This window comes from Hetaerina americana, unplaced genomic scaffold, assembly GCF_022747635.1.
Source record: "Hetaerina americana unplaced genomic scaffold, ioHetAmer1.1.p SCAF_5, whole genome shotgun sequence".
Classification (NCBI taxonomy): Eukaryota; Metazoa; Arthropoda; class Insecta; order Odonata; family Calopterygidae; genus Hetaerina; species Hetaerina americana.
In genome coordinates, this window is record NW_027287095.1 from 38551518 (window position 1) to 38623606 (window position 72089).

At 37.4% G+C, this 72089-nt stretch overlaps 3 protein-coding genes across 3 annotated transcripts; all 3 read right to left on the reverse strand.

Annotated features, from left to right (window-relative positions):
• Positions 1–3492: 3492 nt before the first annotated feature.
• Positions 3493–13725, reverse strand: LOC139694052 (lysosomal acid phosphatase-like). The gene is made up of 7 exons (XM_071592468.1): positions 13546–13725; positions 12310–12408; positions 10097–10354; positions 7957–8136; positions 7266–7389; positions 5225–5427; positions 3493–4196 (listed from the first exon to the last, which is right to left on the reverse strand). Exons 1-7 carry the CDS (start codon positions 13699–13701, stop codon positions 4038–4040), a joined length of 1179 nt encoding a protein of 392 aa, XP_071448569.1. The 5' UTR covers positions 13702–13725; the 3' UTR covers positions 3493–4037.
• Positions 13726–19909: 6184 nt separating this feature from the next.
• On the reverse strand, positions 19910–28585 carry LOC139693626 (prostatic acid phosphatase-like). Its single transcript, XM_071591862.1, has 6 exons — positions 28370–28585; positions 25334–25513; positions 22287–22390; positions 22075–22169; positions 21150–21352; positions 19910–20200 (listed from the first exon to the last, which is right to left on the reverse strand). Exons 1-6 carry the CDS (start codon positions 28583–28585, stop codon positions 19910–19912), a joined length of 1089 nt encoding a protein of 362 aa, XP_071447963.1.
• Positions 28586–44507: 15922 nt separating this feature from the next.
• LOC139694184 (lysosomal acid phosphatase-like) lies at positions 44508–48956 on the reverse strand. Its single transcript, XM_071592612.1, has 7 exons — positions 48769–48956; positions 48146–48244; positions 47442–47696; positions 46837–47016; positions 46073–46196; positions 45543–45748; positions 44508–44965 (listed from the first exon to the last, which is right to left on the reverse strand). Exons 1-7 carry the CDS (start codon positions 48952–48954, stop codon positions 44744–44746), a joined length of 1272 nt encoding a protein of 423 aa, XP_071448713.1. The 5' UTR covers positions 48955–48956; the 3' UTR covers positions 44508–44743.
• Positions 48957–72089: the final 23133 nt, after the last annotated feature.

Sequence of the window (72089 nt, forward strand, 5' to 3'; positions counted from 1 at the left end):
TAGTTAAATTATGCTCTTTAAAGTGTTTCTTATTACTAAAATTTGATGACAGTGGTACGTATTGAGTGCTGAGCAGCATTTTTGTCTAACGTTATGGCTCTGCTGTTGTGAATTGTAAAAATTTGTGGCTCCCATGGTCCTTAAAAAAGTATTTCAGTACTTTCAGTTGGGCGAGAATGTCATAGAAATAAATTATTATTTATAAGTAAATACAGTCACCATTGTAAAGTGCAGTTGAATGATTTTATGCCATACTTAACCTTTATTTAAGTGGTCTTTTGGAAGGTGTTAGGTGATGGAATTCGAAGTTTCCGCGGTGTTTATCCACTATGTTTAAGGTTTTTTGGGTGTTCCATAAGGATGTCTCTTGGCGATAACAGCTGCTCTTTCTGGCTGGACAAACTGTTGTTGCCAAGTGACACTCTGACGCGAAGGAACGTCCAAAAGCCGTAATCATTGATCATAGGTTACAAACCATAGAAGTGGACGATGAATTTGATTCCTAATACTGAGGCTTTGATAATTTCGGATAAACACTGAATGGTTCGGTAGTCGCCAAAGACAGGAGGAGGCAACTCTATTTAGCTGCGCTAGTGTGACGAATGTAATTGATTACTATTATCTACGTATTTTTAAATCGCCGGGATTTAGGGTTAGAAATCCAGCAGTTTTGAATGAATTCGTTAATTCACAAGAAAAGAATGGAAATCATCTACTTGTGGGGTTGTTGAGTAAAGGTGGGGTAGCAAATCAAGTGACATAGCGGAGAGTATATTCTGAAATTCGATTATGGCGGTCACAGCTTCGTGGTTCAATAAAACATCGTTAGATAAGCCCATAATACTTTCTCTTCATATCATGAAATGGGACTCGTGTGAAATCATTAAATTGCGTTATTGTTCACCATAGTAATTTGCTTTTAGGGTAAACATTGAAAACGTTTTAGTTAAATCGCCAATAAAAATTTTAAGGGCCATGATATTTGGGTATATGCTATGTTTTTCTTCATAGAAAATAAGATAGGAATTTTTTAGCGAGGCTTTTGCAGGAGAGGGGTGAGGGAAGCCCTCTCGATCCCCCTGAATGCGCCAATGGGCTCGGACCAGTGCTTCCGAATACTTTCCCCACCTTATTATTACGTTACTTGCGTTCGAATTGGATTTGGCTGGTCCCACTCATTCATGTACGACCGTTAATCGTAGCATAAGGCTACAGCTAGTAGTCGACAGAACGTGAGAGAAAGCTGCACCAATTGTGAATCACCGTAGAGAAGATGAAGTGTACTAGAAGGGCGCTAAAGGGTAAGCAACCGACATTTGGGGTTATTTGTGCCATGGAGATAGGTAGTAAGTAGGGTTAGGGTGTTCTGGCAATGGGAGAGGGATGGGGAGAGAGGCGTCATCATTACCCTTACGTAACTTGTTAACGTAAGTCATCCTGAGGTCCGTACATCCCATTCGACAGACGGCGTACTACATCTGGTACCCCAGCAGGAATCGGTTTTCCTTTAAATATTCTTTTCTCGCCTTTGTTGCTGAAACTTGATATTCATTGATACGATTGAGGTAGTAATTGCAAATACATTTCACTCGGTGGAAGAAAATATTAGTGCACGTACTCATCCTTCAGAAGGTAATTTAAGGAAGCAGCTGTTACAAGTTCACACTTCAATGTTCGAGCAAAGAATTCTTCTGTTGAATAGCCCCTGTTTATTTAGCCTTTCTACCTCTTAGGCATTTAAAAATTCCATTGGGAATTCTATTTCATAGAAATAATGGATTGCACTTGACGCCCCTCAGTGTTTCACTTTATCAAGTTGTGCTGGACGAAGCGTCAGCGCTATGAAGACCTCATTTTCAAAACCTAACTTCAATTAAATTTCAACCCTTAAACTAGAAAGTAAATGGATCTTAAAAGTCGTTTCTTAATAAACAACGCAAATATGTTTATGGAGATGCGTAAAATATCGCCAATTCTATATAGAGTAGGTCGATTTTGTATACGTGTGACATGGTTCAATTTGTTATAAATTAATTCTTTCTTTAGACATTGGTCATCGATTTCAAATATACTTAATGAAATTTCAGCCTACAAGTGAAAAACACTAGTCCTGCGGGGAAAGAAAACATTCGTCTGGAACGGCAGAAAGGAAATATGGACACATTGTATCAGTAATTCCATCCATGGAGGCGGTGCCTACAGAAAATGAAACCAATGGATACTTAGGTAAGTCGACCCTTTTTATCATTCTTTTGAGTTTGGGTGTGATTTAGTTTGTTGGGGAAGCAATAGCTTGCAGCAGGCTAATGAATTGAATGAATGAACGGAATTAATAAGTGATGATAGTGATAATTGCTGTGGATGCCTCCATGGCATTCGGAAAGTGAGGCAGTACTTCTCAGAAACTGAAGGCTATTTCGTGCCCAAATGGACTCCTGGAACACTTCTAAACCATAATTTGTTGTTGTACACGTATTTCATCCGTTAGCCATTTCATACCGCCCAAAATTCATATTCTTACCGCTACTCTTGCTCACTTTCCGAATTCTTACTTCTGTATCAATTTTCAAATTCTCAACATCTTTCTAGTGTCTGTAATTTTTCATTCTTCGAAATTGCTTCTTTCCTTATTTAATTGTATTTTTGAGTTTCAGCAAATTTCCTCTGTTCTTCTGTCCCATCTAATTCTATTCTCCTTTTTTCTCTCGAGGAATTCCACTTTATCTATCCTCCAATGGCATATTGCGAAACCCTCCAATTTGATCTCATCATTAAAATTCGCGAAATCCAAGTAGCTGAACCATGCAATTTTTTTGCTCCATTAGAAAGTCTTTGTGAGATATTTTTTCTCCCCATTTATTATGACTTAGCTGCCTTACCCTTAATTTGTTTCGCCTTTTCTTTATTGTTCGTGGGCGTTTCGCCTATTAATACCCTTAGTCTTTAGCACAATAATACAATAAATATGTTTCGACAGAAAATGTCAACAGCCAAATAAACCCCTAGATGCTCTACTTTGACTAAGTGTACGCATTTTCGTATAATCTATTTTGGTCTGTTTAGTAGCCCATATCGTAGAGCATATCCTAGAGAGCAGTAAATCATTGATTCATTAGTATTAGTAGTAGTTTTGAGGGGAGGCGACCGACAGCTGAGGTCATTTGCGCCATAGGGGATGGATAGGAAAGGATGAAGGGTGGAGAGAAACCCGGCGTCGGCATTAGCCTACTCTTTACGAAAGGCGCCAAGGGGTCCGCAGTTTAACGTCCCATCCGACGGACGGCGTACTCACTCAAAGTGCCCTCCACAAAGCACCTCAAGTAGGGATCGAGATACCTCTGAAAAATAATATTACCTTTTTAATATATGCTTGTTTTATTACAAATTCCTTAAGTTTGGTTATTGGGGTAGTGAACGGTGTCACTGTATGATATAGTTGAGTATGAAACTACTCAATTGTTTTTTATTAGGTAAAATATTTATGAACTCCGGATAAAATTTTACATTAGGTTTAAGGCAACAAAGTTTTGAATAGAGATTTTGCGTACTAAAACCTAATCCATTGACTTACTGTAAAACGTTTTGCTAGAGTTGTATTTAGACGCATATAATGTTAAGGCCAATATTAATATTCCGAACGTCATTCAAGGGGAAATTTTAGAAAAGGTGCATTAATAATTAATATTTGATGCATATAAAGTTATTATCGGCTCTTCAGCACCATATGTGTAAGAGATCTAAAAAGTCGAACTTGCCAGCCCAAAAAACTTTTGGATGGTTGATTTGGATGGCAGCAGGTATTGACAAGACGGGATCGTTGATATTGACCAGTGTTTATTCAGATGGGTCCCACTATGTGCCGTTTACAAAGGTAAAAGCAAAAATATAACTATTCTTTTAACATTTTAAATGCAAAATTGGCAATTTAATTTCATCGGTACACATAACTGCAGATGGAATTATCTGGTAAAATTTCCACCAAGTCCTCAGATTTGAGACGTAAATATTGATTTAAAATTACATTTACAAGTCATAATTTATTCGTAAGACGACCCTTCACACTCTGCGATGAGATCCTTCGGGATTACGTTAGCAGTGACTTCAATGAATCTCTTCAAGCTACAAATCTGTCGGCTTTGGCAACCTGGTATCGCTACTGGAACAGCTGGCTGGTCGGGCCCAGGTCGGTAGAGGACCTGTTGGTAAAATAAATCGTTAAACTTCTGGACAGGAATAGTACTTTCAAACTCAAACTGTTTCCTTACGGTCCTTGAGCCAAAGGTAACTTTCGAGTGTGATTTTGTTTGAAGCATTTTACGACTCGAAGTTTCTCTTGCGTTGAAACGAGCACTTTTAAGAGTAAAGATGTGTTTTCAGCACCGCTTATGAAGACGCTCGCTTCAACGCAAGGGAATGATCAAACCACAAAATACTCCACATGCATGCATACGCGTACTCTCCTCCCTTATAAAGCCACATTAGTTCAAGTTCAACTCACTTACGTAAATTTAATTATATTATAATAAACATGTGGGTCGCGGTAGTCCAGGGGTAGAGCGTAGGACTTACGGACCAGAGAGCCCAGGTTCAATTCCCGGGCAAACCTCTCTGGGCAAACCTCAGGTCCACGCTATGTGACTGTATGATTTGCAATATTTTTACCAGGTCTTCTGGGGAAAACATAAACGACACAGGAGAAGGAACTGGCACCCCTACCCTGATGCGTGAATTTAACATGCCGTATAGGAGGGCTTAGAACTGGATGAACTCTGCCATCACCTACCTAACCGACATCCGGGCAGAATACTCCGTGTATGTTTTTTATTATAAGCATACGCTATGTTAGAAAAATATAATAAAAACTAAATGCATTAATAGTCATTATGCAATGCATAGAGCATAAGAACTCGGGGAATCAACATCATAACCTGAGGTCTCAGATTTTTCATTATAATGTAAATCTATTAGCCACAATTGAAAAAGCATTTGTATTGATGGCGTATTTGCGATCGTACGCTTCACTTAATGGATTGTGATATTTTGAACAAAATTAATTATTTCAAGGTGTATTTGTACTTGAATTGTGTATACTATTTCACTAGAAAGATTACACATTAAAATCTCATTTCTGTTAAATGTCAATGAAATGGGCGCATTTGATATTTATCCCATTGGACATTCCAGTGATACTTGAGGAAGCGAAAAAAAACTGCATTCCACTTACCCGAACGATGTAAGAATCTTGGTGTTGAAAGAGTTCGAAGAGAATAGCAGCGGTGTATCCCGGTTGCTTCTTAGGTGGTGTACCCAAAGCCGCTAAGACATCGTAAACATTCTTGCCATGAGCAGAGTAAGCGTACATCTTGAGAGCTTCTTTTCCTTCCGTTATATTCGTCATAGTGGAAATGACTCTCTTCAGGAGGGGCCCTTTAAGAAAATATTAACGTCATGTTCAGTCTCAGCTATCGGTTTCGCAACTCACCATCGCCCTAAAGACTCATAACTCTCGTCTTGAGGAATTTAGGGAACACATTATCAGATCGTTTCTCGAACATTAATTTCAAATTGAATCCTGGTTGTAGTAATTCTGGGCCTAACGTCTTCGACCACTCAACTCCACCCTCACAAAATATATTTTCTTAATAATTGGGATGAAACGTATTATTAAAATTAAAAGTTTCAAGATATGGTTGTGACTCTGCGGTTTGGACTCAAATTTCGTGGGACGATATGGTGGGAACACACGTAAACTCACTCACGTAAACATACAATTTTGCGGCTATTACTTGTGTTATTTTCGGCATACTCATAAGCTGTCGAATCGACAAACATTGTTATATTTATGTGAACATATATTTATTTAATTTGAAGCGGAGAAAGTCCGATCGCAGGGAGGCGGTGATTTCTTAGTACGTAGACTTGGGATTGCGGCGGACAAGGCCACGACGGACGTAACTTCTTCGTCCACCAAGGTTTTATCAGATCGCCCTTGCAGTTGCGCAGAGCATAATAGTGGTATGAGTCACGTACGATTCGCGAGCACTCGAAGATGACCAACAGAACCCCTTGCTTGTCAGACCCATGTTTATATAGTATATACGATTTTGGGAGAGTGCCCTTAGTCCCCTGACGTGCGTGGCCTGCCGGGGCCGCTGGCAGGAGCTCGAGCTCCCCTAGTGGGCGTCTTGTGGATCAATGACACTCATCGGTCACTGATCGAACTCTCGTAGGAGATAAAAAAATGGGATGAAAATGGATTTCCAAAGCAACGACAATTCCAATCACTACTAAGGATTTTTCAAAATATTTTATAAATTTTTTTGCTTCCGACGATCGTAGCAACCCATGCATTTCTTGAGTCTGGATGAGCCTTTTTTTGGAGACAAAGTCCTCTGGAGTCAAACCACCAGACTTTAAACAACAACCACGCTCGACGTGGGTCTCGAACTCGCCACCTTTGAGTCATGGTCGCTAATTCAACACTTATTGCGCAATGGCCATGAGATGATCTTCTACAATTTATTCATTCCTAATGAAAATTTCACCGAGGCCCAACTTATTTTCGACAAATAAATTAAAGTCATGCAAAATTTCATCTTTGTTAACAATTATTTAAGCATATGATAGCAGCATATCATTTTCGTTCATTCTGTAACTACCTCAGTATTGTGGAAGTTATACTACATACGGAAGTACACCACACGATTTCTCGGTATCTAAGTCTTATTTAACCAATCCGCATTCTTCACTTCATTATCACGACCAGCTAGTTGCATCAATTTGGGTCGTAGGAGGAAATTAAAAAAAAAATGGTATCAAATTTCAAATGATTCCGCACTGATCCGGATATTAATATTGTTATCACACAAATATGCATGCTTCAATATTCCGTTTCTAATAAAAACATTAAAAGTAGGTTTCGGAGATTTAAAAGTAGAAGTGATTCTATTAGTATTTCAAAGTTTAAAAATATGGTACAGTAATCCAGGAAAACATCGTATTGATTTGAAATTGAATTAAATGAGCCTGCTAATTATGTTATGAGTCAAGAAACTGAGTGGTTAGTTAATAAGACCAGGTAATGAAATGGCAATGCGTCTTTTTTGTCCTTGTTTTGAGAAAGATTGAAATATATATGGAACTGGAAAATGTAGAAATGGATGCAAAAATACCCCTCCAACTTCATATTTATCTCCGTACGGCACGGAAATAACAGTATTTATAAAGGGTAAGGGAAAGGATAAGCGGGTGAATGTGGTACATACCTCCAGTTAAGCGCTTAAGTTCCTCCGTCGTGGTTCCTTCCTTGTAGTACTCTGTGATGAACGACTGGAGCGGTTGAGGATATAATTTCTCAGCCCAGGCTGGAATTTTGCCTTTTTTAAGTTTCTTATTGGAAGAGGAAGGGAGAAAAGAAATCATGGCAAGAATTATAATCAATCACAGATAGTTAAGGATGGAAGACATCTCCCTAACCTTAAAATTGATGTGTAGAGAGGAGACTTTTGATGAGCAACATCAAAATGGATTGTATCGAAAAAGTTAAAATCGAGTAGCTTTATTTCCATGGTTCACTAGTGGCACTAAGATTTATCTTTAATTAAGTATCGGAGGTACACTTTAGAACTTTATTGCCTTTGGAAATTATTTATTTAAAGTACGAAGTCACAAATAGTTTTTAGGAGTAATATCGAGTTTCAAATCATAATTAAAATTTAGAAAAATAGGCGTAATTTCAATTACGTAAAATTGTAAGTAAAAATATTTTTGGATTATTTTTAAATATTAGTTTAGATATTAATTTTTATCTAGAGCGAAACTTATCTTCGCTAAAAGTTAGTCAAGAAATCAATGTCAGCAAAGAAGCAATCAAGAAGTTTTTCAATTATGCTATGTTCTTCACGATAATGAGATTTTCTTTTTGAATGTAGGGAACTCCCGTTTTCTAGTTCTTACCTCAATACCCAATGTGTCGTAAAGCCAGTTGATACGCGTAGGATACGTCAGTACTTCATATCCGGAGTGTTCCTCTGCGTACGCGAATAATTCGTAGTTTTGATCCTTGATTGTTTGGAAGCGTTTGTCTCTGTACATGGTCACCAATTCATGAGCTCTTGGGCAGTACTGACCGAATATCTGTTGATTGGAAATTTGTGAATAAAGCAATACACTCTGAGGAAAGTGGATTTGAAAGATTGTCAACCAACAACCATGAATTGGGTCGAGTGATGCGATGACTACGCACATTACAACATAAACCACAGAACCAACCTATGGTCTAATGGTCCTAATAGGTGGTGATGGAGTTCACTTCGTCCACCATATTAAGGTGAGGGCTAAGAACGCCTGAACCTAAACATTATTATTAAAACGAACTATTATTTTTAAGTGGCTTCATTCATGTATTTTATCTACTTGGTGAGGTTGAATTAGTTCGGTTTATTCGATTAAGTATCATTGGGTGACTTTTATAAAATAAACTAACTCCATGCATCATGGGATCTTCAACTCTAAAATTTGCGGTCAAGCTAATAACATTTTTCCAGATTGTAATACATATCTTATTTACAGAAGTAATTTCCAAATGAGGTTATAGAGAGTAATGCTCTCTTAATCTTTTTCCGTATTTAAAACGTGAAATAAAACTTGGAAATCGGCTCCAAACGAGATAAATTTCATCCACAATGTCGATAAAAACCAGATTCTTTAAACGATATTACGATGGAGTGAAAGTAGCTTTCACAACGCTTTTGGAATTTGGGTAACTAATAATTAAAGCACAGTAGATTTAACATTAGGCTGAAATGATCGGTAAAATTTAGACTGAACAGATTTACTCCTGAAGTTCAATGGAATCGTTGGTCAAGTTAAATTTGCCAAACGGATCGGAAGAATGTAATGAGGGAACTATTTTCTGTAGAAAATAGATTTTTTCTAACCAAAATACGTTATGAAGACAGGTTGTTGGTCTTGAAACCTAATTAGATCCCGCTAAACTCTTTCTTTCCCATTGCCCTTAACTTTCAATTAGTGCTTGTATCCATTGCCAAACACAACTCTGCACCGTATATTGTTGGCTTTCACTAAATTTTCTGGTGCTCCCAATGGGCCACCGTCGCTGTCTTCGATACTGAGCAATGGCTGGCATATCGGGTGCCTCGAAAATCCCACCGCTTAGGCATATTATAGAATACCACACATTTTCAGGAAACGTAATCTGGATTTTCCGTCGGAAATCCTAGTATCCTAATGTGGTGCGGTTATCGAACCCTTTAGGTGATCATGGGATTTACGATTTCCCCAATATCCAGTTCGGTACTCCATTTTGTGAACAGTTGGAAGGAATCTGGCAGGTATGTATACTTTGATGGTGATATGGACAATAAATAATTTGAGTAATGTTTCAGCTCTCAGGTATTATCGCGAAATCAAAACCTCATTTAGATACCTCCATCACCCATTTTCGCATTATAAACGACTGACATTCCTACCCCATAAGATGACCTAACGTCCCTCTCTATGAGTTTTCGATGAAAATACTTGTTCCACGGTAGTATCTAGGCGTACACTAGCGGAAAAATTAATTAAAAACTAAATTTTGCCAGAAATTCCTTTTTTCACGGGGCCAATATGCTGTTCTAAATTTACATGATCAGTTTAACAGAATAGGACGGCGAGGGATGTGTACTTGTCTGAAATGTAGAAATATCCTGTCTAGCAGCAACTAGTATAGAGCTATGTGACTGGTATTAATTATGCCCTGCCGTTCTGTTTGAAAAATACATGTGATAAACATATAGTATGTATAGTATAGCTCTTGTGTTAATGTTACGGCTAGATTGTTGAGTAATATTTAAATTTATTATAGCTAATGATTTTATAATAAATATTTCATCAGAATTCATGCTTATGCAGATACTGGGAAAAACCAGTTTCAGTAAAGCATTATGCGACTTAGGCATAGCGTCGCAATCCTATCGCTTGAGGTCACATAGGACATTTTAGCCCCATTCTGAGCCAGCAGGTACAGCGTGCTCAGTTTAGGTGATCATGGCTAAAATTCAGTCCTTTGCAGCAAGAGAAATACCTGCCTCACCGTGTCATATTTGTTGTCTGCAATGACATTTACGGGGACCGCTGTCCATTGGATGTCTGGATCGTTGATCCCTTTGCCGCGCGGAGGGTGCCAGAGGCCTGCGTTGTTCGCCATGGCGCTCATTATCGATCTGTCCTTGTCCGTGCTCACGACTTGGTAGTCCTTTAGGTTGTACTCGAGGGGCAAAAGGCCATAGCCCTTCGGGCCGTACATCGCCTTCAGCGCTTGACCGAACCGCTCGTGTTGCTTCATGCCAGTCTGAAATCAAGTGCAAACGGATAAGGACTGCGGATTCTAAGTTCTCGTCGACGTACACAAATATGCATTGGCGTAGCTTTCACCAAATATTTTGGAATTGCTGACTTCAGATTCCGCTGGCAGTGTAGGCACGTCGTCACATCGATGAGTGTCCCGCGATTGATTTGGAAGTGTTTTCGAAAAATAATATTTCGTGTATTGAAAAATTATTGTTCTCTAGAACGGTGCCTGGGTTGTCACTTTATGAACGTGGGATTCGCCCATCAGTTGACTAAGGAAAAATATTCAATAGTTTTCACACGGATTCCAATTGAAAAAAGGTTCACAATTTCGGCGTTGGGTGACCGTATCAAACAGTTCGATACATTGCAGTCGTCTCATGTAATGCTTAAGAGAAAAGTCGGAGTGCTGGTGGTTGGAGTGACTCCACTGTTTCGAACGGCTTGATATACCACAATATATCCTCTCGAACAGTATATGGAAAAATCATGTAAGAGGAAAGAGCTGGGTACTTTATGGAAAAAATGTGAACATATCACAGAAGGAATATCGAAAGCCGCAAAAGAAACTATAGGAATAGTAAAGTAAGATTTGGTGCTTTCCCGGCGTATCTGCTTGATGAAGTTTTCTCGGGTCTTCCCCCTGACCCCTGACCCGGTGGAAGACCCGAGAAAACTTCATCAATATAGGAATAGTAAATTGGAAAAGGACAAGGATACCATTGATTACGATCTCGGTCATTAAAAACATATACAAGTGAAGGAAATGGAAGAATATAAACATCGAGTTAGGTGGAGAGAAGTATAACAAGTTAAATAATAAACAGAGGTGCCAAACAAATAGGGCGAAACAAGCGTGGTGGAACACACAGCGCGAGGATATGGAAAATTTACAGGGAAAGGGTGACATTGGTGCATAAATAAGGAAGATAAAATTATTTTCAGGGAGTAAAAAGGAAAAATCGTTGCAAGCAATCAAAGATAAGTCAGAAAAAATATTAGTCGAACCAAAAAAGATCCAAGAGAGGCAAAAGGAATATATTAAAGAACTCTATGGTAAAGGCATTCGGCCAGTAAGGTTGGGCAGAGAAAGAGAGAATGACGTTGATGAGGATAGTTTAGACCCAGGCTTACTCGATGCCATAATAGAAAGAGTGTTTATAGAGCAGAAATCAAATCAGGCCTCGGGGCTTGACAATTACTGCGGAGCTACATAAAAGTTAAGAAAAGAATGGGAGGAAGAGATATTATGGACTAATTCGGAGCATTCATGAATGAGGGATTTGGTCAGTAGACTTTGTCTGATCTTTTTCAGTTCATATACCAAAAAAAGGGAAATGTAGCAATAGGTGAGGAATAGAAAACAATAAGATCATAAGCATGTATCTAAAATAGTTCTTCGAATCATCAATTAGAGGATGGAGAGCAGGGAAAATGAATACCGAGGGGATGATCAATTTGGGTTCAGGAAAGGGAGAGGCACGCGTGATGTCATGGAAATAATGAGGTCACTAATAGAGATGATGAACATAGAATAAAATCGGAATATATTAGCCTGTTTCATAGATTTCGAAAAGGCATTAGATGGATTGAATTGGGAAAAATTAGTGACTGTACTGCAGAAAATAGAGGAGTAGACTGGCGGGATAGGAAACATCCGCAATCAGTACATGTCACAGACTGGGCAGGTGCAAGTGGCAAATGGAGAGTCTGGATGGCGTTTTTTCGATCAGAAGTAGGCGAAGACCAATTGGACATTTCAAGTTTCAGCAGCTGACGCAAAAATAAAGTCAGATCAATGAAACTTGAACCACGTATACATAGAACATTAAGCATGCAATTCAATATGTAGTGAAATTTTTACATAATGAATTGTGTCAATGAAGATTTATGATCACTCTTTATTGAATATTGCTTGTAATTTTAGGTTACTGTAGAATTGTTACAAATACTTACAAGGGTCAGTTCACCCCATCCCTCTGGCCAGTGCTTTATGTCACTGAATTCACTCTTTCGATAAATAGATTTAGGATTCCGATCACCGTGCCTGAAAAGCTGTAAAGATTAGAGAGGCGAATAAGTTAAAAATATAGGCATTTTAATTGAAAAAAATGGTTTCATCATGCATAGCTTGTTCGATTTTTTTCCATTTTATTTTTTGGATAATTTAGTTTATCGCGTAAAAGATTTTGGCGAGTTACGTAAGAAACAAACTCGAAAGATCTAATACTAACAACTGAATCGTAAAGGAATAAACCAAATAAAGCATTCGAATTAAATATACCAAAAAGTAGTGAGGAATAAGACAATAACAGCAGCACATAAGGAAATATCGGAAACAAAAGAATTATACGTTATAGAACAATGACCGAAATTAACTGGACGGAGCGAATTAAAAATTAATGAGTAAAACGGAAAATAGCGGAGGGAAGATATTTGTTGTACACCCCGAGAAGGAAATTGTTGGACATATTCTAAGACACAGCGGGTTTCTGGAGTGATTAACGGAATTAATTATACCTGGAAAGATTTACAAAGCTCTGTGTTGGCAAAATTACGAAAAATGGATGATGGGGTAGTTAAATAAATTTTTTATCGTCTATGAATACTATATAGTTATAACATTGTATTTTGAATTCTTAACATATTTTACATTGGTTCTACCTTTTTATGCACTAATATCAGTTATCTTGATCATCAGATGATAACCTGAAACCATGGTTAATTTTTATTAAGACTACTAGGAATGAGTCGTTTTAACGACTCAAAATTAAACGGTTTCAAATTGAGTAGCTTCAGGCGTGATGTGGTGGAAGTCGAACATAATGAATAACTGATCGAGGCACTTTTCCACTTGATAATCAAGTTTTTCACTTAAATTATCTAGTGGAAAAGTGCTTCGATCAGTTATTCATTAAACGGTTTCGTCTTACAATTATTCTTTCAAGAGGTCAAGTGTTCCAAAATATATCTTCACATTTACTCACGCGGTCTAATTTAACCGAACTTAGGAAGGAGACCTATCTTTGAATCAGCAAGTAGACTTTGCGCTCATTATGTTAATGCATCTTGAGGAGTATAGGATCCCTAATCCATTTTGGAAAAATTAATGGCGAGTAAAACGTGATAATTTTTGAGGTCAAGTGTGATCACCAACGTCCGATTGTGTTTAAGTTTTTAGGGAATACATACCACACTGATCTGGACAAGTTTACTGCCGTGTGGCACATCCCCTCCGTAAATAGTAGGCGCACTTCTTGCAGGGGATAACCCGCATAAGACGAGGACAAGGGAGAGGCGTCCCACTTTTTGGCCAAATGTCAACATTTTCCTGTCTCGATAATGCATGGGAAACCTGGTTCGTTGCAGGCAGCAAATTCGAGTCTCGGAAGGCAGGGAGAAGAAAGAAGTGCGTCAATCAACTCGTTGACACCCAACATATTTCAGATCGGCACCCGTTCACGTGGTGTCCTTGCTGGAGAAGTAAATCACCGTTCCGCAATCGGTCGTTTTGGTGATAGGAAGCGTTCTTTCGAACCACGTATTTCGTGACGCTATGTTACACGTTCGTCACGTCCTATTGCTGGTTCAGCGATAATGCTCCTCGTGGCAATCATACGAATCCTTGATTTTTTACTGTCGGTGAGTTGACTGCAGAATCTTACCCAGTGGGGTGGGAATGGTTAAATGTTAAAAAGGATATTGAGGAAGGTCAAATGGCATCTCTCATTGCCAAAATGCAGTAGCACGTACTAAGTTCTATTTAATACCGAGAAGCCCGCTGGTCAAGTATGTCTATCCTAAATGGACGGGACAACTAACACTTAAGAGATGAACACATATATTTCGATTATTGAAATAGAAAGAAAAACTCGTACTTTTCCACAGATTTTATTATATATTTCGCAGATTATATTATATATATATATATATTTATATATATATTTATATATATATTTATATATATATATTTATTTCACAGATTATATTATATATTTTTATTATATATTTTTTATTATATTATATATAACATATATTTCGCCTTGAAAAACGCACATTAAGCGCCGTATTGCGGTCTACTACAGAAAAAAGACCAGCTTCATAGCTTGAGGTTACGTCATTAAGAGAAGTCAGGAAATGGCTAAAGCATATTTGTCAAGATGAGAGAAAACTATCTCGTAATAATGTGTTGGCAATAGACAGCACATCCAGCTGAGTTATTAAAAAAATAGCCATCTAGGGAGACAGTAGTCTCTCAAGAGCATGTGTACATCGAAAAACGCGAACAAGTTGAAAACTGAAAACTGGAATATCATGTGCGAGACCATGTCCAACGTCACGAGAGAGGGATAGCTAGGTAATCCCTAAACATGAGGGAACACAGCCACTTGCATGAGATTTAATTTTCCAGTGAAAACATTGGTAATGATGGTCCTATTCAGAAAAAATCCGTCAGAAATATTTCTATTTCCCAAGAGGGAAGTAATGATGGAGACACCATGTGTTACTTGGACAATAATTGCGGAGCGCATCGCAGAATCAGTGTTACAGGCTACAGTATATTATGAGAAAAATTCAAGTAGAAAACATCAATATAAAATTCTTTAATACCGTTACGGGGGGACATGATTTGGGGAAAGTGGATCAGTTTATTATCTTCATAATATTTTGGATAAGGAATGGGTGCAAAACTAAGGACGCACAAAAATAATTTCTTGAGAAAATAAGCATGCCAAAAAATGACAAGGATTCCAAGTTAAGGCGTAAAGGAAAGAATGTACTTGGATATTGAGTGCAGAGTTATGTGGTTCTAAGAACTAGTTTCTGAGGAGAGAAGAAGAAGTGTTAGTTAACTACTTAAAATGTCAGTATAAAGGGAGAAAATAAGAGGGAAGGAACGATACAAGGACGTTAAAAGGATAAAAGACGGGAATAAAGGGACTATAAAAGAAAGTTAAGTGTTCATTATGAACCAAAAGCATGATCATGTCCAAGATTACAATACGACGATGAATCAGCCGTGCCGTGGTAGCGAAATATTAAATTGTATGAAATGATTAAGTGAAAAGATGAACTTCCTTTCTAATGGAGAATTTCTTACAGCTAATCGATATTTATGTATTATCTGAAGTTTTTTTGAATAAAAATATAGTTTTTTATTTTCCTTCCATTTAAACTGGTTAATTAATAACTGATGAGGGACGATGTTTATTTCAGGTACCATAATTTCATAGTGATAGGTTGAACGTTTACCGTTAAACTGCAACTTTTTGTCTTGTGATCCCTTGTATTATGTACTAGGGAATTAAATGCTTGGATGGACTATTGTCGATTTAGTTACAGCGGTATGCGCAGTATAATTATCTCAGCAAGAAGTCAGAGGCTATATAAAACACTTAAAATTTCCTCGAAAAACATTTTCAAATCACAATTAAAAGGGCTATATCTCCACTGATACGAGGGCGGTTCAATAAGTACCCGTGTTAGAAATGAAGAAACCATTTTTTCAAAAATATTTTTTTTATCTTTCAACATAGTCCCCTTTTAGAAAGATACACTTCTCCCAACGTTCTGGCCATTTTTTTAACCCCTCCAAAGAATAGGATTTGTCGAAATCTCCAAAATACGCCTCTGTCTCGGCGATAACTTCCTCGTTTGAGATAAATTTTTTTCTCGCGAGCCATTTCTTCATATTAGGGAATAAGAAAAAGTCGCAGGGAGTCAGATCGGGTGAATACTGGGGGCGCGGCAGCAATTCATAACGTAGTTCATGCTGCTGTAAACACTGCTTCGAAGTTGACAGCCGGATCAGCTTGTTATCCACAAGCGAACAAAAAGCGAATTACCGAACGATACTGCTCTTTTTCCATCTTAGCGAAATTCACGAAACACGTCTTACTCGAGTGGCTGCCAAATCCAAACTAACCTTTAAATCAATCTGAAATTTGTTTCACCGTCGTTTGATAGATGGCAGCACACGATGATAAGATAAACTTCCCTCAGGAACGCCTTTTGTCGTCAAACACGGGCACTTATTGAACCGGCCCTCGTATTTGTGCTATCCTTCATAAATCATATGCTGAATTAATACGGATTAAGTTCATCCTCTCAGTATATAGGTAGCCGCTTAGCGTATTTACGTATTTGTTCATACTCTAGCGTCAGAAAATGCAGAATATTGACAATGCTTGAATTCAGTCATAAATATATATTTTATGATTTTTCTCCCGAGCTCATCAAAACCCTTGCATGACTTTACTTTAAATTAACCAAGGTACTTGTGTTCCATTTGACCAAATAAATTCTCACGCAATAGCTATTAGGGCATCATTAAGTCTAAACGAGTAAGTATACACATGATTAAACCACAAACCAATAGTTGTTGTGCTCATTGCGTCATGCCTTTGCTCGATATTCGATGCTCACTCCGAAATAATTTAGTTTGCAACAGAAATTCATCTGAAATTAACATTGTAAAAATCATTTGCCTAGACGTGGACTCGAATCCTGATCATTAGATTTCCGGCCGAGTATCGGTTTTAAACAATTAAGCTTCCAAGGTGCATTGCGAATTTCCATTTAGCCTAGGAATCAAAAAGATATTTACAAACCCTGAGTTTGAAGGTCGAGAGGAGCAGGCAACAAGTGTTCCATAAAACATTTTGAATGAGGCGCAAAAGAGATTCTACGACATCAAAGATGACATAGTGTTGGCAGGTGCTAATCGAGTAGCCTGAGCCCAAGATTTAATAAAGCTTGGTTTTGAAAACATTGCTGCAATTGAAATGTCTGGCGATATACAAGTATAATTTGGAAAGCAGCAGCAGTCTGTATTAAGAATGACTCTGCCAGTCAAAGCCAGGATACAAATTCGGAAACATTGGCTTCTTCTGATTGCGTTTGAAAACATTTATATTCAATAATATTCAAGAAATAAACGTTTTGCCAGGTTTCCAACTGCTGCAGCTATTGAATAGATGGATTAATACGAATATTGAGTGAACCCCAACTGTTACAGCCTAATGATCCACTTAAGTGATAGTGAAAAAATCAAGGGTTATATTCAAGGTTTTTTTCAGTCTTGAAGAAGATTGGGCACCCTGTGAAAATTATTACAGTTGGGCACCCCGTGAAAATTATTTTCTAAAACAGGACCATTTATTTCGGGAAAAGTTTAAAAAATATAAATCTTTATACAATATTTATTAAATCAAAATTGAACAAAAACAATTTATAAAGATGCCTACGTAAAATCACATTATTGCCCATAGTTCCTGTGGTTCTTTTCTCGCCCCTTCTCTATATTCTCTATACTCTCGATCATTCTTAAAAAAATCACTCATTAAACGAAAACCATGGTTGTCGAAGTTCTTAGATGAAACTGTTCTGGACCATCAAGTGACTCTCATTATTTTCTTTCTTTTTGAACCGTAAACGATGGATATGGTTTAAGTCACATGGTTCATGAATGGTGAATATATCCTAATGAATGATTCATTCACGTAAGACCAACCTCTACTTGACAGTCGTGACTCTCGATCCTCGTGTCTTCTCGCATCAACACCATCTTAAATGCAGTAGTGGTAATTATTAGAGGAGATGACCGACAGCTGAGGTTATTCGCGCCATTAGATATAGGTGAGTAATTTGTTTGGGGTAGAATATTCAGGGAATGGAGGAAGGGTAGAGAGAAACTCGGCGTCGGCATTAACTTACTCTTAACGATAGGAACTCAGGGGCCCACAGTTTAACGTCCCCTCCGATGGACAGCGCACTCACTTAAAGTGATCTCCACTAAACACCAGAAGTAGGAATCGGGGTACCACAAAAACCTTACCATCTGCGGAAATTTGTAACCAGGCCTTTGGACTGGGAAGACCTTAGTCGTAGCATCATCCTAATCCCTATCTTCCATGTTAAAGGGGATGGCTATCGGCTCCAAGTCGTCAAACCAAATATTCCAATATTCTTTGAAGTTCCTCTTTTCCTGAGCAGCTTCACAGTCATTCTGCAGGAGTTTAATTTTAGCAAATGAAGAGGATGGCGCTCCAGAATTAATATCTAGCAATCCATTCATCGTCCGATGACAAGGTTTTGATTAAATTTTATTAAGAACGTCCATTGTCGAAGAGGAAACAAAGTGATGCTAGATCTGGTTTTATTCTCATCAATAATTCCTGTAAATATAATGCATTTTACTGGGAGTTCAAGCTTTAGGCAGTTTGGTTTTCTTAACCAAAAATTGTGTCTAAGGAGGGCAGCTTTTAGCTAGGTTCATTTACTTCATAAGAATTGGTGGGTAAATTGTTGAATGTAAGATTTTATGGAATGAATGGAGAGTGACTCAGAGTGGAAACTACTACTTCATGTGACTTATTTGTTATGAATCTATTATTCTAGGATTGAGGACACTAAATTTAAGTATCCCCGTACTCAGTGCCAAACTGGGAATTGGTTTTCTGCCAAATATTTGCCAACTCCATGACTTGAAGCAGGTCGATTTTCATGCGATTACCAATGCATTAGTCGCTGTACCGATCTGATATGATATCTGAACATCAATTGGAAACCATGATCTTAATATTCACGTCAAGCATTTAAATTTCTGTCCGCTCATTAGGATTTGTCGAGCACTGAGAACAGAATAATTGGAGTCATCCGCATTGCAGCGAAGTTCTCATTTCTCATTAGCGCATATTAAAATTATATTCTCAGGTTCATGTCATTTGACTACAATTCTGAATACCACATTTTATCATCACGTTCAATAGTTTTGCTCGAAACTTGGAGATGAGGCTATCAAATTAATTAAATAAATCATATGATTTGAGGTATGAAATATAGTTGGTGCGTGACAGAGCACATATAGTATGTGAAGCTACCCTGAGAATTTACCTCAGGGAAACAGTTTGTTAGGGGGGTAGGGGGAGTTGACGAAACAGTTTTATTGCGTAAAGTTATTACTTAACGTAATAAAACGGTTTCGTCAACTTTTAAAAATTGGAATATTTCCAAAGGAAAATCATTGTTCAGTTTAATTGATAATAGCATACGTTGGTTAATATGCGCATCCTACAGGTAATCTATAGGTTGAGGATTCGCGTCCCATTATGGGTCCCGCCCTATAACCTACCTTGGTGTTCCTCTCCATGTCACTGAACGATAAACCAAGTGTACTTACCCAGTATTCCGATTGATATACTAGCCAACACTGGTTGTCTTACCATGACGGCCGGCATGACAAAATGTTTATGCAATGTAATTAAGACATACATGTCTTCATAAACAATGCGCATACAATTACGCTGCTTACAAAACTGTGCTTTCTGGAAAAAACAATGATCCCTCACGATGCAAGAAAGCGTTCATTGGCAATAATATCTTTGGAATAAGATTTATTTTTTTGCAGTTTTGGGTGAAGGTGCATTTATTAAACAGCAAATTTTACTGTGGTGATTCATATGTGATGAAAAGAAATAAACATGAAACACGTGTTTGATTTGAACGTTTACCCCAGTTTCTGTGAATAGTCCGTTAAGTTACTCGTAGGTACTCGCTAATTTCCGGGAACAAGGGCTGGAAGCTCTTCAGGTAATTCACGTTGATCAAGCGCATTGTCCATACCTTTCAAAAGAAATGGATACTTATGTTTCTTCCTGAAGGCCGGCTTATCCTTCGAGAGTTCGATGTATTCTGCTGTTGCCGGCTCACATTCCTTCTCCAAATCCTTTGGAATCAGTTTACGAATCAAATCAATGAATGTTTCCAGTGTGCATAGTTGGGATCCACCACATCCGGGGATTACAAGGCCTATGGGTTCCTCACCGGGTCCTGGGCGGTAGAGCACCTGCACATAAACAAGTAGTCCGTAAATATTTGCAAGCAGTTGCATCTTCTTTTTAAAGCAAAGAGAAAAAAAAACACCCGAACCCAGAGACGCCGGCAGGGGAGACAAGTCATGATAGACCATATATTTTCAGTGGCCTGTCAGTAACATTAGGACTAGTTGGACGCGATTGTTTTTCTTGGCCTTTCAAAAACACTAGTAGGAACCAAATTAACTCGACTATTCTATCTGAAAAACCATTGAAAGACAAACATTTTCTCGGGATTTTGAATTAAAATCCACGAATGGCGTGGAGTAATATTTTGCATTTTATTTTCCCACTAAAGAATGAAGGAGTGCATAATACGAGCAATTCACAGATATGGAAATCTCAATCATTCGGTGCCAAAAATATATTATCTTAGAATGATTTGAGATTTATGCATATTTTCCGATTAATGATTGCTATATTACACATATGTATATAAACACTATGTACGGCGCGGAAACGTGGTCATTGAAGCAGGAGGATAGACGTAGACTGGAGGCTTTTGAAATGTGGGTTTGGAGAAGAATGGAGAAGGTGAAATGGATGGAGAGGAAAACAAATGAGGAAGTAGTTGGTATGGTGGGCGAAGAGAGGAGTTTGTTGGGAGAAATCCTACGGAGGCAGGAAAAGTGGATGAAGGGGGTATTGATCGGCAGCGGGATGTTGAAGACCGTAATTGAGGGGAGAATGTTTGGCAAAAAAGGAAAGTGAAGGAACAGGATAGGGATGTTGGACGGGATGAAGGGAGGAATAAAGTACTTAGAGATGAAGAGGGACCTGATATAGAGTAGGATGCTGTGTTTTGCGAGGGGTCACAAATGATTTAATTAGTAATCATGTCCATCCAAAAACCTACCTTAACCGGTAGATTACCTAATAATAATGTATAAACACTAATTAAATAAGAGGAAAATGACATACCTTCACGAAGTACCTTTTCTCTCCTTTGTAGAGTTCAAAAATAATAGCAGATGTATATTGCGGAGGAGAGCTCAAAGGCAGATTCAGTCCTTTCATGATGCTGCATAAGTTAGTGTCATGGGCTGCGAACGAGTACAGCTTCACTTCATTCAGCCCCAATGTGTTGTTCACCATAAGTCCTAAAATTGTCTTCAAAGTGGGACCTTCACGATATGATAAAAGAAGAAAACATTGTCGTTGAATATGGTGGCCATAATTTGATATGAGAATTTTTTTCTAGCACCAGTCTCTTGATCATGTGCTTATTCAAGAAAGTGTCTCAGATCAGTGAACATGCGCATGAACATCAATGTAAGTTTAATGAAATTCGATTGACTTTTGTTTTGTAATGAGGGGTTTCTGCGACAATGGTCTCCAAATGAAATGTTTACAATTACAATTTCGCAATTCGATAAAATATGTCCAAAAAGTAAATGATATTTCGCTGGAAACGATAGCAAGATCTTTTAATTCAACATAGTTTTTTCCCTTGTTCTTACGACTTTCATGGTCCGTGTATCCTTGGGAATACGATAAACCTTCGCTTGTCATCACATTTCCCGAGGGCCGATTGTCGACAGTAAAAGAACCTCCAATGGTTCATCCTCGCGCTCGGTAAAGACTTCTTATCAGTGCAAACTGTAAAATAAACCTGTTTGAAACGGCATCTTGAATTATTACTCGCGCACTTACTTGCATTCAATGAAAATTGATTGTCGTACGCTGCTCTGAAACGTATGACCATGCTTACGTGTATACATGGTTTACTTTTGATTACGTATAAATGTCTGATTGACTTTCGTGGTTTTTACGGGAGCAATCTCCCTCAAATATGAAAAATGATTGTAGCACTAATTCTCCTGTCTACTGTCGATACTGGCCTTACGCAATCTAAGGACAGCTCCACGGTCTGCCAGACACGAAACTTTTTCCTCAACACATCTCTTCAGGTGATCAGCCTCAGACGTGAAGGCAAGAAGCCTGGCAGTAAGATGATACATGCGTAAATAGATAATCCCATCTACTTCCTAGATTTGCTTCTCGCCTCAATTTCCGAGAACGTAACCTAACGAAATGGACGGATGTCTGCCAAGTCACCTCATGTCCACCTTCCAATATGGCTTCTGTGACTCGAGGAGACACGGGGACCTGGGTACTTGGGAGACTGGGATAGCGGCTCGAGCAGGTGGCGTTGGTGGTATCTAAGGATCCATGATTTCATGCCCCGTTTATGTTTTTTGATTGGTCGTTACCAATGTCCCGAACTCCCATATCCTGTGATTGGTCAACAGGATTTGAGACACCCCCCCTCAATCAAGTTCGGGCGCTAAAGAGGAAAGCGTAAAGGAGAGGTGACAGTCGAATTTAATTCCTTCAGATTATTTCTTTTGTTCGTTATTACACCAAGCTCTGGTGGTTCATTGTCTACTAGGGAAACCTGTGTATGCATTCATCACCAGAAGTTCATAACCATGGGGCAAAATACTGTATACCAATGGACATTGAATTACTTTTGCCAGGACATAACTGAGAAAGTGTTTGTCTTCAGACATTAATCGTCACCTCTGTGGAAATTATCTGTTGCTCGACGGGGAAGGTGCTCGACCGGAAGTGTTTCTCCACTCTGCAATTTACGCAAGTAATTTTCACTCTTTGTTTATTATATTTCCATGCTACTTCTCTGGTGGAAATTATTTGCGTTTTAACCTTGAAACAATATTAAAACTTTCAAAGCCGCCATCTTGGAAAAATGGCTACGCGAAGGAAAAGTAGTTATTGTGTATTAAAAGTATGGGAATCAAATTGTTATATTTCGTTGGGATGTTCAGGATTCCGTTCCAGTGTTTGACAAACTTCAAAAATACCAGTTGGCATCTGCAACTTAAATGAATGTCATAGATGGACTTCGATCGGTTTGCGGTACTTATTTTGTCGTTATGAAATATTGTTTGAAATGTTTTTTTGCATGTTAACTACGTCCTCTTATTTGCACGATGGGTAATTTAACATGAATGTTTTGCAAATTTATTTTTAATGGATACACATTTTGCATACTAACATGTGCTCTCCACTAAATCGAAAAAATCACCTACCGTTATTTAAAATACGTATGTTCATCAGTTCCTCGGGTTAGAACTATGACTAATCACAAACCATCGAAACAAAAATTTTGTCTTCATTGCGGGACGAGTGGTGCTAACTTATTATGGCTATAGGAGTTTTCATTTTATTTTATTAATAAATACAATGGTTAATACATTTGCGATGGATTATTATGAGTCGACTTTCGATTACGGGTGGACTTTTTAATCTCTTATTAGTTTTCAAATATTATTATTATAAATCATCCGGAACTTCCGAGGAACTTTGTGATACCACCCTTTTTGCCCTCAACTTTACCCTTGCTCAGCTCTTCATAAAGAACTCCTTTCAAGACGTTCTAAATATCCTCTCTGCTATTCCTCCTCTCTCTGTGTGTAAGCAAAACTTTGCATTCTACTGTTGAAAGTTTCATCATGAACAGTTTATGGTTATGTTTGTTCAACGCTAGTGACATGTAGTTTAATTTTGATATTACGTGACATGCAAGTAATTGTTTTGACCTCAAAATGGAATTAAAGGATGGGGATGAAAATTATGCCTCCGAGGGTGAAACTTAAGGAGAAGGCAAGTGTTTTATGACCTCTTCCTCCCCTGCTTAACCTACTTCGCCTTAACTCACCTCCTCTGCTTAACCTACTTAACTTACCTGCAACAAGGCGTATCAATTTTTCGTTGTCGCCGTATTCATTCAAAAATTCCATGAAATATTTTTCGAGTGGATATGGGAATATTGGTTCTGCCCATTCTGGAATTTTTCCCTTCTGGCTTTTCTTCTCACACCATCATGGCAAATGTAAAACGTGCGAAATTTCATGAAAACAAAATGCTAATATTAGTAAAAAATACACCACAGTTAGCTTTAATACGTGTGATTAAGGTCAATCCGCGCTATGAGGTATTACAATTTTTAAGCTAAGAAACATGCTAGAATTATGCTCATTTGGAACCTTGAAGACTTATACGTATAATCATTCAATCAAAGTAAGTCCTTTTCTAAACATGCTCGTTAATAAATACTGTAAAGCATGATTTTCAGTGGCACATAGATAGCCCGTGAAAGAAATACTGCTCACTGAGTTTTTACTATCATACGTTTGTTAAGAAAAAAAATGATAAAGATCGACCTCGAAAGATGATTAAAACCTAATAATCTTATAAACCTAGATCAGTGTATCTTAGGATTGATGATTGCAAGAAACGGGTTTAAAATAGAAGATGAAATAATAAAGTTGAATTTGATGAAAGATGCAGGTAAAATTACATCTAAGCTTCCGCGGTGCTTTATGATGACGGTCTTCCGAAGACGTACAACGGGGGAGATACCTGAGTTATCTACACCTTTCACAGGTAGCAAGGTACTCAGGGGTAAAGGCTTAAGGTAAATTCACCCGTTAGTGCTGGAGATTTTAATAGCCCATTCGGCAAACGACTTGGTACTTAATGGCGCCGCTTTGGAGACCAGTGATTTATGTAAAACAGTTTCAAGCGTTTTGATTAATGATATTTTATGGAAAAGGTAAATTTATAAATATTTAAATATATATAAAGTATAAGACAAATGGCATAAACTTAGCAGCTAGCTTCACCGTTCTTTGTTGGCCCGAATTAGGTCAAAAATACGTCACCACAATTGGATAAAATATATCAGTGCTTTTTGCCAAAAAATATAAAATAGTTAAAAAATAAAGTCTTAAGAGGACAGAACTCGTCCAAATTCAATAATAATTATATTGATTTTTTGCATTAATAATGATTCTGATGTTGATGGGGTAAATCTCGATATCCGATACTCAACACCTGATTATTGTGATTTAATAATTATTGAATTACAAATGTTACTCTTAAAAATATATATTGACGAAAAATAGATTTAACAAGGCCAAAGAACGGTAAAAGTCGCTATGATAATTGGTTTACCCTTTTTTTAACGAGTTTTTAGTAGTTATGATTTGATGTTTAATCTTACAATTAGAAATTTTTGATTTCAATTGCACAAATCAATTTCTTAAATATTTTTTTACGTTGCCTCAATGTATTCTTACCTCGATATGGATTGTGTCATAGAGCAGAGCAATGTTGAATGGGTTTGTCACTATTTTAGATCCAGATCGCTGTTCGGTGTATTGGAACAATTCTGGGAGTTGTTGTTTAAATTCTTCATAGCGCTCTTTTCTCAACTTGTCCAACATTTCTGGTACCACTGGACAGAATTGTGCAAACACCTGTAGGAAAACATCGGCAGTTTTATTGTTGCAATAACCCACAGTTTGTTCGTTGTAATTACCGAAGAAGCCCCAAGTCTGTTCCTTTTTGGTTTACAAGAAGCTTATGCTTTTATTAATTGTGAAATATAATCGCTTGGCACACGTTCGATTTTTACGCGAAATATGAGGAGCAGTCAAAAGAAAACAGAGCACCCGCTACAACAACCAGTCCGCCAAACAACCAGGACGTAACCCAACTGGTTGCGCCGGTGAGTTGTTATTATACAGTTTTCCTACCATAGTGATGGCAGTGTTGATACGTAAAAGGCTAGCTTTTAGCGGACTTCGTGTTATGCCGGGTGTTCGATGTTCAGTTGATTGATGAAGTATTCCATTTTGATGCATTTTTTGCGGAAAACTTCCGGAAAACGAGAAAAATATGTTCCGTGTGATTCCTCTTGCCATAGTCATAGGTATTCTGCTTATTTAATTTAGTTTCCTGAATCCGATTTTTATTTTAGTTTAAAAAATTTAAAAAAATTGTCTTTGTCTGGAGATGATTTACTTTCATTCAAATTTTTACTTTTTGTTCCCGCACTTATTTTAGTCCGACTGTTCGCGCCGCTTCTATTATCGTTCATTTTTATGTAATTCTTTGAGTTAATAATCATTTATTTAGTGCTATAAACTTTTTATTAAGAACCTTTCCAGAAAATGAGAACCAGGAATCAACATCCGTTCCCTTCAATATATAAATCTTATATGCTGTTACAACAACCTAAAAGTCTGGTTTCTCTGAACAAATACATCCAAAAAAGATGGCGATTGATTTCTTAGAATGCCCGAGAATGTTTGGTTAAGGCGAATGTAGCTATGGGAGGTGTGGATTAAAAAAAACATATTATAATCAATTTTTTCTCAGAATTTTCGGTGCATAAATTGATGGAACCCGGAACAGGAGCAGGTGGGAATTAAATTCCTGCTGCTTGTATATGAGGATAAAATTCCGATTATTGAGGACAGCTGTAATGAGAATTCTGCGCTTTGGTTTATTATTTCGTCTTAATCCGTAAGTTGTCTTCAGCGAATGGAACCATCAAATTAACGCTGTCACAACGCCGTATCTTTCATAAATTCAATAACGTGCTCTTGTTATTTCATGAAATATTTTTTCACGGGATAGTCTTGAATGAATGCTGAGATGAGCAGAAACAATTCGTTCAATTAAATCCGATGGTGATAACCATTGTCGTTAAAGAGTTTGCGTGAAGACTATCATTGTGAATTTTTGGTAGACCATGTAAGGATAAGTTGTCCATGGTCACTAAGGTAAATTAATATTTTTTGATTAGCGTCCCGTTTTTGGCGTCGGGTTCTCTTTGAGTGTTCGTGTGTCTCAAAATCCAAGAGCCATTACGTTTTCTGATATTTTCTTGTCATAATATTTTTACTGCATTAATTTAAATATAGACCTCCACTAATTTATTCTATGAGATTTTCTTCTTATTTTTTATAAGACGTGTGTCTCGATTCCTTCCTCACTTTTGCCAGATATAGGTAGTCTTGGTTCCCTCGTTTATCACTACGGGTTGAATTAACTTTATCAGCTTTAAGTACGAGTTCCTACATTACCTCGTTATATAACACCAGATATTCTCAGATTCTCGGCGTATAATTTGTTTTCTTATTGAATCTCTAGGTACCTGGTTGCTTATTGAAGTAATCATTTCGTCCTTTCTTTCGTATTTTTATCAGACTAATCAGTCGGCTATTATTTGTTCTATATTGAGATCTATGTGGAACCACTGCAAAATACCACATTATGAAATTGAACGTATTAAATCAAATTAGGTGTGCACTCACTTTCGCAACGTTTTACGAGTTTATTTCTTATTTTTCTTAGCAAATTCATAAGTTTATTGAATCTATTTAACATGGCATTTACGATATTGGTAAATTTTGACCCGGGGGATATTTTCCAGTGGAATATTTTTAAATCAATGTTTAACCAGTGAAATATTTTCCTCGACTAAATTGTATCAAATTTAAAGATTTGTATAAAATTTATTTGGGGAAATTTAATGACTAAAATTTATGCTTGTTTCATGCATTAACTTATTTATATTACTCTGAAATGAAATATAGCTCAGCTATGTTTTCTTGCTGTTTTTTCATGCCTGTTACAAATAGGTCTGCAAATGAACGAATTTTTCGATCTTTCAAGGCTTTTTTTCGTTAGCATTTCAAATTCAAAACCATATGCATCGGCGAAAAAGCGTTCTGATGTGGGCTAGCGTAGGTTACAAAATGTACCTTTCTGATTACAAACTTATAATATTTGAACAGCAGTTCCCTCTAAATCGTAACTACCTCAACTTCAGCTGTTCTATTTTTGACATTAGTGGAACTTATTCGGTCCCTTCAAACCTGTTTTAATATCTCATTCGATGGAAAATATGCATTTAGCTTTTCTCTTCCGCCGGATAAAATTTTAATTTTCTTTCTAATAATTACCATGTTTTACCCTTTGAGGATCTAATATATTGCGCTCATGGATCCGTAACAGTCGTCTCTGTTGTATGCCCTAATTATGGTGCCACATGGAAAATGAAAGATGTGAATACATTGTCCATTTTGCTTAATTAATAATATTTATGATTTTTTCAAATATGCTTATAATATGTTTACGTTTTTAGGCGTTCCAATCTCTCAATCTGCGTTAAAAGTGGTTCTTTTCAGTTTTTAAATCTAGCGTATCAAACTGAATGCGTAAGTTCCAATTTCATACCTTACGCATCTCTGGAATCAGAATAGTTTTCTGTTTAAAAATTACATACTTAACTTATCATATTCGTTGGACGTTATGACCCGTACAGGAACAGGCGTCCAACGCGTATCAGGTGCTATTCCCTTTGAAATAGGCGGGATGTATATGCCAGCTGAGTTTGACAACGCACTCTGTAACGTTCTGTCCACATCAGTGGTGAAAACCTTGTAGTCTTTGTGGTAATATTCCGGCGGCAAAAACCTCTCTCCATTGGGGCCGTAGTGAGCCATTATCCACTTTCCAAACTCGTATTGCTGCTTCATGCCAGCCTGAGAAGCGGATAAAAATTTCTTGAAGAGAATGAAATGACTTAAGCATCATCAAAAGTGGGAGTTGAGAAAATTAGTTTACTGATCATTATATCATTTTTCCTCCGAAACCCCCACCCTACAGAGCAGATGATCTTCAAGGTGCCTTCCTGTGTTCAAAGCGTTCTTCATGAATGCTTTGAATATGGACTTTGTTTAGCAAAGTTTGATTATCCCTTAAAATGGCTACAGATTTAAAAGTAAATTTTAATTTTCCACTGAAATTTGCCAATTTTAATTTCCTCATGACGCTATGTGAGTGAAAGTAATGTATTTATGAAATTAACTGACATTGAAATTGTAGCAAAAATTTGCATTTTGAGATATCTCGGACAATGTTTGATACATCGACGATATTATCTGTCCGAGAGCGTTTTATATTCGTTTTACTGGGATTTTGTTAGCGGTGTCACTCATAAATATTAATCTAAGTAAGTTAGATGTATTCGAGTTGGGTACATTTCCAAGAAAAATTAAGTAGTTGATTTACATTTTGGCCATAAATGTCCCAGCTAGTGTGACACTTAACTAAATGATATTTTTATTCCTGCATCGTTTTATTCTGTTTGTACTTAAGCTTTTCTCATGTCATAATGTCATGAAATTCAAATAATTTAAAGAAAATGTTTTGTAAATGTAGATTATGTGCTAATTTTTCCTATAAGTAATAATTTAGGAAATAGTTTTATTCTCTTGGATTTATCATACGTATAAAACACAGTAATCGACCCAAAGGTCGGTTTTGTAGGTGATGGTAGAGATTACCCTGTACTAAGCCCTATACGGCGGGTGAAAGTCACACATCAGGGTAGGGGGGCCAGTTCCTTTCCCTGTGCCGGTTATGGTTTCCCGGGAAGACCTGGTACCCGAAAAATCACTTTAGCTTGGGTGGAGCTGCAGGTGCCCAGAGTGCCTTGCCCGGGAATCGAACCCGGGACCCTCTGGTCAGCAGCGCTCTACCCACTGGACTACCGCGACCCACTATCATACGTATATATATATAATAATATATATATATATATATATATATATATATATATATATATATATATATATATATATATATATATATATCCATATCCCTCCTCGGACTACAACCTACAACCGTGGTGGAAGGGCTTGTGCGTTCCGATGACCCCTAGAGCTGTGCTGGCAGGAGTAATAATTATTGCTCCTGGTAGGGTCACCCATGCCAGATAGGTCGAAGGTTAGGAGCCAGACGAAAGGTAGTCCACGCAGCGTCTGTTCCTCAGTGAGGCGGCTGCAATGGCGTCTGACCCCAGTGGGGCGGCCAATAATTGATGGTGTCACGTTGAAAACACTATTGAGGAAGGCAACGGGAACCCACCTAAATTATCATTCCCAAGACTTAATGATGGACACTACATAGATTGAGTCCTTGCAACTACGCGGCTCGGCCAAATTAGCCGTGTGTCGTGCCCGGCAGCGAGGGAGGCAAGGCTTCCGCGGCCGTCATCCCACGAAACCCTTGCAAGGGAAAACCAGCAGCAGCAGGACAGAAGACACAGGAGAAGAAGACCAAATTAGTTAGAATAGGAACGTGGAATGTTAGGACAATGATGAGGACAGGGAAATTGGAGAATGTTAAGCCAGAGATGGAAAGGGGAAATATAGATATTTTAGGTCTATGCGAGGGGAGATGGAAGGATAGCGGGGATTACTGGAGCGATAATTATAGATTAATATACAGCGGCGGGGACGAGAGCCAACGAGGGGTTGCCATAGTATTAAATGAAGAGGTAGGGAGAAGCGTAGTCAACATAGAGCAGGTAACGGATAGAATACTACTCGTAGAGATAAAAGCAGAACCGACGAACTTGGTTATTATTCAGGTATACATGCCACCGAGCAACCATAAGGAAGAAGAGGTGGATAGGATATACGATCAGTTAGAGGACATAATCGCGTGTGTTCCTGCAGGGAAACATTTGATAGTGATGGGGGATTGGAATGCGACGGTAGGAGAAGGAAGAGATGGTGATGAGGTGGGGGGCTACGGTTTAGGCACGAGGAATGACCGCGGGGAGAAAGCAGTTGAGTTCTGCATGAGGCAGGGGATAGTCATCATCAACACTTGGTTTAGACACCACAAAAGACGCAGGTATACCTGGAAAATGCCAGGTGACTCAGAAAGGTATCAGCTATATTATATCCTGGTTAGACACAGGTTTAGGAACAGTGTGATAAAGTCGCACAGCTCCCCGGGAGCGGATGCGGACTCAGACCACAATTTAGTGGTTATGAAATGTAGCGTACATTTCAAAAAGATAAGGCAGGGGCGGCGAGTTAGAAAATGGAATGTAGAAGCATGAAATGGGTTGAATAGGAAGGAATACAAACAGGCGGTAGAGAAAATCATGGAAGATGGTAAAGAGCTAAATACTATCGAAGAAAAATGGGAAATGATCAAGAAAGGGTTGTCCAAAGCCGCAAAAGACACTATTGGAACCGTTAACGCTAAAAGGACTAGGAAACCATGGATCACGGATGAGATGATTACAAAGATGGACGAGCGTCGAAAATGGAAAAATGTAAATACAGAATTAGGCAAAATGAAGTACAAAGAATTAAACAATAAATTGAGGCGGGCAACAAATAAAGCAAAAGAAGCATGGTGGAAGACGCAGTGCGAGGATATGGAAAGTCTGCAGAGGAAGGGTGAAATCGGTGCGCTGTACAGCAAAGTTAAATCTTTATCGGGAAGTAAGAAGGGGAGATCAACGATAGCAGTTAGAGATAAGGCGGGTAGGATAATAGTTAACACAGAAAAGATCCAAGAGAGTTGGAAGTAATATATAGAAGAGCTGTACAGTAAAGAACTTAGACCAAGAAAGTTAGACGTACAAAAGGAACATGACGTAGAGGAAGGTAGCTTAGGTCCAGGCATACTAGACAATGACATAGATAGGGCATTAAGGGAGATGAAACTAAATAAGGCCGTGGGGGTGGATAACATTCCCGTGGAACTACTAAAATGTTTAGGAAAATGTGGGAGGAAGAGGCTATATGAACTGATTTGTATTATATTTGAGGAAGGAATCTGGTCGGAAAACTATGACATCAGTTTTAGTTCCTATTCCGAAAAAGGTAAAGGCTATATCATGTAAGGACTATCGGACAATAAGTTTGATATCCGACGCAGCTAAAGTTGTTCTCAGGATCATAAACAAAAGAATAGAGAGTACGGCAAATGATTACTTGGGGGATGATCAGTTTGGGTTTAGGAAGGGGAGAGGTACGCGTGATGCCGTTGCAGTAATGAGATTATTAATAGAGAGGAATATAGAACACAACCAGGAGGTATTTGCCTGTTTCGTAGATTTCGAAAAAGCGTTTGATAGAGTGAATTGGGAAAAACTAATGAGTATATTGCAGAAAATAGGAATAGATTGGAGGGAAAGGAGGCTAATCTGCAACCTGTACATGTCTCAGACTGATCAGGTGCGAGTGGGGAACGGGGAGTCCGGTTGGGCAGTGTTAGGAAGGGGTGTAAGGCAGGGTCGCCCATTATCATCGTTGCCATTCACCCTGTATGCAGAGGAAATGATCAAAGAGGCATGGGAAGAACTGGAGGTAGGAATGAAAGTCTGTGGGGAACTCGTAAAATCGGTTAGGTCCGTTGATGACCAGGCTCTAGTTTGTCAGTCAGCAAAGACGTTGCAAGCATTGCTGAGTGAATTGGAAATTCAGTACGATGTATATCAGATGTGAATCAATATAAATAAAACAAAGGTTATGCGATTTTCTAGAAAGAAAAAGGCTAAGCTTAACATTAAAATTGGAGGTCAAAAACTAGAGCAGGTAGAACAGTTTACGTATCTCGGTAGTGTTTTGGACCAACATGGTCAAAGTAGTAGGGACTTAAGGAGAAGAATTGCGCTAGGCAAAGAGGCTTTCAGAAGGAGGAGGGAGTTAATGACGGGGACGTTGAGTAAGGATGTTAAGAAAAGACTCGTAAAAACTTTGATATGGAGCGTAGCTATGTACGGCGCGGAAACATAGTCATTGAAGCAGGAGGATAGACGTAGACTGGCGGCTTTTGAAATGTGTGTGTGGAGAAGAATGGCGAAGGTTAAATGGACAGAGATGAAAACAAAGGAGGAGGTACTTGGTATGGTGGGCGAGAACAGGGGTTTGTTGAGAGAAATCCTATGGTGGCAGTAAAAGTGGCTGAAGGGGGTATTGACCGGCAGGGGGATGTAGAAGACTGTAATTGAGGGGAGAATGTTAGGCAAACGAGGAAAGGGAAGGAACAGGATAGGGATGTTGGACGGGATGAAGGGAGGAAAAAAGTAGTCAGAGCTGAAGAGGGACCAGATGTAGAGTAGGATGTTGTGTTTTGCCAGGGGCCACAAATCATTTAATTAGTAATTACGTCCATCCAAAAGCCTACATTAACCGGTGGATTACCTAACAATATATATATATATATATATATATATATATATATATTCTTATCTTAAAATAAGCCTTTTAATGGCCTATGCAAATAAATATTAGTATTCTACAAAAATACAATAAACCAAGGTATGTATAAATTTTTTTCTGAACAAATTGTCGTGAAATCTAGAATTTCATGTCGACACGACTTATTTTCAAAGTATGTTCTTAAATGGACGATTCTAAAAGAGGAAAATTAATGAAAAGGCAAAAAATATATTTGACTTCTTTTCCTATGAACACAAGGTTATATGTTATGATAAGATACAATTATTGAAATCAGGCAGGAAAATAACTATTATTGACCATCGCATTAATTTGAAGGTAATGAATGATGTAGACTCTAATTTAAAGGTATTTAAAGAATTGCGAGAAGGAATACAAGAACTTAAAAGCATGAGCGTTTTCTAATTTAAATGGAAAGAGACACATTATTTGATAGAAATGACTTGGATTACTAACCAGTTGCGTAGAAATGCTTTATCATTTGCTATTAATGTTATGAGGATGTGAATACAGTGTGAATTGGAAAGTGATATTATTGATTCATCCTCAAATTTTTAGAAAAAAGATTACTCGTGTAAATTGGTAATTTATAACTAATTATCACTTAGTGTTCGCATTGAAAATACGGAAGACGGACGTGGGGGAAGTTATTTTCTAGCCACATGGGGGTTCTATAAAAGGATAGATTTAGCACAATGATCAAACTCTGGGTGTTTATTCATTTATCTGAAATCGGAAAGTCGAAAATCCTTGGTCTCAATCACCTTTTCTAAAATAGATAATTTCTCTATGCCTGCAAATCTCACTAGTCATGATGCGATCCATGGTAACGTTAATTTAATTTTCGATTATTGGTTAAACCATGTGCCGATTGGTTTGAATCTTTATGCTGAAATAATTATCACGTTCAATTGAACAAAGTAATCATTTTTGAAACATTCAATTCAAGGTAACAACACATATAGTTGAAATTGAAATGAGTACAGAAAGTACAAGACATGACTAAGTATGGAAATCAATAAAAAGTTCTGGGTATTTCAGGAGGGTGTTGCTGTGGAAGAAACACCCAAGGGTTTCGTTATAATTTGGCATAGCGGAATAATAGAGAGATAGTAATAGGATAATAATCATCATAAGCAAAACAATTTTGAGATTTCTAGAAGGAGGAATTTAAAAAAGTTAATGGGAGTGCAAAAACTAGGGCAGGTGGAACAGATTACCTATCTGGAAAGTGTTTTGGACAAAGAAGGTCAAAGTAGTCGGGACATCTGAAGAAGAATTGCTTTAGGCGAGAAGCTTTCACAAGGGTGAGGAAATTGACGACAGGGACGTTGACTAGGGATATTTAGAAATTATTCGCTACAACTTTGAGCGTAGACTTGTACAGCGCGAATATATGGTTGTTGAAGAAAGATGACAGGTGTAGATTGTAGGCTTTTGAGATGTGGTTTTGGAGAAGGAGGGCAATTTGCAATACACCCTATCGATTTTTAATGGGATGTTGAAGGCTAGTAGGGGAGGACGCTATTCTAGCGACGTATGGGCGGCATTACCTACCCTTTTCCGCCCCTACGCGGTCAGTTGGCATCGTGTTAGAAGAGGCTGAGAAATCTAGCGTGTTCAGTCTACGTGCATCCAAAACACACTTCAAATTGTAGAATGCCAAATAATCATTACAATTAATTATGCCAACCAAAAATATGTACTAAAATATTTAAAAGAAAATATAAATTTAAGTAACCTTAATCAACCAATTCAGAAAGAGAGAACCTGAGAATGACTTTAAACAATTCATATGTCACGGGTAATTTTGTGTTAAATTATGATTAATGTGATACACAGGCGTAAATTTATAGTTTTAATCTAGTGGTTGGCCACCAAATTCATTTGATAAACTTGGGTTGATTCTGTTGATTTCATAATGAGTTCAAACTCATCAACTGAACATTTGATGCAAATCTAAAAAACAATTGCAATTCTACCTTAAATCACCAAGAAAAACGAGTTGTATTTAAAAACTTACAGCACTTAATTTTCCGAATCCTTCTTTCCAGTGAGTTTCGTTGTAGAATTCACTTTTGGGATATTCTTCTATTGGATTCCTTTCTCCATGACGGTAAATCTGCAGAAACAATTTTTGTAAGTTTAGAAGTAATCCACAAAATGATGACGAAATATAAAAAAAAATTATTCTGTAACTATAATTTTCCAGTGCAGGAGCTTATACGTTATTTGACATTTCGTCAAGTCAGCTTATATAGAGGGGTTATGTAGTTAATAATTCTTTCGGCCTCAAAATTAAGCCACGAGTAAAATGCACGATGTGCCTTTCAAAAAGTCTATGTCTCTGGCATTCTAATTGAATGACGGACTTAAATCCTGATTTTACCAAAATTCAAAAATCACCCTGCACTTTGAATGAGGGGTTTCAAGATGTTTACTTGCCTCTGGGTAAAGGTTTAATTTTTTGCACGCTCCTTTAATATCTGATCTGTCCGTCCCTGGGGTCCCGATGAGCCACTGCTTCAAATCAGGTGACCCAAGGGACAAACTACCATATGAGTTAACATAGAACCCATGACTAAGGCCAGATTAAAATTATTTCGTTTGCAGGACGAGCGCGTTTAAAATAAAAAATTAATTTATCTTATAAAACAGTGTAAATAATATTTGGTATCCAACTCGTTTTAATGTTCCCCGCTGATAAAGCTACGATAGATTTATAGCTTCAAGAAAATTATCTCATACATCTAGAGGATGGTTCAGCGAACCTCTTAGCTTATTACAAAATTACCATGTTGACTTGAACTAGGGACAAGGATTTCGTTTGGAGGACAAGCTTTGTGGGTCGTTGAAGTTCTGAGGGTTTGATCACAGACAGATAGATAAAGAAGCAAAAAAGATATCGCATCTTCTCCATGGTCTCTTCTATTTCTTCTGAACGATGTTATCAGTTTTTCTCAGAAGTAGATATATGTAAAAAGCGGAGATTCTACCTGTAACAATGGAAAAAGTTATTTGAGATTATTTAATGGACATTTGGCCAATCATATGGAGTGTACTTCCACTAAATTGAAAGACTCATACGTTTTATCACTAATCTTCTTAAATCCGTTCTTCCTTTTTTTTGGTCTGAAATTCACTGGAGTCGAATAGATTTTTCTTGATGTTGGAACGCGTCCTTCCTGTCTGTGAGAATAAAAATAAAAATCAATTTATTGAAAATTCCAAAATAATTTATTCTATTGAAGAATAGACATCATAGTTTATTTGTATCTTATCAGTTTTTTAATGCTGCTTGATATGTTTGAAAGGTTTTTTTTTTACTACTAGAGAGTTTCTTGAGATCAACTAATATTTATTAGATATGTTACATATATATTAAATATATTTCATCCACTTCAAACTTTCATATCCTGCGTAAAAACCGTCTAGTTTATCCCGTATTTATTTCAAATCAAAATACCTTGGTTTTACTTGAAGTGAAACTTAAATTTTTACTTTTTTGATTAGACCGTAAAAAGGGCTACGAGGAAAATTAGCAAATATATTTTTAGAAATCTGTATTCGCGCGGCGAATAAATAGATAGAATAGCGTATGACTTCATTTGTGGATTTCGGGTACAGCAGAGGGGAAAGTTCAGCTTTACTGTTGAGTTGAAATTAATGTTGACAATTGTTCGTTTTGTGCTGAAGAAAGAGTTACCGATAGTTTTAACTGTATTGAATTAAAAATAATTCTTAAACATTCTACGCAGCTATGGTAAAGCACTATTTCACGTAACACGAGTAGATTTGATTTTATCTGATTATAGGAGAACTCTTATTAAAGGAAAACCTTCTTGTCGTACACATCAGTCAACAGCTCAAAGATATAACCCCTTCTTTGCACTAGTCAACTATAATTCAGATGTAAAAGATGGATACCTATAACAGAAAAACAAACTTATTGTCAGGCATAACAAACTATATTAATCTCTAATTGTGAACAATAATTCCGTGACTTGTTTGGTCTTTTAGTTTATATTGGACAGGTAAAAATTCTTGTAATGACGCTACGGGGTTTCATCGAAGTAAAAATATTATTAAAGACCAATAAGGAATTTCCTTATGCCACTTCATGCTATTCAAATATTTTTGCTCTATGGTAGGCAATGGAGATAAAAGATATTCATTTCTGCATTATTTGTTGCATTATTGTGATCAAACACTTACAAAACGTTTCAACAGTGGAGGCGGGTAGCGTAATTTCGGAAAGACAAAAATTTTAGAGTTTTGTGTCACCGTCTCTCAGGCTTTCAAAGGTAAATGACTGGAAGTGGCTTGGCAGTTTTTAGAATAAAACATTTTTTCCTCATTGCACCATCCTTCTATTTTAGATTTCTACTTCGTAAAACGTACATATTCGTGCGAATGGAATAATCTAAAATATTTCCACTTGCTTACCTTTTCGAAGATTTAGCATCAAAAGGCTAAATGCATCCGCAGCTGGTAGCAGACCGACTACCTGGAAAGTTCCCAAGCAAGTGGTTGTGATGTCCCTTTCTTCCATTGAATCGAGTTCGGGGAAATTTTTAAGCGCAATTTAGTCGAGCCGTCACCATTCCCCCAAGGTTGTTTGATTTTCGCAGGGTAGGTCATACATCTGTCCAAAGATTAAACCGTCATTGGCTGAAGGTTTTATGCCCTCACATCTCATTGTTATTTCTCGCGTAAACATTGCAGTAGTTGACTTTTAGAAGTGAATATACCGTTCGAGATCGTTTATCTATAGTGAAATTCTATATTTTCCCTCCACCACCAACTACATAGCGTCTTGCGACTCGATAGCGGCGAACTTAAATCCTTTCACGCTCCTTAATGAGTATATTTTTGCATCCAAATGTAATCCTTTCTCTTTGAAGCCGATTTTGATTTCTACTATCACTGCCGTGAAGAAGTACTCACGTACTCGTTTATGTGTATCTCGATGTGATTCGGTTGAATGCTTCCAATTACTCAAATAATCTCTTTCTCCCTGGCTCCTTAGTTAGAGATTTCTTGCAGTAGTAGTCCGAATTCAGCTAACATTTGGTCGTTTTCTTTCTCAATCCATAGCTGCTTCGGGTGTTTCTGCTATTTGGGTAGAAAGAAAATGTTGAGAATGAAATGGATGATGCGTATAATTGAGAAAGAGTTACATACATGTTTGCACGTAGTGGAAAGCATTACGCAAAAAATTAAGAAAAATCAACTTTCTAAACATAATCCGAGATACTTCAACATATGCGTAAGTGAAACAGTGGTGATTACATGGCAAGTAAAAAAACTACGGTCAAGAAGAATGTGCAAAAAATTAGGCATATGTAATGCACTCTTCCGGTTGTGCATCTATTATATTTCAACAACTGTGGATGATTGCGAATGAGAGCAATGGAAGATGTAATTAATGATATTACACTAAAATAAAGAAACTTAAATAGCGTTTTGATTCTGCTCAATCCCTCGCGAAGAAAAATTTCTTGTAATTAATATTTTGCCACGATTTCCTGTCCTACATCGTCACGTTAGGGTTATAATTTTGTAATAAATAATTATATATGAAGAAATTGAAGAAAGACCGTTCATAGAGTTAAGAGAAAAATTTTATTTTTGAAACATTTTTAGACCTGGTTGCTGTTAACTCATACATCACTGAGCACCGCCAATTAAACCTGATTTTCCCCTCACTGATTTCGTACTCTGATTACATATGAAGCAATGCAGTCTATTGAGGGTCATTGAGCCATTCCAATTCTGTAGTGATTTTTTATGTCACCTGTGTAACTTCGTGGAGGTAAAGTGAAATTTTACGCTTAAATATGCAGATCCGCATAACGCTAGTACCCTACGAGTCAATTAGTAAGTGTTAATTCCTGTAATAATAGCATTGTTTACTTACAAAAACGAAGAGTAAAACACGAGAGGCCAGTTGCAACTTCAAATACTAAGATCATTTCATGCTTTCTTCGGATTTAATGCGTCAGTTAATATTATTTAAAAAAATGCCTAACTCAGAGTGGTAGAGATAAACTATCGCCTTTATGAGTCCTATGGTATAAGGAAAGCCGAAGTGTGACTGCAATGGTTTGATTGGAATATATTTTGAAAAAAAAAGAAAAGGATCAAATCTAAACTAGATTACCTTGAATAGGATAAAGTGAAACCTCAGTAGTGTTGATAAATAACCTAATGCTAGTGCGTCTTTGAACCGAACGGATATATTCATTTATTTTTATTTTATTTGCCTTTAAAATATGTAATGATAATATATAATACCGTAATTTTTCTTAGATTTATATTATCGTATTTTATTTGTTGCGAGTAATTTCCGTGATCAAGCTTTTGGATAAATTCGTCAGGTAACTAATGATAAATAAAATTCAAATTTATAATGGAAACTTACCATTATTATATTAAAGAGACAAGTTATTTCGAAAGCTTCACTGTTTTGACTGTGACTTCTCTGCCAGAATAAATAAAGCTCTTTCCGCTGGAAACTCGATTCGAACAAATTTAGAGGACTGTGTTTTTGAGAACTCTGAAATCGGACTTGCCTCTCGTTTTGATTTACACCACCCTCGTGAGGAAGCTTGGCATTGTTTGAAATACGTAAACTGAGCATAAGCTTCGTTATCTGAAAAGCGGAAAATGGGTCTTCAGAATTTCATGTGTGTGAACTAGCGCCCATTGTTGTCTCGCGCGCGTCGTTCAGCATGGGAGGCTCAATGTGAAAGGAAATTACGACATTGAATGAACTCGCCATTCGTCCCCTTACAATAAAAAAAAGAACTTTCCTCATTATTTTGACAGGTGACTCTAGTCTCCTTGCATATACAGTATAGATAATGGAGTGCTTACGTTTCGCTTTTCACTTACCAACGAAAGCACAAATGTAAGCTCAGGAAGTCATTCGATATGCACATTCTGCTCATTTTACTTAGGGTGTCTGTATTGGTAAATGCAGGTAAATAAGTCTCTGCAACAATCCGTAATTCACTAAAAGAGGAGGGATAACTTCTAAGTAATTTTTTTCTCTCTGATATTTTGGTAAAATACCACAATCTTAAATATTTGTCAACGCCGGTGGCGGCGGGGTATCGTCCTCGCATGCTAGGCTAGAGGCTGCGGGTTCGATTCCTGCATAGGTGGTTTTTTCGAAATCTAGGGCTTGGATGTTTGTTATTTTTTATATTATTAGTAAAAGTCCAATGTAAAGGCGGAAGTACTGTTTTCGAATTAATGTGAAATATATTAAATAAATAAATAAATATCCGTTGAGCCTTGAGGGGCAGATATCGTCTAATATACAGAACAGGTTTTCTGATAATATCATGGCTAGTAACATGTACTTTTTGCGAAAATATAAAAAATAATAAATGATTGACTGCAAAGAAAATTTTTCATTATTCATGTAATACATTTAAAAATATTTCATTTAGGTTTAATGAACGTTGTCAACTTTTAAAAATTCAATCCTTAAATTAAATCAACTCAAAGTCACCCCTGAAACTTTTTCTCCCAGAATTCGTTTCTGAGAAAACATTAATTCATTATGGAAAGTCAGGTTTTATATCCTCATCATAAAAATGACCATTACCATTTTCACTGCGGCAGGGTAATGGTCTATCGAGTCTAACGTTTTCATGAAGTGTTCCGGGCATTATTTCAGGTGATACTTGGAACATCCTCATCTGTGTACAGACATTGTGAGATTCTCAGCATGAGATTAATCAGGGAAAACATCGATCACTCAGGAAAAGGACGTGAACCTCCTACTACGGAAATCTGATTTCATGCATTGGTTGGCAAATTAGGAATTGAACTCCTGATATTGCCTATCGAACTTACCAAACTAATCTCCGGGTTGATGGATCCTTATGGACTCATAATCGCTGTTAGATGAACCCCCATCTTGCTCCGATAAAGGTCAATAAAAATGTATAATGCCGGCACGCCTACTCCTTGGCAGGGTTACCATTAAATCATGATCGTTAGTTCGAAAGCCCGTTTTTGTGACATAATGCGCGAAGTAATCATATGTAATAGCATTCACTTGAATGCTAGAAAAATATATTCATAAATTTTCTAAAACCCCTGTGTCATTAATCTAAATTATCTACTAACCTAAGATTTAACTGATTTTGACTTTGTACACGCCAGATATTTTGGTTATGCACACAAGGGGCCATCGATGCTTTATGATCAATGGAAGTAATGTAGCTTTTAAACAGCAGTAGGGGGGTAGTTGAATTGCTCGTAGGTTAATGGGTTAATAATGCTGAAGAAGAGTCGTCCATCGCTCACATGGTCTCTGCCAAATAAAAATAGAATTGATCCCGGGAAAAAATTATTTCAGTCCAAAGAACAAATCACTAAAATTCCTCAAAATAGAACCATTGAGAACGTACTCACCTATATTCAAGTAAATTTGTTGGTATATATGTAAATATAATGAAAGTAATTGCACTTCTGAAGATATTCCGCAAAAAGCACCTTTCATGTAACATTCCTTCTTTTGGGTGTCAAAAGATTTTACCAGGCACGTTTCATCGAATCATTGGAAAATCGGCTCTTCGCTTCCTCACCCTCCCTCCCTGGAAGAAAGGGAAGAAACCTTCCCTCTACTTCAAACATGCGAACCTTTGGCATAAAACACATTTTTCACCCCGCCACAATGATATTTCCCGGAGCGAAAGAAAATGCAAGGTAAATAGATATCGTTCTGCAGACCTTAGGGAAATCAATGCGCAAACGCACTTTTATTAACTCGTTATTACTACGAGACAATCATTCGTGTATCATTCGTGATTCAAGAAGGCTCACCAAATCAGGGTATATAAACTCTTCCTTCACTTCAGAGTTTGATCAAGGATTTTATTTGAACTGCGTCAAACAAATACGTGTCTATATGCATGCTGAATAATTCAGTTGGTAGGTTAGAGGTGTACGGTAGGAGTGTCAAGAATATAAAAGTAATCAGTGTGACGAAACTATAAACTATCCCTACATTTTCTCTTTGGATCATCATAGACTATTATTTTGCGTGACAACTCAATATTTGAAATGCCGTGCCAACGAGAAATCATAGAATGAGGCAACAAGGTTGAAATTGAGAAGGGTTGGACGAAGATATTGGTGAGGGTGAAAATGCGACACCAGTGCAGGTGCTTCTAAAAAAAGTCTAACCCACTTGTTCGTGCCGGTGACCTTCCTATGTGAAGGAACGCTTTCCCCTATGATTTCGATTTAGCAGTCGTACACATTCAGTGAAAGGGTTCACCCGGCACACTAAATGAATTGTGAGCGGTAGTCTTTGGGTACAGGCTAGATCGTGTTTTTAGTGGACCCTTGTCGAATGACTCGGTGCGAGAACAGCATTCAGTGAACGATTGAACAGCTGTTCGAAATCAAATTTTGTGTTGGAATGGGAAAATCGGGTATAAAAACGAGGGCAAAGATCAGCGCTAAACCCGTCCCGAAAGTCTTGACGGACGACCAAAAACAGAGTCGGAAGTCTGCTTACAAAGATCTTTAGCGACGTCATCACTGCGATTCCCCAACCCCATTAAAGTCCCGACTTCCCTGTTGGAAATAGTCTGCACCAGCAGAAGTGAAATCCTCCCTCAAAGGATACCAACATGGGACTCTTGAGTGCCCTCAAGGAAACTTGCACGAATACCCTTAAGGAAGTGGCCAACCAGGGAGCCTTCGAGTCGTCGAAAGGCTGCCGGCAAAAGTGTCGACGTTCAAGGGATGCACTTTGAAGAATTTTGAGAAGCTGTAGCTATGTCTGAAATAAATAAATATATTCCCGAATCGTTTCCCTATATTTTTTATACAAACCTTTAATCCCCGAAAATTTGGATGGCATTAAAAAAAATCTCGGCAAGATGGGTGCCGGGTTTCCCCTCAGTGGAGAATAAAGACAATCATGTGGTATATTCGGAGGCTGGTTTGGCGCCTTTTCGTCCCAATCCTGACAAGTTGATGCTTAACTGTGGTTGAAACTCGGATACGCTGCTTCACTCCATAGTCAAAGAAAAAGTCGAAACATTGGGTTTCTATAGCGACCCGCCTCCGAAGAAGGCGAAGACGGTGAACTTGGCCGACCAGGCGATCGTGTTTCGAGGTGCATGCGGAATCATTTCGAGGTGCATGGAGAATATTATGCGCCGCTTTGCAATAGTTGAAATAAGAAATCAAGAAAAAACGCCCTCATTTGACAAAGAAAAAAAATCCTCTTCCATCAAGACAAGTACGGGTGCACACCTGTGCAGTTATGACGGCGAAAATAATGGATTTATTACAACATCCACCGTATTCACCAGAATTGGCCCCAAGTGACTTTTATATTTACGGCAAAAATGGCTCTGCGGAAAACAATTCATGTTGAACTAGGAGGTCATAAATGACTATTTTGAGGATCTTCCGAAATATTACGTTTTGGACGGCTTAAAATAGTTGGAGAATGGCTGGGATGAAGTATATCGCGTAAAATGAGAATTATGTTAAAAAATCCACCCAAAATAATTTCTTTTCCTATTTTTCGTAAGGGCTAATCTAAACACCATCTTATACATATGATAAGCAAACCATTTTTAATTTTTTACCCTGGCATAGTATACCAGCCGGAGTACATGCACACTACAGGAGTTTAACGCTCTAAGCGGCCGGATATCATTTTTGAAAAACAATGTATTTGCAAAATTCATAACAACACCTCGGTGAGTAGTTTCAGGCATATATTTAGAAGGAAGAGCGTTACTTTTAAAAATATATACTTTCATATTCCCATCCATGTAATACATACAGGTATTTTAGGGTAACTGTATTTTAGGGTAACTGTATTTTAGGGTAACTGATAAGCATCTTGTATTATTGGAAAAACGGGTTTTCGTCACCAGGATTAGTTTCGTTGCAGTCATTCCATTTTCTTTAATCAAAAGAAACAAAAAACATAAAGATAAAAAGATAAGGATAAATAATTATATCAATTACAAGACCTATAACAACCTGTCACCTCATGGTAGAAGAAGTTACCAGAAGGTAATAATCATAGAATAGGATTCTTTTGGACATGGTTCTGAAATTAACATAACTACTCTCGCAATAATGTTTGAACACTGATAAAACTGAATATTTGGTGGGACAGCGAAAATGTAGCTCAATAGTAATACTAGGAGCTTTTTGAAACATTTGTAAGGCGAAGACCATAATTTTGTCTGCCACCCAATGAAAATTCGTGAACTTAACTCTCCCTTCAATCCTGCTTCCCCTACGCCACTGCTGACCCAATGTAATCAATCCGAAGCGCAAGCTCAGATTTTCGTACTATCTGTATTACAACAAAATAAAACAACTGAAATAAGCATACGCATATGTAAAAATTTTTATTTAGACATTGTTTTTCAAATTTGTAAAAGGAAAATAAATCTTGAGTTTTACAGTCCCGAACTCGTAATAAAGCTAATGATAATAATGTAAACTCAATACACTTGTTGTAAATGTGTACTAGCACCTCTTTGCTACAAAAACTTTGCCATTTTCATCTTTATATTATTTAAATTGTTGTTGGAAAATGAGTCAAATATTCGTCAATGTCACTTTGGTTGCAAGTCTCTCTCATCAGCGGACGTGCGGGTACACGAACTTTTCCATGAAAGCCTTCCGGTTTAGAGCGAGCTCGGCGACTTTCGTTGTCTCTGCTTGGCATTCTTCTATCCAATTCCCGGGCAAATAAGGCTCCACTATTTCAATAAACGATTCTAGAGGACAGTACACACTCCCGTCGCATCCGGGCATTACCAGTGTGAGTGGGACGGTGCCTGGTCCGGGGCGGTACAGCAGCTGTCGAAAAGACATTTTGAGATGATTTCCATCTTTGTTAGGCCATGTGAAACTTTAGCGGCATAAAAATGCAAGGAAAATATTTTGGGTAAAATTGTCACGTTTCTGCCAGGGCTTATTTTTCAAGTATTCAATTTCCAAAAGCATGAAGTTCAAGAAACACTTAAGGGAAACGATATTTGTAAAGAATTAGTTATGTTTTCACGGTTTGAGTGAAGTCTTTCGATATTTATCAAGTAGCTAATTAATATTATTATAGCTTATATGTTTATATTTTATGATCCACAGTACTCGGGGTCACTTATGCGTTACAGGTTACTCGAGATGTGTCATCAATTTGGAAATTTTAATTTTAGGGTAAGTGCAACTATGAAAGTATAGAGGATATTGTCGCCCCAGTTATTGCGGATTACCCTTTGCTGGAAAAAAATGTTGTTAAATAACGTTTTAGTCTAATTAAGTTTTAAAATTACTCTCCAACATGGGGAGAACGCGTGCAGGTGGAGGGGATCTGTGCATTTAGAAAGATTGGTCAATGGTCAATAGGTCATTTCATGGTACAGAAAATGAGACTCACCTTCACATAGTATAGGTTCTGCGGCGTTTCGTAAAGTTCGAATATCACAGCTGATGTGTACTTTGGTAGCTCTTTAGGCTCCAGTCCGAGTGTGCTGAGTATGTTGAACACATTGTTATCGTGGGCTGAATAAGCATCTAGTTTCACCGTTTCCATACCCGAAATTTTTTTCGTCATCGTTTGTACGATTGTCTTCAGAGTGGGACCTTGACCAAAGGAAGAGAACTTTTTTGGAGAACAGAATAACTTTAAATAGAAGATTTTCAGATATTTGCCGTCTTATTCCGTTATTTCCCGACGCTTTGTGACTGCTGACAACCACGAAGCAACAGGGAGTAAGAGGATGTGGAAAATTAGCGCTCACTTGTCCTTAGAATTCACATGGGTCACCAAAACCCGAATGACGAAGCGTGACCAATTACTTAGAAAAAATGAGTAATCCATATGTCACTGACTTTTTTAATATTGTGACACCACACACACACACTCCCTAAGAAAGGTTAAATTAAGTTAATATTTTTTGAGCCCACCTGCCGTTAATCGCTTCATTTCATCCGTCCGGACATACTGCTTCAAGAACTCATAAAAATAAGATCTCAATGGTTGAGGGTAGATTGGTTGCATCCATTCTGGAATTCGGCCTTTTTGGGTTTGCTGTTAATGACAAAATAAAGTAAATCGGAAGGTAATTAATTTAATTTTGAATGCATAGTGCCGCATTCTGATCCTGAAATAATTAGTAACATTAACATATGCTATTTAGTCATTTTATCACATGAGAAATTAGCATGGATAAATTTAGCTCTAGAGAACCATTATACTATTATTGTTTATTTATTTTTATGTTTGTTTGATTAGTTATTATTGATATGAATCCGAGTTGCCTATATTTTAGTATGTGTTCCTTAAAAACTAAAATAAAGGTAGATAAAAAAAATTTAAATCAAGGAATAAAATAAAAAAGGGAATTTTTAGGAATAAATCCATAATTTTCACAATACTTCGCAGTTTTCTACCAGGATACGTTTCGACATCTTCTATTATTGAATACCGATTGAGGAAAATTAATGGCATGATTTTTTGAGAGTTTACATTGTATTGCTTATCTCGGAACATAATACTACATGAAAAGCATTTTATCCCCTCCATGTTTTTCACATATTTAGGTTAGTTAATGGTTCCATCCTTTTTTCAAAGGTACTTTTTTCACGAGTTTACGAGTGTCGCTTGATTACACTAGGGTTACACAATAATTGAATTCTTAATATACGTAAATATTGCATCAAGGTCATACCTCGATGAACGCCGTGTCGTAGAGCCAATAAATTCTCAAAGGATTCTTCTCAATTCCGTATCCAGAATATTTATCAGCGTATGAGAATACCTCCGGCCTCTCCATCTGGAGCTCTTTGAATCGATCCTCTATCAGTTTGTTCAGCTTTTCCGACATCTTTGGGCAGAACTGACCGAAGATCTGCCGTAGGAGAATCACCAAAGAAAATAATTAAATTTTTTAAAAATTAATCACGGAAATATCAATACCATTTCTCAATATATAACGACGCTTACATTAATTGCAACTTAATGGTGAGTAAAGTGTTGAAAATACAGCATCATCGATTATGCACAGCGAATAATGATAGCCGAGATAGACCAATGATATACGACATTTTTTCAAGTATCACATTTTGTTCCAGAGACAATATGACATGGCATATATAGCCAATGATAAGGCAGTTTTTCTAGAAAAAGTTTTCATATGACTACTTTTGTAGGGAGAGGCAAGTAAGGGAACTACTGGATTAATGCTAATTCCCTTCCAAAGAGTAGTTTGAACATATTTCATCTTAGGAGATATTCTATTCTATTTCACTGTAAAACAGCCCACCTGCTCCTTACCTCATCATACTCGTTTGCCTCAATGTTCCGGACTGGTACTGGGTTCCATTTTAAACCCTCCCTCAAAGCATTCGTTTGCGATGGCATATACAATCCGGCATTATTGGACATGGCACTCATCATCGTTCTGTCAAAGTCTGTACTCACAACTTTATAATCACGAGCATTATATACTGCTGGGAGAAGTCTCAAACCCTTAGGCCCGTATCTTTCCATGATCCATTTACCGAATTCAAAATGTTGTTTCATTCCTCTCTGAAAAGTCAGAAAATTACATGCGTGATGCCTTTATTTATTTTATTCACATGCTATTGAATATAGGTTAGACCCCACAGATTACGTGAAAGGTGTGCGGAGATTTGCTTTTGTCCATTTAAAAGAAGATAACACCCGCGTGACAAGCCACCGTTTCACCAAATAATGGTGTCATATTACTGGTAGATTCATAATTGGTAATTGTAACATACGATTCAATTTATAGCCATAAAATTAGAAGGAAACATAATATACTCTTTCTTTGTCCATGGTGGCAGCTATTACCCAACAATGTGAGTTAGCTCAGAAGCTTTGATCAAATGTTCGTTTCACTACACTTTTGACAAGCAATAAGATTGAGTGTTTTCAGCTGCTCATAATGTACAATTTATTTAAATTATGAAAATCTGTTCCTTATCATAATACGTTCATGTATCTGTGCTACTTACTAAAGTTAATTGTCCGAACCCCTCCTTCCAATTTGATTCATTGGCGTATTCACTCTTGGGGTACTCGGATATTGGGTTTCTCTCTCCGTGTCGATAAACCTGCAATGTAAGGACTATTTTTAAAATGCTAAATTAACTGAGCTAATAACATGCTAGGGACCTTTACAGTGTAGAAGTAGCCAAATCACATGATCGTGTCAATCATAAAGAAACAAAGATTAATTTCACGGGCGCAATCATAACTCTCGGTAATGACCGGTTAAGTACTTTTGGTACTGTTTTCTGGCGGGGATTTTCTTTAAAGTTTTTATTAGCTTAACAATTAATTATCAATTACCAGTATATAATTATTATAGACCATAAGGAGATCCAGGTTTTCAAGGCGACTTAAATGTCTGGCAACGATCTGGAAAATGACTGGCAACGATCGCTACACTATAAAGGTGTACTTGTATTAGTCATGTTTTAAAGCTAATTCTGAAGAATGGATACGGAGAGAAAATAGAGCTAATGCCATAAAAAATAACGGATAGTTTATTTATAGCTAAATCACTCAAATGTCAACACTTATATTTTTCGGATATACTTATTGTAAAACTCAATCGCCGGTTTTGACTTCGTACCATGGCGGTGTAGATGTTATGGGTGCCGGCCGGCATTTTAGTACAGGGAGGTTGACAGGCTTCGATTGAGGCCCCGCTCAGACAGAAGACGAGGAGGCTTAGTAGAATAGAGAGCTTCTTCGCCATAATTCTCTTGTGGAATAGGTTAACAGCAGGAAAAGTCTGTAAGATGTTGAATTTCTTCATCAACCTGCAACGAAACGAGAATGAGTACGGCGGGTTTGTTTTTGTACGTATTCGTCCCACTCGTTGGTTCGCGGATAGGATTGTCACATCTAAGAAAGCGAAGTGTGTGATCGTGAGCTTCTCTAAATTTACTTAAGGGCACGTCGCTCTGTGTTTTTATCATGAATTCTTCTAGTTTATGCGGTTAATTCCTTTGTTACTGTTGTCGTCGTACCTGCTCTATCTCCCTCACCTGTGCACATTTCTGAAATCTTGGATTGCGTCTCCTCTGAGAATATCTCTGGAGATAGAACCTAAATAGTGATCCATGGGAATAAAAAGGTCAGATATTTTTAGTTCAAATATTAAAAGTTTTTATTCTTCGAGGCCATCGTAGGATAAATCATCCTTCAGAATTTCGTTTCGTCCGGTTAAACTTTTCTGGTTAATGCAGCGTTCTATGCAACAACTCTACCAGGACTGACTACTGCATAGCTAGCTGTCTGATTCCTTGGTTCTGACCAAGGTTTTGATACTATGGAACTAATGATATAAATTTTAATGTGAGTAATTTGATTCATTATGAGCCAATAATCAAAATTATTTTAATGCAGCCGGGCGCTCTCTTTGTAACTTAAAATTATCCAGCGTTTTAATTTGATTGAGCACGTAGCACAGTAATTGGTATCTGATTCAGGTAAATGGCTCAATTCAGAATCCTTGTTCTCCTAATGATTCGCATATCATAGTTAGCGTTTAGCTTATGACCTCAACTATAGAAGTAGTCATTAGGGGAGGTGACGAACGGCAGAGGCCATTGGCGGAATTAGGGATAGGTGGGTAATTTTGTGGAGTTAGGATGTTCAAGTAATAGAGGAGGGGTGGAGAGAAACCCGGCGACGGTATTAGCATTCTCTTAATAAATGGCGCCAAGGGGTCCACAGTTTAACTTCCCGACCGACGGAGGCGTAGTCCACTTTAACTACTCTCCATGCACGTAGCACCCCAAGTAGGGATCGGAATACCACTGAAACATCTTGCTACTTCCGGAATTGCAACCCGGCACCTCGGGCAGGGAAGGCATTACATTAGCCGGACCCCCTACTCAACTATTTATCACCAAAAGTAGTCTAATAGTTAGATTGCAATGAATATTATTTCACTTACTGATTCCTAATGTATTGTCGATGGGTAAGAAAGATGAGCGCGGAGTTTATTATACTACTTTGGTAACGAATTGCCGATAAAATCAATAATTGCTAAAATGATAACTGTTCAGCAGCTTGAAACTTACAGAAATGGCTATTTTCCTCGGCGTATTTATTTCTCCCTTCATATTCCGGACGTTCGCTAGATGATGGTGCGGAAATGTGAAACCTGCCATCAACGGAAGACTGACGTTTCCGTTTTTGGAAAGGTGAACAAGCAATTCTATATATTATTTGTCGTTTGACAAAAGACTCATTGTTTGGCCTATCTTGCCCACCCTTAAGCGGGGCTCGATACAAGAGGCAATTTAGCCACTGAATGAGCACGCAGCAGACCTACAGGGACCACAGACCCGAATGGGACTACTCGTGTGAATTGTCGTGTGGATTGGGCGATAACCCCTTATTTTTTACTGTGCTCATTTGAAAATATTCAGCCAAATTTTTATCCAACAGTTAACTTGGAATCGTTAAAAAAAATTACAAACGTAGCCCTTCCACCAGGTAATGACACTCAGGTCCAAGATTATTTATATTTTAGAAATTCTCTCAGCGATATAATTTTGTATGGTATTATATTCTTGATAAAAAGGTTATGATAGCGATATCTTGTTTCCTGTTTGTTTGTGTGTTTGTTTCACTTTTATCTACTACTAAAACGTGTTTGTTTCACTCTTATATTTCCACTATATTTTAAACGTGTAATATACGTATAAATTCTTGGTTACTAGCAGGGTAGTGTTTAAAGCTAAATGAAATTCATTTTGTTTAGCTGAAGAGATAAGTTCTAATTCTGCTAAATATGATTTTTTAAACTTAAATTATTATAGGTAAACATTTAACCCCATACTCTCTTTGGAGTTGTGGCTCACTTCCTGATCAGAGAGTGAAATGATAATTCAAAGCACATACTCGTAAAAACAATATTACCAAAACCAAGTAAAGTAGATCTCAAATAACAATTATCCTCTCTTAGGTGTAGAATGGCACCTAATTTCCAAATTCCTCTTGAAATTTTTGAGCTATTATGAATTTCTGTCGGAGGCATGCCACTGTTAAAAACATTTGTCTCATTTAGAGTTGGCAACCACAAAGCAGATGACAAAATTAAGGAGAAAAAAGAGGGAGTAGATATTTTTACAACATCTGCATATTGAGGGCAGCATGTGCCATTAGGATGAGCATTGTAAATTGCCGGTGGACGACGAACTTCACCTAGAGTTTGAACCGTAGCACTCATTAAAAAATTTCCTACTGCCTACCAGAATAGGACTTCTTTGGCGTACAAAGTCGTTGAGCTAAACGTCGCAGTTATACATTAAAATATGGAAAAATTATCCTTGAATTCATATATCACTGTTCTGATAAAATGTTAATTAATCGTATAAATGTAATCAATACCACGTGATGCAATCATAAGCTATCTCAGCAACAAAATAATTATGCATGAAACCATTGTGAAAAATTCTTGTTTCTACGAAAAGATTTTATATTTCTTGCATGATGATAAAGAAGCAATTTGGCCTTAGGTATCGCGTTAACCGTCCGATTAACACGTGCGGTCGGTAGATGTGAAATTCAGAAGGTGATTGCGGAAGCTTTAAAATTTTTATTTAATTTTTATACGGAAAGATAAATAAATACTTCGAAATAATGTCACAGTTTAATTATACCCCAGGTTCTACATAATATGCTAAGTGTGTGCATGGAATTTTTATTTGTTAACGAATGAGATACGGACGCTTCGTGAAAGTGGAGCGATAGATACGTGACAATTGGGTTATTTCCAAATTGAGAACCTGATGTGACGAGCGCAAGTAGTTGGGACATACTCCAGATAGTACGCAACTGGCGTTCTAAAGTCATCATGTTACCCTGATCTGATGGGTGCCTCGTTTCACTTGAATTATAGTTCCTAAACGAAGAAATGCTAAAACTGCCATAACATGAAATACCCAGCAGTTGGTGGGTATCGTGGGTTGGCATGGAATGTCACTGCGCTTGCTATCTTTTCAATCCCATCCCAATTACTACTATTTTGGATAGATTTCGCGTCAAACTTCACCGTTGCGACGTAAACAAACGTCAGTATTTATCTTTCAAAGAGGTAAGAAAATATTTTTCCTGATTCAATTTAAATGGGATATTATTATAAGGTAATCTACCGGTTAAGGTAGGTTTTTGGATGGACACAACTTCTAAATAAATATTTTGGGACTCCTAATAAAACACAAAATCTCGCATACCACTCTACACTAGACCCCTCTTCATCTCTGAGTACTTTCCTCCTCCCTTCATCCCGTCCAACATCCCTACCCCGTTCCTTCCCTTTACTCATTTAGCTAACATTCTCCCCTCTATTACAATTTCAACATCCCAATGCCGGTAAATACGCCCTTCATCCACGTTTCCGGTCACCATAGGATTTCTCCCAGCAAACCCCTCTCTTCGCCCACCATACCAAGTACTTCCTCGTTTGTTTTCTTCTCTGTCCATTTCACCTTCTCCATTCTTCTCCACACCCACATTTCAAAAGCCTCCAATCTACGTCTATCCTCCTGCTTCAATGACCACGTATCCGCACCGTACATAGCTACGCTCCATATCAAAGGTTTTACGAGTCTTTTCTTATTATCCTTACTCAAAGTCCCCGTCATCAACTCCCTCCTCCTTGTGAAAGCCTCTTTGCCTAGCGCAATTCTTCTCCTGCGAATAAATTAGTGTAATAGTTAAAAAGGAGTGTGCTATGCAACTAGATGAGAGAATTATCAGATATTAAAAGGAACAATCGGTATAAGCTCCGAAGATGTAACGGGAAAAATTTTAATTGAACCAGATCTATTGATATTTTAATCACCAAGCCTGAATATCTCGATGAGTGAATTCGGAGAAAAACTCTCTCGTGAAGTTATTAGTCCAGTAAGCTTAGAGATAAAGGGGAATATGTGTGAAGAAAATTGCGTTGCGTTGGTATCTTCACCTCGAAGTCCGGGAATAGAAGATAGCGAGTTAAAGAAAGCATTAGGGAAATGAATGTGGAAAACACAGTGGAGTTAGATATCATGCCTCCAGTATTGTCGAGGATTGAGGATGAAGCGAAATGAAGATATTTATAGGTTAGTAACAGTATTAGGGATAAGTTCTGTCAGAACACGTGTTTAGGTTAACATTTACTGTCATAAAAAGTAAGAAAATAGCAATATATGAGGGCTTTAGAGCAATAAGTTTAATTAGTCAATTCAATTTCTGCTCAAAATATAACGGTTTTGGTTGTGAAACTGTGTCATTATTATGATAAAATTCAGGTTTAGCAATTCAATACTAATACCGATATCCAAGAGCGGGGGAATTAAAGGGGGTAGGGGTGGTCATTGGAAAAAATAGGACTTGAGAAGATGAGCCATGTACTTGGCCTTCCCCTTCTAATCAAGCCTTGCCCAGTCCCCTCCCCACCCCCGACTTGGACTGGTACGCGAACACACGTGTTTGCTGGACAAAGGAGCCAGGTGGGTGAAGTCAAGAACCCAGAAGAAAAAAGAACGAATTTAACGGCCAGCTGAGGTCGCGGGCTTTCTTTTGCCTGTGAGAGGACGAAACGAGACGCCGCCGACGCTCTTCGACGCCAGCAGGCTGGGACTCCCTCTTTTTTCCTTTTGTCATTCCCATACTACACACACCCCTCTTCTTCTTTTATTTCGTTTTTTAGAAGAATTCCTCGAGCCCGGGCGGCTGACCGTCACCAATTAGTTTATCTTTGTGAATAAATTATACAGAAGAGATAAGCCCTCCGATTTCTAAGCCAGGCTTCCGATATCGGGCTCTTTCGGACCCTTAGAGAGGGGGAGGGAAGAGTGTTGGTGGCGTTGGATTTCTGTCAAGGAAGATTGGGGAGATGGCGATGTCACCGTTTGAGAATTACGCAAGTTTGACCTGAGTTGGTGGAAGTTGGGTTGAGAAGGGAGGGGGGAAGAGCAGTAGAAATCAGCAATTAGTCCTAGGTCAGTTTTTATCTTGGAAAGCGAACGATCCAAGGCTGGGTGTGAGGGAACGTTGGGGAGAGATGGATGAGTCTACAATCATAGTATGCGATTAGCCTAGCATTTAACAATTTCTAATTGTTCTGGGGCGCTTAGCTTCCAACTTCTGTCTTGTTGGTGTAAAACAGCAGGTTCCAAATTACTACAATGATTCCACTCACAAAAGCGTTGGATGTGACAAAAGCTACCCCGTCACGGGACCGAGTTGACCCTTTTTAACATAAGCTCAAGGACACTCGGTTGGCGTTGATGCCGCTTTTTTAAATTGCATTCTAGTGCCCAAGGAAGGTGTTGGTTACATCAAGCTACCCGTATCTTGTCGAATGCAGCTTTCATTTACCAATGCGTAAATTCTGGAAAACTTTCATATAAAAGTCTTGTACGTAACGGATTAGGTATATTAAAATATAAGCATTTTTTTCACGAATTGAGAAATAAAAAGAAAAAACAAAAACTGCTGCTAGAAATCAAGTCCCGAAGATTTGTTTTTCGGAAATAGTAGCGCAAGCGTGATACTAACATGCTCTACGACTTTTGAAATTCAGACATCAGGGTACAGACCAGCAAATTAGATCGATAAGCTACGTTTTTGATCCGCAGCAGTAGGGATCTATTATTTATTTTGGAAGCATAAAAAATCATTCGCCACCATCATCTTAATAGCATCGTGGTCACTATATACTACTCACATTATCCATTCCTGTTCTGTGGTTTCCCTGGAAATCGCAAAGCTTGCTGATCGCAGATGATGCTGAAGGTAATCAAATCGTCACTTGGAATCGACCCTGAGCCCTCTGATCAATAGCCTGGAGCTCTACCCATTGGAATAACGCTTCCCTAAATGATTAAATATTCCAAAACATATTCATCGTTCAAAATACATTTAATTACTATTTTAAGCGAAGGTCTCGCTAATGGCAAGCGTTCGTCTGGATATACGTATACTTTCAATCTTAGTTCGGTTTTGAATGAATACTGTGGAGTATGATGGTATGGCTTATGTTAACAAAAGAATATATATATATATATATATATATATATATATATATATATATATATATTTTTTTTTTTTTTAAGGTAATCTACCGGTTAAGGTAGGTTTTTGAATGGACACAACTACCAAACAAATATTTTATTACTCCTAACAAAACACAAAATCCATCATCCTACTCTATATCAGGTCCCTCTTCATCTCTGAGTACTTTCTTCCTCCCTTCATCCCGTCCAACATCCCTATCCTGTTCCTTCCCTTTCCTCTTTTGCCCAACATTCTACCCTCTATCAGAGTCTTCAACATCCCACTGCCGGTCAATACCCCCTTCAGCCACTTTTCCTGCCTCCATAGGATTGCTCCCAACAAACCCCGCTCTTCGCCCACCATACCAAGTACTTCCTCATTTGTTTTCTTCTCTGTCCATTTCACCTTCTCCAATCTTCTCCACACCCACATTTCAAAAGCCTCCAATCTACGTCTATCCTCCTGCTTCAATGACCACGTATCCGCACCGTACATAGCTACGCTCCATATCAAAGGTTTTACGAGTCTTTTCTTATTATCCTTACTCAAAGTCCCCGTCATCAACTCCCTCCTCCTTGTGAAAGCCTCTTTGCCTAGCGCAATTCTTCTCCTTACGTCCCTACTACTTTGACCATGTTGGTCCAAAATACTACCGAGATACGTAAACTGTTCTACCTGCTCTAGTTTTTGCCCTCCTATTTTAATGTTAAGTTGGCCTTTTTCTTTCTAGAAAATCGCATAACCTTTGTTTTATTAATATTGATTCTCATCCCATACCTGTCGCACTGAATTTCCAATTCACTCAGCAATGCTTGCAGCCCCTTGGCTGACTGAAAAACTAAAGCTTGGTCATCAGCAAACCTAACTGATTTTACAGATTCCCCACCCACTTTCAGTTCTTCCCATGCCTCCTTAATCATTTCCTCTGCATGCAGGTTGAACAGCAACGGTGATAATGGGCAACCCTGCCTTACACCTCTTCTAACACTGCCCATCCGGACTCCCCGTTCCCCACCCGCACCTGAGCAGTCTGAGACATGTACAGGTTGCGGATTAGCCTCCTTTCCCTTCAATCTATTCCTATTTTCTGCAATATACTCATTAGTTTTTCCCAATTCACTCTATCAAACGCTTTTTCGAAATCTACGAAACAGGCAAATACCTCCTGGTTGTGTTCTATATTCCTTTTGATTAATAATATCATTACTGCAATGACATCACGCGTACCTCTCCCCTTCCTAAACCCAAACTGATCATCCCCTAAGTAATCATTTGCCCTATTCTCTATCCTTTTGTTTATGATCCTAAGAACAACTTTAGCTCCGTGGGATATCAAAGTAATTGTCCTGTATGATGGTATATAAACATGTATTTGTTTCCTTCATTCAAATTACTCCCCTTGAAAATGTTCATCTTCCTCAGACCCTCATCGAGTCTTGATGCTCGGCAAACGCGGCTGATTTAATAATAGTTACCTATTACCTACTACTACTGCCTTAGGTTAGACGTAGAAATGGAGTATGGCCTAGATGAGGATAGCTTAGGTAGAGGGTTACTTGATTCCGAGGTAATAAGAGCTTTAAGGGAAAATAAATTTAATAAGGCCGTGGGGGTAGACAACATTCCCGAAGAACTAATTTTAGTTTAGGAAAAGTTAGAGGAAGATTTTGTATGGAAGCGTACTATTAATAAGGTAGAGATTTGGCCGGTAGACTTTGTCGGATCAGTTTTAGTTACTATAGTAAAGAAGGAAAATACAGCGATATTTGAGGAATTAGAACAATGAGCTTGATTTCATACGCAACTAAAGTGATTCTCCCAGTCATCAATAAGAGGCTGGAGAGCAGGGAAAAAAATACTTAAGGAATGATCAGTTCACGAAAGGGAGAGGCGCCCGTAATGCAAAAGAAGTAACGGGGACACATAAAATGCAATCAGGATGCATTTGTCTGTTTTGTAGATTTATGAAATGAATTAGATGGAGTGAATCAGGAAATTTTATCGACTGGATTGCAGGAGGCTTATCCGCAACCTGCACTGTCACACACTGCGCAGGTGCAAGTGGCGGATAGCGAGTTCGGATGGGCAATGTTATGAAGAGGATTAAGGTAGGGGTGTACATTATCGCCCTTGATGTTCGAAGTTTATGTGGAGTAAATGGTTAACAAGACATGGGAAGAACTGGAGGTAAGATTGAAAATCGGTGGGGAAATCATGAAATCAGTTACGTTTACGGATGATCATGCTTTAGTTTGTCAGTAAGCCACGGGGTTGCTGTCAACCCCGTGGCATGCAACTTGCAACCTCGTGGAACTCCAAGCAACTCTACATAGTGCATTCGAAGATCAGTTCGATGGCTGTGGGATTAGAACAAATTTAAATAAAACAAAGTTTATGCGATATGAATGAGAAAGGCTTAGTTTTAAAATTAAGTTTGACCATGTAGGTCCAAAACACTTCCGAGATACGTAAACTGTTCTACCTGCTCTAGTTTTTGCCCTCCTATTTTGATGTTTAGTTTAGCCTTTTTCTTGCAGGGTATATGAATAAAAAATAAATAAAAACAGAACCTGTCTTATCCGATGAAATCCAATTATTTTTCATAAAATCGTATTTTGTCATACCTAATTCAACATGTATATTAAATGTTCGAGCGTCTGTTCAATTTTTTTATCACTGTTCCCCTCAGCAAGCTACGTTATATGGCAATGAATTAAAATGCATAAAACACTGCCACAATAGATGGATACGGACCAAATAGATGGAATGATCATCAACCAGAAAACACTACGATCACACCAAAGTACAATGCTCTCAATAATTAATTCTTTTCCGTCACAATTTAAACCAACCTTCCAAAATACTCCACAACATTTTCAAACAAGTCGTCGCCGATAAAATTTCCAGAAACCATAACACCGTACAAAACGTACTAGGCAATTAATCCTAAAGGCAAAGACACCCACAGTAAAAGTCTGGAATTTGAGAGGTGAAATACTGCACTTGCCACTCACCATAATTTGGACCGGCAGAACTTTATGCTATTGCTATGTTCAAGGGACACTTATCACTCTGCAGAAACCGCCGTTTTGAAAAATCGGGCTTCAAAAATACATTTACGACACTTCCAACCATATTACAATCAATGATATATCCCTAATTACACATACCCAAGATTTCAAACTCGACGATACCAATGGCTTGTTCATACGAATCCCCCGACACAAAATAGCGAACAACTAACCGAGAATCTTCGACAGTTCCTTATATGTCTTATTCCTTAAATTCCTTATATTCCCCCCCCCCCACCACACGCCCTTGCGGCGGCTTGCAGGATATTATGTAGCTAGATATGACTTCGACACCCCTCCTCTCGACACTCCTAATCTTGCCTCTTCCCCGCTCAAAAAAAAAAAACCAGTCCACACACCATTTTATTTACGGACACACTAAAACATTTGAGGGAGGTGTGTAATTTAATTTGTGGCTAAGTTTGAGGGAAGTGGACTTAGTGTCACACATATCATAATGTTTTGTGTATGGTGCTATTTTCTCTGCATTAGAAATATATTTTCAAGTTCTGAATCTGATTACGATTAAAATTTTTTTATTTCGATGCATTCTCGGTCTCATTTTCTCTGGGTTGATAAGATCTTTCTGCTGAGGAATGTTCATAGTGAATTCGATAACTAGAGCGCATTATTCTGGAGAGGGAGTTCAGTGTGTCCAAATATTTGTCAGGCTATTTTAGTATTCCAAATGCATGAATTGGAATGACCAATAATTGATTGCTGTGATCATATTCTTTCCATTTAACTCAGTCTTTAGAATTTTTCATAGGCGTCGTTTATATTTGTCTTTTCTTTCATTTGATATTTTAATGTTTTGTGGTTCATTGTAGGATATAATAGAATTACTAGGTTTTATATAGTTTGTGCTTATTTAAGCCTGCTATTTGGCATCTTTATTCTCTTCATTCGAAATCCTCATGCTTTGTTTCTTTTCCTTTCTCAACATAACATGTTTTAAATTTATCAAGACCAAATTTCATTTTTATGCCGTCACTGAATGTTTCAACGATTTTGAATGCCGCATTCGAATGGTTGTTATCTGCCGCAAATATTTTAATGCTATCCGTATGCACCTACATGACTGATTTTAGTGTTTTCGCAGTTTTTTTTCCGGTCTTGAACCCATATTTCATTTCATTCAGGACGTTTGGGAATGGGTTTAATGCCATGTAAAAGCAAAAGGTACTGAAGGAGTCACCCTGGAACATGCCTCTACTTTTGTTGCCGTTAGTTTTTAGTGGGTTCATAGAATTACTATTTGAGCTTATCATATTCTCATGATAGTTTGTAGCAAGTTGATAATGATTGGATCTATTTTGTAGATACCTAGTACAAGTATCTTGTATATTCCGCAGCCAAGAATACAGGACGCTGTCAAGGATCTTCTGGTAGTCTTTATATACATTGTAAAGGTTTATTTTATGCATAAGTGCTTGGCGTTTTATAACCATATCAATTACTATCTGTTAATTTGGTTTTCGATAACCTTTCTGTTCTTCATTTGAAGTATTATTCTTTTCAAGATGTCCATTGAATTAATTGTTATCTCGGCCGTAATTTAATGCTGATAGTAAACACGGTGTGGGACGGTATTTTGCTGAATTTTTTAGTCCTCGTCTTTTGCTACGACGTGCGTTTTACCATGTGTGAAGAAAGGAGATATATTTCGTTGAATTTTTCATTGAAAAGTTCTGTTAAATTAATGTATGTAATAGGAAGCCGTTTATACCAGTAATTTTATACATTGTCGATATCTAGGGCTCTCCTGTTGCGTAGTCTTTTTATTGTTTCTTTATTTTCTTTTAATTCTATGGTGGATTATGCCATTTATTTATCTGTATGCATTTTGTTGTTTTTTTGATCATTTGGCCATATGTTAGACCAGAAGCATTCCATTTGTTGTTTTGATGGATTTTCTATGACTTCAGTGTTTGATTTTTCTAGGCTGCTGTAGATTTTATTTGGTTATTTTTGATGAGGATATTATGTGATTTTCTTTTCCTGCTCCTATTGTAACGATGTAGTCTCTTCAAGTATACTTTCAGTTTCTGTTTCAAGGTATCCAGTATTTTTATAATTGGGCTCGTTCATAACTTTCACGAGTGATTAAATTCATTTCTTGTTTTCTTGAATTTACATCTCCTTTGAAAATCTGAGTCAACTTACCAAATTTCGTTCTTAAATCCTTGAATTCACCTCCTATTCTGGTTTGATAGTCTTGTTAATGCCGTGGGAAGTTATTCTTTGTTTTACAAGGGTTAAGTTGCACTTATTTTTTATTTAGTTGGTGTCGTCATATCTGCCGAGTAAAATAGTAAATATAGGTCATACTTGTATATTGACGTATCTTTTGTGATTTTGGTGGCAATTAGGGTATTGAGCTCATTGGAAATATATCCTCTCCCTATATTTTCATTCCCGTTTCGTCGGGAAAATCAGGAAAAAGATGAATAATAGGAATTTAAAATATGAGTACGGGGGATGAGGGTAAGTTGCGGATAGATTCTCAGAAGGTAGAAATGGAGGAAATCTAAAATGCCAATAGATTGTTCGCAATTGCTATAGAAAAGTGTATGTTAAATGAGCAAGGTAGAGGGAGATAAAAAAAATGGCATTTTGGACGGCACTGAGGTTAAATGTGTTATGCAACGGAGGAATTATTTTTTATGAGGTCCTTGATAATTATGATTAACGACTGAGAGGAGGGCTTATCATAATACCCATTTCAATTTTTAAACTACCTAAATATTATTTTGTGCAAACGAAGTCCTATCTTTTGCCTTTTATAAATATGTCATTGACATTAAATGGTATTAAAAAAAGGAATGAAAATGAATTGAATATTAACTTAGAGTAACCAATTTTAGCAGGGATAATCACGTTACGAACACTGGTGCAAGTTGTAGGGAGTCACGAACGAAGGAACCAAGGTGTGGGCACCAAGAAGGAACCAATAATATGGTTATGAGTTTATTTTGTAGATATTCCGAATTCACGTGGAGTATATCTCAGGTGTCTACATCATGATGAAATGAATTGGTAGCGTGGCAAAAGTATCACTCCCAAACAAATGGCTAAGAATCCAAGAATAGAATGTGTAGAGGCACTAAGGTAAGAATTGAGGCAGTAGCGTCACTTGCGGAATATTGGAGAACTCTTTGCTACAAAGTGTAAAGGAGGGCATTTCAAATATTTGTGAGACTGTTTTATATGATTTTCGTTTCATAAATTTGCAAGTATTAACTTATTAGATGTCGTAGAAATATCAAAAATATGTAACAAACTGGTTTGTAACTTGCTTTAAGCATAGGGTCATCATTATCTTATTTGTAGTATTGATTTTACGTGGCAGTGAAGGGATAAAAGCAGATACTGTCATCACCCAATTGATCAAAAATATGACTTTTAAGTGGTCAATGCATCTGAGATACTTATTTCAAATAAAGAAATTAACTCATTGGAAATGTGGGTACCAAACTTGTATGATGACAATCATAGAAAACTCAATTTTAGGGTCCTGTCCCGAAACACACTTATTTCTTGTGACCTTTGCGTTTGTCAAACTAGTTGTGGAAATGAAAATTTTAGCGGGAAAATTCCCTACAAAATGAAAACAAAACATACTCCTAAAATAAATGTTTTAATTTTATGGAGGAAAACTCCCGATTTTTTTGGAAAAATGCTGGCTATTAAAAAAAATATTTTAGGATTGATGAGGCAGGTTATTCGATCCAGCTGAAACATAAACAATCTCATTTTTACACCAATCGGAAACGTTTTAGGAGTTTCCGTTGAATCTGCGACAAAAACATTTTTTCCCAATGCATGGTGACCACTATAGAGTATATGAGGTCTGTTCAAAAAGTATCGCGAATTTTGTGTTTTTTCAAAAGTTATTTATTTATTCATGAATATCTATTTTGTCCCCTTCAAAGTGATCTCCATTAGATATTATACACTTGTGCCAACGTTTATTCCAATCCTCGAAGCACTCCAAAAATCATTTTTTGTAATCTTTATGTAGGACTTCAATTTCTCCCGGCGGATGATGGCAGTGAATTCTTCTCGGGATTTCATCCGGGTAATCTCCTCCATCTCCATCGCTGCCGACGTTTCGATGAAATCCTTTTCCATCGTCATCAGGGCCGATGATTTTGTAATCTTGTTCAGCTCCTTCTTCGATGCAGTCTTCATCTCGTCTATCGTACCGTAGCGTCGTCCTTTCATGGGCATCTTGTTTCGGGAACAAGAAAAAGTCACTGGCGGCCAGATCTGGGGAATACGATGGCTGCGGCATCATTAGTGTATTGTTTTTGGCCAAAAAGTAACGATGTGTGAGTAGGGGCGTTGTCATGGTGCAAAAGCCAATTTTTGTTCTTCCACAAATCCGGACGTTTGTGGCGGATTTCTTCGCAAAAATTGCGCATGACTAGCTGGTAATATTTCTTATTTACCGTTCTACGCTGTGGCAAGAACTCATGATGCACCACGCCCCAGAAATTGAAGAAATCTGTAAGCAAAACTTTCACATTTGACTGAACTTGGCGAGCTTTTTTCGGTCTTGGCTCGTGCTGCAGCATCCATTGGGATGCTTGAGCTTTATTTTCCACGTCAGTACCATAAACCTATGATTCGTCTCCAGTTATGACCCTCGGGAGCAAATTTGGGTCGTCGCGGAGAGAGTCATTAGCAAGGTTAAGGCGTTGCTGTTTTGGTCGAAATTGAGCAGTTTTGGTACGAATTTCGCGGCGACCCGTGTCATGCCCAAATCATCGGTAAAAATCGAATCGAACGAGCCAATCGATATGTTGAGGTTCTCGGCAACTTCTCTAACGGTGATTCCACGATTGGCAGATACTATTTTCTTCACTTCATCAATGTTTTCGTCAGTTGTTGACGTGCTCTGGCGTCCGGCACGCTCATCGTCTTTCACATCTTCTCGGCCCTCTGAGAACATTTTGTACCACCGATTAACGTTGCTTTGGTCCGAGGTAGCTTCTTTATATGCCACAGTCAACATTCGGAATGTGTTTGCGCACTTAATATCGTTTTTCACACAAAATGCGATACAGATTCTTGATCCATTTTTTGGAACTGGCAAACATCGAAGACAAGGCAAAACACGTCCCGGCAAAACAGCTGTCAAAAATTAACGGAACATTCAAAATGGCCTTACCTTTCGGCATAAGGGAGAGACATAAGTACCATACATAACGATACAAAAAAATTGAAAATCAAATATACGCAACCTGCGGAAATTAAACATTTGCGATACCTTTTGAGCAGACGTATAAATATAGGTACCTTTAAGCTTACAGCGTAGAGACAAATAATTAATTGTATGCTCGCTATTAAATAATGTTGTACACTTTCAGATGCAATAGCAGCATTGTATGATACTAGGATATTTCAAAATTAAGTCAGATAAAAAAGGTTTTGAGGGAAGATGAATTATTAGTGTATCTTGTAGTACCCTACTCAGGTATTGAGGAGATACGAGTTCTAATTCCGATTTTTCAATAAATATTTACTGTGTTTTCAGTTGAATCATACCAGTGCGTTATTATCTAAACAATTTCTGTGAAGTAATAGTTTCCTAGGAATTTTTATATCACGATACTTTCGATACAAGAAGGTAGAATGATTTCCCACGAGAATCCCTCTCCGATCTATGATCAAATTAACTTCAAAATTATCATCCTGGTCCCCTGGGCGGTTCGTCTATAGATCGCTGTATCCACAATGTGTTTTTTTCGGTAGAGGATAACATCAAAATTTGATGTTTTCCAATATTTTCGAGAACTCAATCGCATGCGCACTATTCACCGAGTTGACGTCCGTATCGGTACTAAATCATTTCCCGCGACAAATTAATATGGAGGACGTATGCTTGAAACCAAGAGTAGGATTTAGTTTTCCTGGAGAGATTAATTTAAAAACAATTTGTAACGGGGAACATTGAATAGTCGAGTGAAAAGTTAATTGACTTTTTTTACTGAGGGTTTCGAACTCTTTTTTTAAAAATTAAATTGCCTCTGCAATATAAAGCTGACAGTTCAAATGGCCTAAGCAGTTGAAGCCTAATAAAAAATGGAAAAGCGATAGTAAAGTGATCAAAGTAGATGTTATCACTGTTATATTCAAACATGCAATGTTGATGTGGTCTTTGTAGCCCGAGGTGGAAAACGTGATTTGGAATTGGTGGTCGTATCTCTCCGAGAGTAATCTGTCAACGGACGATAACGGAGGCACTTGAGTTAGAGATCTTCGGTCAAATATCTGTAACCACGCGATTGCACGGAACATCATTTTATTAATCAATGGCCAATGAAAAAGTGAAATCTTTTGATATTATTTGATGACATTTTACATTTATTTTTTAAATTGTTGCGTTTTGGTATGCTAAATGACTGTTGCACGGATACTTATAGCAATATTTAAAAGATACGAGCTTCTCCGTGATGAGCAGCATATCCTTATTCGGGAGAAAATGGCAGTAACTTGCCTTTGACATTTTAAAATTCAATAATGCCTTCGTAATGGTGAATATGTTCGATATAATTGTACTCAATAAAATACCTAGGGATAACTGAGATAATTGTGTAGAAAATAATTGAGCTCCGAGAACAAGTAATAAACCATGAAAACATTACTACTCTACTTATTGCTTAGCAATCTCCAATTATTTATTCAATTTTACTTCAAAAGTACGGAAATACCATTGAGAATCGATATTTTTTACATTTCGTTGAAACACTAAGGTACAATAAATGTATGCATTAGCAGTCGAATATGTGAAATTAAGGTTGAAAGAATAATGTGAGTTCGCTGCTTTGAGCGCTTAGAAACAATTATCTGTAGAAACGTCCAAATAAGCAACAATGTTATGCGATGCCTTTGCCAGGAAATGCGATCTTTTCTCCTTAAGAATAAGTTCTTATTAATTGCATTGATTCTAACTTTGTCAGCAAAATTTGGCGAATTACTGATGATACAGTCATCTATCGAGACCTAACCGATATAATGTACTGCGTGTACAGATTGCTACTGAATGTGGAAGATAACACTAATGAACGTCAGGAAAAGGAACAATAATTTCCTTCACATCTGTTCTATTCGGGAGGATACACATATATATGCAAGACGACCAAGGGAAAAATTTGGTCGAACGTATTATGGAGAAAACGCTGGTTTTGCATTGCGAAATTGGTTTCATAAAAACTTTGAGGATATACTACACTGGTTCCATAGAGGTGTTATTTTTCATTAGTAAGTAAGCTGCTCTTTTAATGTGATTCGAGCATTTGTGAACCGAAATAAAATGATTATTTTAAAATAAAATACAATGCCTTGCAAGTCATTAAAAGTTGCTAAACAAAAGCGTAATTCATTAATTGGAAAGCGGAAAACACATAAATGAAAGCTGAGAGTTGCGAGGACAGTTGAATTGTAAGACACAAATGAAAAACACAAATCGTACGATTTTTATTCTGATACCAACGAAAAAAAATTCATTCGCACAGAATTTGAAGATGAGATAACAGAAGATAAAGGAAAAAGGTTGTTGAATCAACTAGTTTTCCAGGTGATTCGCGATCGAATTTATTTACGAAATTAGATAAAATCATTTATTTAAACTATTCAAAAATAAACTCTTTCCTCTTGTGCAGCAAATTTTTTGTCTCGTTTACGACAAATAACAAAGGATCAAAAATTCTCTTTGTTGCGATTTTTGTCACTTTCCTCTTTCTCACTTGTTTGTGGTGGATTTCTGGGTATCAAGTACGAGATTCGTACTAGATGAAGAACTCAAGTTCTCACTGGATCAACAAATTCTCTTTGGAAATAGAGTATAGATTCTATGAGTATTGATTATATTTCTAAATTATTTATGTAAATACGTGTATATTGCTGATAATACTTACTAATAAACTAAAGGAACATGAAGGACTGAATTTATATTGCGTACGTTGTATAATTTTCTCATTTTGAATTTAGTTGGTGGCTAAACAACGTATGGGAAATTTTATAGCGGTTAAAAATAAGATGATCAGTTTCGTTTACATGAAAATTATAAATTTTTCTTTTTTTGAACATCGCTGATAGTTTTTAGTTTTTGGAAGCATGCATGTTTTTGCATGATAATTTTAAAAATTATATTAATATACCAAAACCCTCCTGGAGAGACAACGAGAACCTTGTTGTGCGGGGAAAAATGGAGCCGATTTAGCCCGGGAAAGATGCAATATTCCATCTAGGAAAATGGGTGAGTGAAGCGATGACGCACGAATATATGAGAAATAAAATATGCCTGTATTTTACAACATATTAAAAATCAATTATTTCAACTCCTCATAATTAATTTTCATAAATTTGTTAACATATGGAAATTGTTCTCAGAAAAAAATGGTTTTTCCCGGGAGGTACTTCAATGGACATATGCCAAAATTATATTAACGTTTTGCCCTAATTTTTTTTATTTCTCTTAAGTCTAAATTATTTAATCAGTCATTATTCTTTCCTTATATTTTTTAATAGGCTATGGGGTAAAATTGAATAATTTTAGTGAGTTTGTAACTAGTAGATAGATTTGACTAACTTGTGAGTCGAAGATTTTATTTATTTTGATCTAAATTAATTTAGTTACTTGTAAGCTAAAGACAAATTACAAGCGTATTTCCTAAGATGAATTCAGTTAATCCTTCGCGTAAAAGGAAATAGTCACTATTATTATAAATTTGTTGCGATTGTTAACAAAATTTGCAATGGAAGTAATTACAAAAGGGATTGATTCTAACAATGAAGGTACAAATACGGTATTTCCATATTATGAGTCAATGAATTTCTCTGTGTAAATGAATTTTTCTGAAAGTAAATACCTAGCCTAAGCTATATTTAGTTCAATTTCAGACAATTGTATAGAATGGGAAGAAGCTAAGGCTATGCACTGTAATCGTTATTTTCAACGTTTGCATCGGGAGAGTAAACATAAGCTTGATTTTGACTCTCCTCAATTTTGTATACATGGAGGAAAAATAGTAACTGGCGAATTGAAACTGATAAAGCCGTAGTTGCATACAAAGGGTATGAATTTGTAGCATATTGATTAGAAGGAAGCAATGAAAAATTAAGAGTGAAATATTAGTATAAAATTAGTGGTCTACCGCAAAAAAACAGGAATAAATTTAGAACTAAAAAGGTAAGGTTAATATATTTTTAGGTAGTAGATTTATTACAAATGGAAAATCAATTGAGGGGCTACAGAATATCGCAAAATAATAAATCATTTTATAATTCACATGCTGCGTGGATAGGGTCTTTTTTAGATTTTTGTGCAATGTCGTTGAAAAGGTGTTCTACTAACGTAGAAAAATATATCAGCTGCACAACATATAAATATAAATAGTTACCCAAGGCACGTATTATTTTAATGGTTATGCGAGGCATAGATCGTGCAATGATTGCTATGTACTTATTGATAGCAGCAATAAATAGCAGCGAAAAAATAAGATTTGGAGGCATATTAGGAACAAAATGACTTTGTATTAAACAAGAAATGGAAAAAGCGATAGAGAAGAAACATGGTGGTGTTAGCAAATGCATGATATGAGCATAGGACTTTATCAAACCAATCCGATGTTGTTTTTCTAATGATCATGGTAATGCCAATGAGAAATCACTTGTGAACAAAAACTCATTCCTTTAGTATCATACGTTTACGTTATTGAATTACTGGGCTATCTCATACATTTCTTTGATTTTTTGCCAATTTTTAATCAGCCGAGATGTGTTATAAACTTGATCGATTGAGCATTAGCCATTTACGCTCATAGCCAAATTTTTCTTATTCTAGATGAGAACTTTATTGTTGAAATCCTGCGAGGGTTTTGTATACCTGTCCATTTTTAGTCCTTAAATCGTAATTAATTAATAATGGGCACTTGGTGATAGAAACCATTAGTCTCAGTTCATGAAGTGAATCGTCACATGTGGGCTTTTCTCTAAATAATCTTATTTCCTAAACGCATTCTACTCATACATTCAAAAGAGCACAAAAGAATGCACTAAATACTGTACGCAATACGAGTTTTTCTAATTTGGTAGTATGCCGTTTAAGTAGGCTTTGGATGGACACCGATTTCATAGCGCGACATTACTTAGCTTTTTCCAATAAGGCAATAACTGACACCACATACTTCATGAAACTTTTATTCCTGTCTGCATACATTTTACCTCCCTTCATTCTATCCAAAAAGCCTATCCTTTTCCGCCCCCTTCTTCGTTTGCCTAACGTTCTCCCCTCTACCACAGTCTTCAACGCTCGTTCACCTATCAAATATTGCATACCCATCCATCTTTCCTGCCTTATTTTGATTTCTTCCAACAATCCCCTTCTCTTCCCCCACCTCACCTAGAAACTCTTCGTTTGTTTTGCCTTCCCTCTATATTACTTTTTCCCTTCTTCTTCACTCCCACATCTCAAAAGCATCTATTCTGCGCCTATCGTCTTGCTCCAACGAACGCATTTCCAAGCCGTAAAAAGCATGCTCCATACCAAATATTTAAATAGTATTCCGTTAACAACATTCTTATTCAATATCCCTGACATTAATTACCACCTCCTTATAAAAGCTTCTTTGCCTAATGCATTTATACTTCCGATGTCCTTACTACCTACTTTGACCATGTTGGTCCAAAGCATTTCCAAGATAGATAAAATGTCCCACCTGCTCTAGTTTATGACTTCCTTTTTTTAATTTTCCTCTTTCCGGAAAGCTGCATGACTTTTGTTTTGACTGTATTGATACTCATCCCGTATCTATCTCACTGATTCTATGATGAGCTCAGCAAGACTGTAGCCCCTCGAATGGTTGGCTAATTAAAGCTTGATCATCCGGAAATTTAACTGATTTACGAATTCATTCCTCCTACTCGTGCTTACAATCCCAATTCAACCCTTCCCATATCTTTCTTATCACCTGTGTACCTTTGCATAATTACATCTAATTTTTATTGAAAAGTACGGGCGCTCATTTCTGTCTCACTCCCCAGCGTATACGAATGTGTTTACATTATTTTATGTCATCCTGTAAAATCCATGTACATACAGGACCCTGTATTATTAGTGTTCTAAAGGTCTCGGGTTTAAAATAAGTTCTCATATTCCTAATTTATGCATGATTAATAAATATCCAAAATACTCTTTTAGCCATCGATGCACTAAAAATATGCACAGGTCTTTAAGAGCTAAAAACCTAAAACCTAGCAAAATTCAAATACGAGGGTAATTTGAAAATTTTACGGAATGGAATAAAAATTAATGACTTTCCTTGGAAACTTTATTATTTTCAATATAGTCTCCCTGTGCACCAATACTCTTGGCTCAGTGATGTTCCAATGCCTTGATCCCATCTTGAAAATTAGTTTTCTTCAGACCTACAACCTATCCACCTGCTTCGGCTGTTAGTTCTTTTTATTGAAAAGAATCTCCGTCTACCGAAGAATATTTCGAGCTTGGGGAAAAGATGGAAATTTGATGGAGCCAAATCAGGCAAATAAGGAGGGTGTGGCAACAATTTTTATCTTAGTTCACGTATTTTCGCCATGGCAACGACACTCGTGTGTGGGCGTGCATTGTCTTGATGAAAGATGACTTTATTCCTTGCCAAATCTGGCCTTTTTTCGTGTATCTTTTCCTCTAGTTGGTCCAAAAAGCTAGCATAGTATTTTTTTAGTTATTTTTTGACCAGTGAGAAGATGATGTATCAGCAAAATCTCTTTCGTATCCCAGAAAATTGAAGCCATCACCTTTTCGACCGCATTGCCTTTGTTTTCTTTGGTCACGGTGAATCAACATGTTTCCACTGCTTTGACAGTATTTTTGTCTCTAGGATTTAGTAGTGGTCTCTATTTTCATCTGTGGTCACAAACCGGCGCAGAAAATCTTGTTGGTTGCTCTTAAAACGGGTCAAACATTCTTTGGAAATTTCCATTCTGATGCGTTTGCGATCCTGCGTCAAGAGTTACGGCACCCTTCTAGCAGATAATTTTCTCATATCCAATTCCATTGTAAAATGTGAAATGCCAGTTCAGATGACATTCCATTTGCTTAAGCGATTTCTCGCACTTTCAGTGGGCTATCCTCCATAACCATTTTATGCACTTTTGCAATCATTTCTGGGGTAGTGGCCCACTTTTGCCAACCACTACGTGGATCATCATCTAAGGTGTCCCGACCAAACTTAAACTCGTTTGTCCTTTTGGCAGTGGTTGAATTTGAGAGAGTAGTCCTCCCCCAGACTTTTGTGAAAGCTTGAATGGCCTGGGCATGGATAGGCATGTATTTCCTTTGCTTTCATACCTTTCTTTACCGAGTATTTAATCACTGCTCGGATCCGAATCTTCACAAATCACTACACGATTTGCTTTGTACACGACACGGGAACAACAACAGAGAGGCGTCCGCACCAAGGATCTCTTTCCAGAGCTCTGACGCGTTACCTGTTTAGTCATAAAGGATTACCTATTACTGATCGGTAAACTCGTTGCGCTAGCGCTAACATTTGGTGGTGATTCTGAGAGCCTTGTCAACTACCCTCGTAATTTCGCTTTTATGCACCCTTAAAATTAAGCCATACATTTTTTTTAATTTTGGGGAATTTTCGTCATGGTTATGTAATAGCTTGTAAACTTTAATTTAGCTCGCGGCGATGTGTAGTGGCAACCTATCTACACTGAAATTTAACGCAAAATCGATTGTGATTCTGTACCTTGAGTTTCCCATGTCTCTGTATCTATCAAATTTACCCTCTGTATTTTACTCTGGATGAATCCTAGCCCGTTGCTCGACCGTATATTTTCTCCGAATTGTCCTCTTCAAGAAAATAGCCGTTTACTTGGGCCCGAAATGGCACCATATTGGTTATAGCTTTGATTTAGATCCTTGTTCTTTGCAGCATGAAAAAGGTGACTCATATTTTTGAGGACATGTACCATCTGGTAGATTTCTCGGCGTCGGAATCACCCCAAGAAAGAGTGGCATATATCACTTTCCTTCAATATTCACCTGAAAAACCAGACTTAGATTTATTTTTTTTCAGTACTACTTTTCATCTCTATCCGCGGGAAATTGTTCCAGTGAGTGGCACTCGATGCATTTTCAGTCCCTTCTCTGAGATTGTGTTAAGTCGAATAGGGAATCGTATTTTCATGAATCCTGAATCGTCATGATTCCATTCTTTTCTGTCATCTCTCCTATTACCGTGGTTTGTCACCCTCGGGCCGGTCGTCCAGGGATGGTTCCATTCTTTTCATACCTCTCTCTGCCCATTTGGTATGTCACGTTTTACGACAAGGCTAAAGATAATAATAATATCGTATAAATATATAGCTCTGATCCCGTCTACTTTAAGGAGCTTTCTCTTTCCCCTAGACTCCTAAAGAGTTCAAAAATTTCCTCACCCCCTCCCGACCTCCCTCATCAATCCGTCACGTCTTGCTCGGAAAAAAACTAGCTAGACGATCGCATTTGATAAGGTTTCTTGTTATTCATTGGAAATTTCTTTTAAAAAAAGGAGCCTATAGTGTCTAATACTTTGCAAAAACTTAGGCTCTAGTTTAACAAGAAAGGCCTTTTTTTGTTCACCCTATTGGATTTCAATTTACGATCAAGGAAATACGTCAGATATCACGTAATAGTCTTTCTTGGTATATAGTTACCAAAATCTGATCTTATGACTTAAGTGAGAAATGGCTTTTACTGACTGATAGACGATTATTTGTGATCTATGATATGGTTTTTTATATGCTTTTAAAACATATA

Bases quoted from the DNA above. Each gene is read 5' to 3' on its own strand.
- LOC139694052 (XM_071592468.1), bottom strand. From the start codon at position 13,701: ATGCATTATCGAGACAGGAAAATGTTGACATTTGGCCAAAAAGTGGGA. The intron at 7,390-7,956 runs GTAAGAACTAGA...TCTTCCAATAAG, and splicing joins ACGACACATTGGGTATTGAG to AAACTTAAAAAAGGCAAAAT. The intron at 4,197-5,224 runs GTAAGTGGAATG...TTTTACCAACAG, and splicing joins AAGATTCTTACATCGTTCGG to GTCCTCTACCGACCTGGGCC.
- LOC139694184 (XM_071592612.1), bottom strand. From the start codon at position 48,954: ATGAAGAAATTCAACATCTTACAGACTTTTCCTGCTGTTAACCTATTC. The intron at 46,197-46,836 runs GTATGACCTTGA...TGTCATTAACAG, and splicing joins ACGACACGGCGTTCATCGAG to CAAACCCAAAAAGGCCGAAT. The intron at 44,966-45,542 runs GTGAGTCTCATT...TCTTTTCGACAG, and splicing joins AGAACCTATACTATGTGAAG to CTGCTGTACCGCCCCGGACC.
- LOC139693626 (XM_071591862.1), bottom strand. From the start codon at position 28,585: ATGAAGCAGCAATACGAGTTTGGAAAGTGGATAATGGCTCACTACGGC. The intron at 22,170-22,286 runs GTGACTTGGCAG...TCTTACTGCCAG, and splicing joins TATTGGAAGGTGGACATGAG to GCTTCTTGCCTTCACGTCTG. The intron at 20,201-21,149 runs GTATGTCATTTT...GTTTATGTGCAG, and splicing joins AGAAAAGGTACTTCGTGAAG to GTGCTCTACCGCCCAGGACC.